At 34.0% G+C, this 72,089-nt stretch overlaps 4 long non-coding RNA genes and 1 pseudogene across 4 annotated transcripts; all 5 read right to left on the bottom strand.

Annotated features, from left to right (window-relative positions):
* Positions 1-1,396: 1,396 nt before the first annotated feature.
* LOC116402779 lies at positions 1,397-5,177 on the bottom strand (annotated as a pseudogene).
* Positions 5,178-27,494: 22,317 nt separating this feature from the next.
* Positions 27,495-30,040, bottom strand: LOC116402831. The gene is made up of 5 exons (XR_004215484.1): positions 29,897-30,040; positions 28,656-28,720; positions 28,491-28,563; positions 28,201-28,305; positions 27,495-27,549 (listed from the first exon to the last, which is right to left on the bottom strand). It is a non-coding gene; the product is annotated as an uncharacterized LOC116402831 (long non-coding RNA).
* Positions 30,041-44,790: 14,750 nt separating this feature from the next.
* On the bottom strand, positions 44,791-46,081 carry LOC116402736. The gene is made up of 4 exons (XR_004215338.1): positions 45,953-46,081; positions 45,788-45,860; positions 45,498-45,602; positions 44,791-44,845 (listed from the first exon to the last, which is right to left on the bottom strand). It is a non-coding gene; the product is annotated as an uncharacterized LOC116402736 (long non-coding RNA).
* A 19,733-nt stretch (positions 46,082-65,814) lies between these two features.
* Positions 65,815-67,278, bottom strand: LOC116402737. Its single transcript, XR_004215339.1, has 4 exons — positions 67,178-67,278; positions 67,015-67,087; positions 66,724-66,828; positions 65,815-66,072 (listed from the first exon to the last, which is right to left on the bottom strand). It is a non-coding gene; the product is annotated as an uncharacterized LOC116402737 (long non-coding RNA).
* A 741-nt stretch (positions 67,279-68,019) lies between these two features.
* Positions 68,020-68,721, bottom strand: LOC116402738. Its single transcript, XR_004215340.1, has 2 exons — positions 68,422-68,721; positions 68,020-68,246 (listed from the first exon to the last, which is right to left on the bottom strand). It is a non-coding gene; the product is annotated as an uncharacterized LOC116402738 (long non-coding RNA).
* Between the last annotated feature and the right edge of the window lie 3,368 nt (positions 68,722-72,089).

Below are 72,089 nucleotides of genomic sequence, written 5' to 3'. Positions count from 1 at the left end.
TGTTCATAATTTCTATTGGTTAAAATCTTATTTTTTTTTATAAAGAAACTTTGTATTTTATTCAAAATGGTTCCCGTCTATTTTACTTCTCCAACTTTTAAAAAATGCTTACTTTGATATCTGTTGTTGACTTTTTAACGGAATAATGATGTGGTTGATATATTTGGTTGATTAGACTCTAAATTTATCATATTAATTAAATCAAGAAATCTTGCTAGTCGTTTATTATATATATATATATTTCTTTTATGTCAACACACACTTGAATCAAATAAACCAAATTAAAAACTAATTTTATTTTTTTCTCTCAAACAAATAAACCTCTCACATCCCCTTAGCTCGTGATCCTTTATTAATTTCGTTTTTCATAAATTGAAATCTTAAAGAAAATAAAAAGAATGACATTGAGTAGAGTAGAATAAAATAAATAAAATAAAATAGAACTAATATATTTTGTTAACATCCACGATTAAACTAGAAAAATAAAATAGGTAAGACACATGTATAAAATAAACTCTACGAAATAGTAAATAAATACTCCCACGATGAATCACAAAACCCAAACTTAAGGCACTAAAAAAATTTCATGTGGATGAATTACATCTAGCATATGAGTTGAGAAACTCTTAAGCAAAATGACACAATACGCCAAAATGGTGATAATCAAAATCTTGAAAACAAAATGACTTTTTGAATTCTTTGATAAAAACACATCAATTTACCATCTAACTTTTAATTAAATTATTAAGAGTCACTTATCTTATTTGGTAGCTAACCTAGATCATTCAAATATATAAGTCACTTCATCATTAATAAGAATATTAACGACGAGGACCAAAATATGTTTCAAAAGTTTATGGACTAAAAGTTTAATTAGGAACGAAAATAGAATAAGACATAAAGTTTATGAATCCAAATACGATTTAATCTTTAATAGTATTAGTATTTTTTTTTTTTTTTTGACATTTTCTTTAAATTTAATGATATTTTTTTAAAATAAATTGAAAATTTATGTAGATTTTAAACAAAACCCTAACAGTTTTCATAAACAAAAACTAACGGTAATCATATTTTTTAACTCATTATGAAGTATATAAGGGTATGTTTTGAAAGTTGGGGGTGCTTTGGATACACAATTCAAACTGTAAGGACATTTGGTATAATTTAGCCTTAAATTTTATCGGTAAAAATTAGGATTATTATATTTGATATAACAGCAGAATTTAAATTAGTGTGGATATAATACAAAATATTTTCATTGATACACTGAAACTTGAACTAGAGTTTAAAAATAAAATTGGTGTGCCAAGATAGCATTAAAGATAGTATCTTTCATAATCTCAAGTACAAAAAGAAAGTATAAAAATAAATATGATTCAACTAAACATAAAACATATATGTTAACCAAGTCCGTGAATGTATCTTTTAATATATAGTAAAAAAATAAGAAAAATTCATGACTCAAGTTTAGATGATTCGAATTCACCACTTACAGTTTATCACAAAAATAAGGGAAGAGATGAAAGAGGAATTTAAACATGTTTATTTAAAAGAAAAAGAAAAGGAAAGGTTAGCATTAACTCCTAATTAACATGGAGAATATATATATATATATATGTGTGTGTGTGTGTGATGGATATCCCAATGTTTGGGGCATGCAGGTAAAAGGAAGGATGGCTTAAAAAGTGTCATTGTAAGCTTGAGCCCAATAATCAGCTCCATTAATGTCACTTTGTACATGTTGTGTGCAAGATACAGGTACCAAACAAAGCCCTCTACCCCTCAAGTCCTTTGCCTTTTCTTCTTCATCCTCCTGTCCATAAAAACAATTTACTACTCAAACTAATTCTCCAAACCATGCCTTTCATACATCTATATATCACCCTCATCTTTAGAGACCAATCTTAGTTTACTAGCTAAAACTTCATTTGATAACTAACATTTTGTTTTTGGTATCTAGGTTTGAAAACTAAAAAAAAAAAAAAAAAGTGTAATTTTTCATTAGTTAATTAAAAAACAAAAAGTAAGAAGTCTACCTACGTACACTCTTCTCTATACTATTGACATAGAGAAGAAAGAATTATCTTTGTACATTGGCATTAATTTTTTTATTCCAATTTTATTTTCTCATTTTCTCTATTTTAAATCATGTATTGTCTAAATGAATTCTCAGTCATTTTTAAGATGACAAATTTAAAAGTATCACATGTATGACCTGCCACATTCTAACAAGCCAAAAGTTATATATATATATATATATAAAATGACACAACAACATTTGAAAGACCTAATCTTTATGCACTAAATAGTACTTTCAAGTGTCAATGATCAAATTTCAAACACTAAATTGATTCTTTTTATTACCAAACAAAAGGATTAATCAACTAACTAAGATTATATTTTGATAAAATATAAAAAAATATAGTTGTCAATTAGAGCATGGAAGATGAGATACCCATCATGGAACGTAACTCAATATATATAGTTAAGATTTTGAAATATAAATAAAGTTGATTTCTATTTTAAGCCCTACATTTAAATATATAAATGGGAATCATATGCCTATAATATCCTATAAAGATGATGATGAGAATGATGGGGTGTAATTGCTAATAAATTACAGACACTTAAATAGATCAATATATTGAGAAATAAGATTAAAAAAGCACACACACACCTGGGAAGGAGGGTAGTTTTCTTTTCAGGCTATTGTCATTCAAGAGCTGCTGCAATAATTTAATGGCCAGTAAATTAATAAAAAAAATAAACATATATATAATAATATAACTATTTTTTATTTTAAAAAGTTGTAATCTTTAGAAAACCCTTTAATAATGATTTCAAAACAATTAGGAAGTCACAAACAATGCTTTTAGGGTAACTTTTATATAATGATAAAGTTGTATAAAAAGCTGAGAACCTTATTGTTCTTTCACTTCCTTTCCTTTATGAATAAAATATAAATTTTCTTTTTCTTTTTCCCTTATTTTTTATATTTTAATCTTCTTTTTTTCTTTGAGATGCTTTCATATTTTGAAGTCCTCCCTTTTATTTAACAAATGATGGATCCAATAAAAGCATATATTAATTACCTGACCAAGATCTTCAGCAAATACACAACTTCTTCCATTATTGTCATCTTCAACTTCTCTCAAATAATTTTCTTCCATCATTTAATGTTCTCTTCAAAGTACACAAAACATATATTCATAATATAATTAGTTTTTCATATCTTTTCAATTAATAGGAAGAAAAAAAAAGGTTATTGGGGTTTGAATGGAAATGTAGAAATGGGGTCAAAAAATTTCAACTTTTTTTAGAAAAAGGAATTTTCTTTTTGAGTAACGAAGAAAGTTGTCAAATGGGTTTTGAAGAAATTAAAGGATCTTACAAGTTGCTCCTTTTTCTTCGTGGATTTTGATGAATTGCCCAAATATGGAGAGATAAGAGCCTGAAATATATTCAATAACAATTCGTTTTTAAAACCAAAAATGGGGGGAAAACATGGAAAAAGAATCATTAAATTCACAAAATTTTGGACTAGGAATGATTTAATTTCAATTTAGGTTTAGAGAAAACTTGACCTCAATTTGACTCTGAAGGAATCTCACATACCCAATAGCCTCTGACAAGACAGAAGCAGTGTCAGTCTGCAAAAAAACACAAAAAAGGAACAAAAAAAAAAAAAAGAAAAAAAAACACAACAACATGGAGAAGTATTCTTTTAAGGTTATAAACAAGAAGAAAAAGACCAACATGAACTTAAAGAAAACAAAGATCTTTTTTCTTTTTCTTTTCTTTTTTTGGTATATTGAAATGAAGAAGAGAAAAATAATCGGAGAATAATAAATAAAAATTATGATCTTAAAACAATGATCTTTCTTTTAATTATACCTTGCCAAATGGAGAAACCAACTGATGGAGAGCTGTGATTCTATCCCTACCTTCTCCTTTCTCACCTGATTCACAACACAAAGTAAGAAGAAAAGAAAATCAATAGTTTTTAGGGGTTTGATTTAATGTTTTAATACAAACTAATCGATATAAAGAGTCGTTTTTCCGTCATGTTTACCTTTGCCGGAGGCTGCCCGAAGGAAGGCTGAACCCTAGCCTTCTTCCACACTCCCCCATTGGTGGTTGGACTAGCACACTTGATCATAGAACACAGAAGTTTAAAATTTATAAAATTAAAAAAAAAAGAAAAAAAAAGAAACCAAGGAAATAGAAAAAGATATATATTTTTTACCTGATCAGATGAAAATTTGTGATCAAGGATTTGATTTTTGGAATCAACTTTGTTGAAAGAGAAATCCAGTAAAGCATTATTGTTATTGATAGAAGAATTGGGAGAAGAAGAAATAGTAAGTGGCCTGGTCATTTGAGAGAGCTTAGCTGATGAAGAAGAAGAAGATGAAGAAGGTGATGATAGTTCTTTTTCATTATTGTTCCATAAAAATCCAAACTCTTACTATTTTGTGAGCAAGTAATTTCTTGTTTCATCTGATCAAGATTATTATTATTATGATCTTGATGATGATGATGATCACCAACTCCAAATCTTGAAAATGGAATCAATATTCTCCCTTCCAAATTTTCCAACTTTTTTTGTTGTTGAAAATTATTATTCAAAGCCAACTTATCTTCATCAGCAACATCCTCTTCGTGCAATCCACCTCTGAAAGAAAAGACACAAAATTTAAACTTTCATTTAAAAAAAATAGAGAATAACAAATTGATTAAATAGAGGTGGGAAATTTGAAATCTTTACAAAAGTAATTGACTCCATGATTGTGAATTAGGGTCTTGATTATGATGATGATCAGCCATGGAACTCAAAGGAAGTGATGAAGATGATCCAAGAACACATTGAGGAGAATTTGGTGGAAACATATTCCACCAATTACTAGGGTTTCCACCCATCATTTTCCTCAACAAAAAATTCTCTCTACAAAAATATATCACCTTTTTTTTAGTTTATGCTTTCAAGAGAATCAAACCCACCTGAAAAAAATATATTTTGAGAAAAAGAAAAAGGAAAAAAGAAAAAGAGAGAAAGAAAGAGAACAACTTTACTTTTGTGTTGCTTTCTATCCACACTTTGTCATATATATATTAATCCAAACAAAACCCTAATTAGCTAAAAACCCTTTAGATTTCTTACTCTTTCTCTCTTTTAATTTCTTCGAATTCTCAAATGGGGTGGAAAGATTTGAAGGAAATTTGTTGAATTGTTTATGATCTAGGCGCAAATAGTACTTTACAGAGAAGTACTTCTTCTCTTCATTAATTTTTATATATAATAATTATATTCTTTGGCCTTTACTTTTCTATAAAGTTATAGCATCATAAAGCTGATGGGCTGTTTTTCCAGGTCATTAAATTTGATGAGGTTTTTTCTTTTGGAGATAAAATTGAGAAGGTTGAAGATTTTTGGGGTTTTTTTTTTATTATTATTATTTAGTTTATTTAGGGTGTTCTATATATTATATACTATGTTTTGTTGGTTTCTAAATATATTTATTTCCTGATATATTGTTGGAAGTTATTAAAATTTATACCTTTAATATGTGTTCTAATTAATTTAGTCTCTCAACAATGGGTGAAAATTAGCATTAATTAGCTAGTGATGAAGGTCGTAGGTAATAAGTATGAATTGGCAGAAATTTGAAGAGGAAAAAGATCAAAGTAGTGGTCTTCCAAGAGATTAAATTTTTTAATTCAAATTATGGACTTGGGGTAATAATTTCTCTTTCACTTTTCATTTTTCTGCAACTTATTTTAAGGAGGGGAGTTGGTTATATTTGACCCATTGTAAAAACGAAAACAAGTTTTTAAAAACAGTTCCCTTTTAAAATTTTCAAAATTTTTCTTGATTTTAAAAGAAAAACATTGATAAAATGTATATAAGAAAAGAAGAAGTTTTTAGAAGTTTATGATAAAAGATAGATCTTATAAGTTTAATTTTCAAAAGTAAAAAATAAAAAAATCAAATGACTATCAAACATGCATTTAAGCTCTTACTCTTAGATGACCTATGTTCCTCTTTAAAAAAATCATTTTTGTAGATATAATTTTAATTTTATTTTATATATAATATATATTTTAACCCATTGAATTAGATTTTTAAAAAACAACTCCTTTAACCTTAGAATGACCATTATATGTTTGGGTTTGGTATGTAAGCATATGTTTTAGGTACTAATAGTAAATATATATTTGTGCAATAATTCACAGATGAAATTAGAATAATATAGTAACATAATAATATAAAAAAATATGGTGCAAGATCTAAGTGGGTTAATAAAATAATGGGAGGAAGACAAATAGAAGACAATGGCTAAGGAATGTCCTCGAAACTGGTGAACTCCAACCCTACATTATATTCTACACCTACTACTATATCTTTTGTTATATTCAAATTTTGGATCTATACATCTTTTGTTCAATATTTTTAAATGTTGCACACATGATCATTTTTATAAAATATAATATATATATATACACACAACTGTGGCATATATAGCAGAATATACTCAATCAATTAAATATACTTGATGCACTTAAGCATGATATGTTGATATGTTTGATGTATTATTTTTAATACATTTGTTATGGTTTGTTTTTGTACACTTAATACATTACTAATAAATAATTTATACTTCACTAATATACTCAACATATTTAATACACTAATGCAGTTCATATGTTTGATACCATTGATGTACACTATTGGTACATTTTCTATGTTTACTGATACACTCAATTGATTAAATATATACACTTAATACACTACACCAGCACACTTTGACACATATTATATATATGATACACTAAGTTATATCATTTATATACTTAATAATACTACCATAAACTGCATAAAATTTTAAAAAATGAAAATCACGTAATAAGTATATCAACCAACTAATACATATAATATAAGTACATCACAACATTAGTTGTTATACAAAACTGACACAAAGTGGAAAAAAAAAGAATGATTATGATATTAAAAAGTAGGAAAAGAAATATGAGATGATTAGAGCGTTAAAAAGAAGAAAAAGGAAAAAGTGATTGAAGGGTAGTTTGAAAATAATAGTAAATTTAAGATAGAAAACATTTTAAAAAGTGAGAGTTTTGTCGTGTTGAAAAGCAACCACTTACAAACAAATTTGAAGAAAGAAAAATGATGATCGAAAATTTAAATTAAAAAATTGTGAAGAATAAGAAGATGAAGAAGGAGATGAAGATGTTGAAAACAAAGATTGAATGAACTAATAATTATTTTTCATTATTATTTTTATGTTTGAGAGTAACCTACAGAAAACCAATGAATAAAAAAATGGTGTATATGAACCAAGTACTTTTCATATTAGATTAATTTTTCATTATGAATTTATGTATGATATGAAGATTTACAAATAAGCAGAGAAAGTGGAAGAGAAAGCATTAAAGGGAGATGATGCAATCGAGAGAGAAGAATGTGTGGGGGCAGTTTTGGAAATAATAAAAAATTTAAAATAGAAAATATCTTCGACATATGGTAAGAATTAAAATTTGGTATATTTACGATATTTGAAAAATCTGTGCGATAATATATATTTCTACCCAATCCAATTTCCCATAATATATATGCATATTTGCTAAATAGATATTTTACTTTGATTTTCATTTCAGTTGTTAGTTTTAATTTAATTTATTCCACCTTACATTACTTTTCATGGATGAATTAATGTTCAATAGAGAAAGAAAAATGTCTTCATAAATAATAAAACTTAAAATTTGGAAGAATTTCTAAAGAACAAAAGTTAAAGTAGTTGTTGTTAAATGCAAATACAATAATATTAGGCAGTTGTCTATGTTATCACTAGAAAATGAGTCAAATGGTGAATTTTTTTGAGTTACAATCCTTTGAAATTAAAAGTGTTGTATACTAAGCTGTGTAGGAGTTTGTCATTGAGTTTATTAAGCTGATTAATAGGGATATTAACTGGGGCTCTTCAAAATTTTGTATTCTTTCGTTGAGGTTGGCATTTTCTCATGATTGAGGATATATTTTACTCTGTTAATTCTACAAACTTTTGTCTTTGGCCTCATGACAAAAACAAAGCGGCTCACTGCTAAACGACTTTGGCATTGTTTTTGAGGTGTGTTCTTCAAACCTTCAAACATAATTTTTCTCTTACCATTCTCTGCAATGCTCTCACTTTGGAAGGGGTTCAATTATATAATTCTAAAGTTAAGCATGTTTAAGTTTGCAACATATTCTAGGTGACCTCTTGCAAACACTTTCCTAGGATGCATGTAAGTGAATGACAAAGCATATTGATGCTCAAATTATTCGTGTAAGTCTGGGGAACAATTTTCACATTTAAAAGCCTTTAAGACAATTAAAAGATGACGTATTTGGATTGCATGGTCAAGAATATCAGGCCCATCGATTACAAAATTTGGTTCAAGGACTGGGGATTAGGGGTGTACATGAGTAGAGTTGGGTTGGATTGGAGATAATATTATGGACCAATCCGAAGTTCTCGGGTAAGCAAAAATTGAACCCTATCAGTTCAATGTTTCAAGGATAAACCCAATCTAACTTGTAATTTTCGAGTTAGGTCGGGTTGGGTCATTGGGTTGCTTTTTTTTTTTTTTTTTTACATAATTTAGACTATTTTTCATTATTTCCTTTTCCGCTAAAAGTTATGTAAATCTCCTAAATATGTTTCATTTTAAAAAAAAAAGTATAATGAAAAACGAACAACAATCATTCTAGATAAAATCCAAAGTATTTACCTTCACATACATAAAACATGAGTTATGTAAAAGTCTATGTTCAAATTCATGCAAAATAGTAATAGAAAGCATTTCAAAAACATTCTAGGCAAAGTTTAAGTCTACGTTTAAATTCATAAAATATAATAATAATAAAGAATTAATAAAAGATATAACGATGTTTTTGGGCCAACTCATTTTGAAAAATGGCAAAATCCATTTTTTTTTAGCAAAATGGACGTGTGGCACGTAAATGCTATTTTAAAAAATATCAAAATATCCACATTCACGGATAGTAATTATTTCAATATCTGCTCCCTTACCAGATGTTTCTTTATTGTAATTAATTTGTGTTATGCATTTATGAATCTGCAATTAATTTTGACGTGTCACAGATACAGCCACCTCTATCATAACTTCTTTCTAATATCTTGGGACTTAACAATTTGGTTAATGGAAATTTTAACAACATTTTTTTTTTAAAATTTTAAACTAACTTTATTATTATTTTTTATTTGTTGAATCTCTTCATCCTTGATAATTTGAAAATTAAAATTAGTTTTCATACTAGATTTTAGTTTAATTTTAAAATTTGAATTTTTAACTCAAACCCAATATGTATTCATCCTATCAATTGAACAATCTATTCTCATGAACCCTAAACTTTTAAGAGTTCTTGTTCAATGGTAGATGTGGGATGAAAACAACAATTATCATAACCTCCATTTGATTAAAGTGTATGTCCCTTTGAACACATCTCACTCAAGAAATAGTAGATCTTCTGATGCATTACCACGTCCGAAAATGGACCCAAATACGTCGAGAAAGGATCCTCCAATGCATGAATATCTGTCAATACACGTGACTAGGGAAGAGTTCCCGACGCCAATTCATTTAGGTGTCAGGAATTCGTTACTCCCGACATTGGAATAAAGAACGTCAGGAGTACTGTTTTCTCAACGTGCTTCTAAAAATGTTGGGAGTAAAGGTTTTCTTGACACTGCAATGGGAGATCGATTCTTGACGCATTTTCTAAAACGTCAGGACATAGGAGCAGTGTGTTAGGAGATTGTGTTTTTTTCCTCTTTTTTTATCAATTATTATCCTTAATTTTTTTTTTTATATTGTGGTATGTTTTTGAGTTCTGATTCGATATTAAATTTAATAAACTTCAGTCATCAACACATTATACATATTAGGTACATCAATGCATAATAGAAAATACATATAAGCTTTTAGTTTTATGTTTGAAGATCTATTAGTAGAGAATCTCTTACCTAAGAGATTAGCTAAACAAAATATTCCCTTGTTGACAGTAAAATTCTCCAATTAATTCGATCTAAAAATTGAGGTTGAACTCAATTCAACTTTGATGAGAAAAATTAATCATTTAAATCTTCAAAATTTGCAAAAGAGACCTTCTAAAGACAATCAATCAAAATCAATTCCAATAATAACTTTGTTTAGAATCTCAATTAATTAACATTTAATGAGTATTAAAATTTCACACTAAAAATCGAAAGCACTCACGTAAGTCACCAATTTTAACCAAAATTGGTGAGACAGCTGTCAAAGGTTACCTTAGTAAACAAGATGAAGAAGCTTTTCTTTTCAATTTAAGCATTCCAATATTTATAAACGGTCAAATAATAATAATATTTATTATTATTATTTCATTTTTCTTTTAGGATATATAAATATTTTTTTTTTAATTTTCATTCTCTTTTTCAATCAATTTCTTAATTGCACAAAATCTTACGCATTTATAACCAATAATAATAACAAAATATATTATTATTATTATTCTCTCCCCAAAATATAAAATAAACATATATCTTTATTTAAACTTTTACTTCATATTAATTCTCTCCTCATTAATTATCTTATTTTCCAACAAACAATTATAGTTATATATATCATATAATTAACTTTACTTTTTCATATTAGTTATTTATACACAACCAAATAATTAAAATCACATTTCACCAACAATCCAAAACTAAATCACATTCCATATCCTAAATCTATATATTATACAAAACTAAATAATGAAAAAGAAAGGATGGAACCCAAAACTACCATATTTTTTCTATAGTTTTGCCCCAACCATATTTTTGGCATTAGTTCCTAAAATCACATTATTTAATTAGAAAAAGTTCCCTTTTTCATAATAATTATATATTTATATATATAATTAACCATAATTCAACTAAAACTCAAATCCACTCATTAATTAAATATTCACTTAAACAAATATTTAGTAAATTCCAATTTCAACATAACTAAATAATTCTCTTTCAAATAAATCAAAATAATACCCAATAAACTCAAACATATAATTAAATAAAATTAAGATAATTAAATTAAAATTGCCTAAATTTTGGGGCGTTGTTACAATTATGAACAAGTAGGGTATAGTTCACCTGCTTTATTCAATAACTCCTTAAATATGTTTGTTGTCTCTTCTTCTACACCAATATTAAATACAACATTTCATTATCCAAACCTTCTTCTATTGCTTCTTCATATTCAATTGGAATTTGTAAATAATTAAGCATGCCAACATTTTATTTTTTTTAAAAGGGTCAGTGCTAGTTGCTTCATCAAATATTTTTATACCTTATGCAAGTTCACTGACTCTCCATGATACACTTAATCTATATAGGAGGGGAATATTCTAATTGTTAATAGATGTCGCTTCACACCCTCTAATGATTTCCAAATTGAGTTCATACATATCTTGCATGGACACCTTGTTCATTCGTAATCATCGACGTGAAACTTTGCGATCTCTAAAATTGGGACACTCCCTCTCTCTATACTCAACCGACATTTTATTTCTAAGTTTGATTCAACCCTTGTTCATCGTTAAAGACCTAAAACATAAATAGGTTTGATTGTTGAAGGTTAGAAAAAAACAGAGATAAGATGATTAATTTAAAAAATATTATTCGAGATGATTAATGCACAATAAAATCAAATTTATCACACAAATTAAGAAAATAAGATAAGATTTTATTTTTTTGAAAAATATTGGAAATCAATCTTGGACTTCCAAAAGAACCGATTTCCTCATCTCAAGAATTTAGAAATAACGGACTTCCACATATTTCTAATTTTATCGTCAGAACTTTTTAGGAAGGATAAAATGTAAAAATAAATATGGTATAAGAAAAAAAATTAATTAATTAATATAAATAACATGGTAATATTATTAAGATAAATTAAATGCAAAGTGTAAATAAAATATTCATGAATTTAAGATTTATGATAATTATGTTTGCAACGAAAATAATTTAAAATAAGAAAGAAAAAAGTTGACAACAAAAGACAAAAAAAGGAAAGAAAAGAAATAAAGAAAAAATAAGAAAAAGAGGGAAAACAATAACAAAAAGAAAAGAGAGGTGTGGCGGCTCATAACGCAATAATAAATAAAAAAGAAAAAACATAGTAGTAATAATAATAATAACAACAATAATAGATAAATAAATAAAAAGTAATAAAGAGATTGGTACAATTTTATTGTAGGATTTTTTATACTCATTATTTGAAAAGATAATAAAGAGAATTAAAATCAGATTTTTTATACTCATCTAAAAAAACGTGAGAAATTGGTACAATTCGTGAATATCCATTCTACGGAATAACCTTATGGAAAAGACGTTTTTTTAAAAAAGAACATTGATTAAAATCATTTTTCTTGGGATCAAATCTTAGATTTACAAATATGTGATCAATCACCTCAAGAATTTTAAAAAATCATATTCTCAAATTTTATAGATACCTAAAAAATCACTCTCAAATTTTATAGATACCGTACAATTTTGTTTAAGAAAAACAATATAAGTTATTAGGAAACCTTACCAAATGATGAATTAAATTTTGAATGTTTGAAAATATTAAAAAAATATTATAACTTTTGATTATTATTTTAAAATTGTGTAGGATCTTAAAACTTAGAAAATTTAAAATTAGATGAAATTTAAAATATTTAAATATTTAATTAGAAAGATATATACATTTTAAATAGAAATCCAAATAAAACTTACAAAACAAGCATTAACAAATCAAGCGAATATAAAAACATATTGAGATTTTAATAAAAACATATTAGAGATGGATGAGATTTTAACAAAAACATATTAGAGATGGATCGGACCACTGAAGAATCGATTTTCACATCTCAAGAATTTTAGAAGATCAGACTCTCAAATTTCCTATATTTTGTTGTATGTATGTTTTTTTTTTAAAGAAAATTAATTGCAAATATTAAGAAAAAAAATAAACTACTATTGAAGCAAAAATTAATTTAGCAATTGAATTAATTTTAAATAATGTCGGACAAAATTAGGTGGTTGGCCTTAATTGGGCTATTTTTTTATGTTGTGGTTAACCAAATTTGTAAAAAAAAAATGTTATTTAACCTCTAACCTCTATTAACCTCTAACCTCTATTAACCTTCATCTCTTCTTACAAAATACATAAGATCTACAACATTCATTTTATTTTTTCTTCTAGCAACTCCTAAAATTTTTCTATTTTTTTAAAAGAGGCTCTATACAATACCAAAAATCCATCACACCAGAAAAACTCTAATTTAGTTGGAGGTGTATGATAGAGTTTTAGTCCTGACGATCCACACTTCAAAACGAATGAGTTAGTTTAGTGTTTTGAGATTCTTTTTTTATTTTCTTTATTTTTCTTTTTCTTATTATTTTGTTTATTTTCCTTCAAAGTTTTTTTATTATTTTTACTATTCTCATTATTTTATTTGTCCTTTTTCAAGCTTCCATAAAAAACAAAGTGCAAAGAAAAAAAAGAAAGACTAAGTGATTAAAATATTTACTTATTATTCGTGTTCTTATTTTTCTGCTTTTCTTTCTCTTTCTTTTTATTATCTCGTGAACTTCTCTTTTATATATATATATATATTTTATTATTATTATTATTACAAATTTGATTTACATTTTTTTGTTTATCTTTTTTCATTATTATTTATTTCCTTTGTTACTTTATTCTTTATATATTTATCTTTCATTTCTTATATTTAGCATTTTATATTTAATTTTTTTTCTCTCTCTCGAAAGCCTTTATTATTGTCTCTAGTATTTTCTCATTTCTAGAAGCTATTTAATATTATATTTTTCATCCATATTTGTTTATTTTTCTAGTTCTTATTTCTCCATTTTTCTTCTCATATAATTACTTCTTTATTATCTTATTCCTACATTTTTTTTCTTTCTTATAACAAATTTATTTGTTTATATACATTATTTTATATCTTGTTTATTATTTTTTACTCATTATTTGTTCTTATTTCTTCTTCTTCTTCTTTTTTTTCTAGTAATTTTGTTTCATAATTTATTTTACTTATAGATTATTGTTTATCTTAACACATATGTTTATTTAAATGTTTGTATGTTGTTTTATGATTCATTTAATATATTCTTGGTAATAGTTGTTTAATTTTTTCTAATATTTTCAATTAATTTTTCTTTAAAAAAACATTTGTCGAAAAAATCTAGGAAGTTTTGGAGTCTAGTTTTTTAAAGTTCTTGAGGTGAGGAGTCGATTCTTTGGAGTTCGGGATTGATCTCCAATACATTTTTATGAAAATTAAATCTCTATGTTATTTTGTGTTTATATAATTTACTATGATGCTTGTTTAGTCTGATTTTACTTATCTAATTTTTATATTAAACCTTGTTTTGTTTTCTATTTAAAATTTCAATTCTTTCTAAATAAAATTTTGAATGTTTTAAAATTCTTCCAATTTTAAATCATTTCTATGTTTTAAAATAAAGACTCTTTTTAATCATTTAGAAAAAAATTTCTTTAAAGTTATAATTTTTTATGTTTTCTCAAACGTTTAATCTATGATTTCATAAAGTTTTCTAATCAATCTTTTCTAATAACTTATATTGTTTTTCTTAAACAACATGTTACGACTGAATCTAGAAAATTTGGAAATCCCATTTTCTAGAATTCTTGAGGTGAAAAATCACATTTGGTAGTTCACACTACTACAAAAATAGATTCTCTTGACGTTTTTAAACAGTCAAGAATCACCATTCTTGACGGTTTTAAAATGTCATTGAAGCCAGCGTCAAGAAAGTTAAAGTTCTTGACGGTTGATAAAAACGTCAAGATTAAGGAACATTGACATTTTGTAAACGTCAAGTATACTAATTTTCATGACAGTGAAAAACCGTCAAGAGTATAAGTGCTCATGACAGTTTAAAGCCGTTATGAGTATGAAAATTCATGACATTTAAAAACTGTCAAGAATGTAGTTGTTTATGATGTTTTAAAACCATCAAGGATGTACTTTTTTATGATTTTTAAAAACCGTAAAATGTTCGAATTTTGTTAAAAAAACATGTAATTCAATTATAATTTTTGTTCCTGTATTGTGCTCTCATAGTTCTGCATAGTTGTTCGAACAACAGTTTCTTAACTATATAATGAATGACGATATACATCAAATATACTTCTTCACCATAATATATATATATAAACATTTCCAAACTTTTTACATACTATGAAATATTTGTATCATTACAAAAACAAGAACCAATAATATAACTTCATAACCACAAATAAATCACAATCACATATACGAATCCAGGAGTCAGCTAACTCAACCCGCACCTCGTCTAACTTGGCCTGTGAGTATGATCTTTATGTATATCAATCTAAAACATGCAAATAAATTAGTTAACTCACAATCCAAACAAATTAATTAACTCAAGTCTCACAACAAATTAAATGCTCCCACAATAAATTGATGAGTACTTTAGGGTCAATGATTCAAGCATGCATAACCTAAAGTTAAAATTCAAATCTCAAACACTAGTACCTGTAAATTTGAACAGAAGTACAAGACAAGACATCAAAATTGCAACTTCTAAATCCAACAAATAAAAATTACTCCACCCTATAATACATAATCACATAAATATAGTGCCCTTTATCCCTTAGTGAATCATCTATCAACAACCCTTAAAAAAAGGAGGAGAAGAAGTCAAGCTAAAAAAACACGTTGATTAAATTTATTAACGTCCATGCCACTAGAATCTTCCTCCATAACAATAAGAAAAAAACACTTGTGTTATCTTTTTTTTAAGCAAGATAAATAAGTCATAAGATCTCATTATAGAAAACTTTAATAAACAATCTCACGGAAACAACACAAAATATGTTTACCATCTTAGAATTAAATCCACTGCACTCTTGCCATCATTAGGGCTCCATCAATTTCATCAATTATCAGCGTCAGTTGAATTGATTATTAGCAACTTCTAAAAAACCACTAAACAACATCTCTCTCCTTATTCTCACTTTACAAATTTATGCATTTTGAGAGGTAAAAACCAACCATACAATTAGGTCTGACATCTCCTAATACATCTCTATCGAATATAAAATGCTATTTCTGAGTATAAATGGTCTATAGTTGGAAAGACGGGACATAAAAATACATGTAAGATGAGTGTTCCAATAGTAATTACTTGACCATAAATAATATTACTACTATTCCGTTCTACCAAGAACTTGACCACTATTCCGTTCTACGATTGAGAACTTATTTGCTAGCAAATAAGCTTATAAAAATCTTAGAAGAGAAGAAGGGAACTTGATTGAAATGTAGTAATAGGTTCCAAGTTTAACAAAGCCAAAATATATGATAGCAATTTCTATTCAACAATTTGCAGACCAAAATAAAATATCTTTTGGATAACTACATCCAAAGAAAAATGAATACTTGCCATTGTCTCACATACACTCTCCACACAACCCACATGAAAATATGAATGACCTTCCTAGCAAAATTAATCAATTAAAAGGTTACTCGTTAGCATAGAGAATACTTAAGTTGTACCTTGGAAAAGATATACTTACGCAGCTGAATTAAACATCACAACCAAAAGAAATCCTTTGGGAAATCATAAAAGAAGCCCAACTCTGTTGCTTGGTCCATATGCATTTGACACCTTTGAAATTGCAATAACACAGGTACTAGTTTCCTCCTAAACACGATTACAAGTCTATTAGTTAAAAAAAATTGTTTGTGTTATCTTTTTGGTTAATTTAAAAGTGAAGTTTGAAAATGTTAGAAACGGATATCTACTTCTTTGTCCTTGTCTTCTAAAAATCATAGAATTAGAACTTAAAACACTCTCCCTCTCATAGACATGTCCAAAAGCATATTTGTCCTCACTTGCAATAATCTCTTAAATCTCTTCATATATCCTCTTGCTACTCTACTCTTGACATATAATCATGTGCTTATCTTAAAATTTGAACACATATATGAATCTTTTATACACTTTCTTACAGCGCATTCTTCCCTGAAAACACACAATAACACCATCTGCCCTATCATAGCATGATCATTATACTTCTCATCCCACTATTTGATTGCAAAATGTATTTTTAATTACTCTATACTCTGTACAAAATCTTTTATATGATACTTGAGGAAGATAAGACAAACACAACACCAAGTCTTTCAATGGATAATACATCATAATCATTCAAATCAGAGTGGTTTTACTTTTACCTTAAAATGCTTGTATGTCATTAAACAAGTGTAGTTTTTTAACTTATTTATCTCAATATGTATTGAAGAAAATTAGATTTAAAATAAATACTGTAGAATGTTATGTATCATATATTATTCTACACAAAAAGTTGGAAGACGCCATTTTAGAATGTTTGGTAGAATCTCATCTCTTCTTTGTTAACCATGAAGGTTAAAAGAATGCAATGATGTGGAAAAGGATGAAAATGATGGTGATAAACTGAGAAAAGATGCAAATGATAGTACAAAATTCTTGAAGAAACCATAAAACTAAAAAGCTCAGGACAATTTCATAAGCATCCAAAACAGTTTTAAAGCATCAACTTAACAGAAGAACGCACCTAATTCAATTTGTGGTCAGAGAACAAAATGTGTTTGTTTGGAGGACTTCAGTCAGTGGTCAAAAGCATCAAGTATGTTTCAAAATGAAGAGATAGGCGTGAAGAGATGGAATTAATCCCTGGTGGCGATTTCGAATGGTGATTTTGAACGAGTGTGAAAACCAATTTCGAATGTCTTCAAGAACGGGTGTGGGATAGGGCTTCCCCAACGTTAAGAACGGTGATTTCAGATGTCCAATTTCATATGACAGAGGGTGTATTTTTCGAAGACGAGAGGATCAAGTGAAGGACCGATGGTTGCTTTTTGAAGACGGAGAATCGTGAAGAGATGGCGGCGCGTGACGAACGACAACATGGAGAAGAAGATTTTGAAAGCTCAAGCGTGACGACAATGTGAAGGTGGAGATTTTGAATACTCGGTCGTAAAGAAGAAGAAGATGCGAAATTTGGAAATATGAAGAAGAAGATTTCTTGGGCAAACAATTAATTCGATAAAGAAGGGAGACGACGCTTTTTTTTTTATTTAATAGAACTTGACGTTTTTAAAAATATCAAGAAATTAGAAAATTTTACCTTCACTCTGCTTCTTATAAAATTCTTGACGTTTTTAAAACGTCAAGAATTTAATAGATATTACTTTACGTTTTTAAAACGCCATGGATAAATAAATATTACTTGACGTATAAAAAACGTCAAGAAAGCCACTTTTTTGAGTAGTGTCAAGATTTGATTCCAAGAAAAAATGGTTTTAATTAATGTTTTAAAAAAACATCTCTTTATTAGAAGATTGTTTCTATGATAGATTTTGAGAAATTGTACTAATTTCTCACTTTCTTGGGGTGAGAAAATTTTCTCCAATACAGTTCAATTGATTGAATGTTCTCTACTTATTTTATGAGATTATTGCTTCAAATATTTGAGTAATGAGAGGTAAAATAAGACATTGTTTTTTAAAAGAAAATTAAAGAATATTTTTAATTCAAGATTTGAAATGTGGCCACTGTTTTCTAAACATGTGTTGTGGAATGCTAACACATTACTCACACACAAATCACTCCTGAACTGAACTCTAGTTTTCGAAGATAATTTTTTTATGATTTTATTTAAAAATTATTTACTTTATTTCAGTGTTCAATCACATCTAAAAAGGATTGATGGTGATTCCTATTTTGTTTTAAAACTATCCAACTTTAAGGACGTCAGCCGCTTCCATCGTTTCAGGCACATGGCGTCTGTGACTACAACAAGTACTTATGAAATATGTTTTAGAATTTTTATTTACTTATATATTTACAATAATAATTACAATGATATTGAATCATAATGTTTTGTATTTATTTTTGTGTAATTTTAAGTAATAAACGTTGTTTAAATGTAAATTACTTTATCAATTTTTGTTTTGGTGAGAACTTCCTATTTCTTTTACTCAATGTTTCTTATTAAATTCAAATTAATTTATCCTAAAAATATAGCATTTTGTACGTAGTAATATATATGTGTATAAACTAACATGGTTTTGAAAGTGCCACACATGCATGGTATTTTATGAAATATCTACATTTGCGAACCGTAATTATTTTAATATATTCGTTTTATCAAAAGTATTTTCAGTATAATTAATTTGTGCACTTATGAGTCGTTAATTAATTTTGACGTGTTAATAACATATTCAACCCCTATCACAACTTCTTCGTAATATCTCGAGATTTAACAATTTAGTTGACACTTTTAAAACTTTATTCATTTTTTTATTTCAAAATAATCATATTATTAATTTTTATTCTCTAAATCTCAACCCTTGTTTTTATTTCAAAATTACTTTAAGGCTGGATTTCAACCTTTAATAATTTGGAAATTAAGATTAGTTTTTATATTAGATCTATACATATCTTTTAAATTTGAATTTTTAACCCACAATTGAAATCTCTTCATTGGTTTGTTTTTCCTCATTTTTCTCTGTATCATCTTCACCCTCTGTTTTATTGTGATCCTGCACTTGAAATAACTAGAAAATAATGACATGGGTTGCACGTACAAAAATTATATTGTTGACTTTTCATATCTAAATATTACTAATTAAACAAAATAATATATCTCTAAGAGCAACTTTTTTTGTTCAAACTATGAACTTCATGGATATATATTAATACAATTTGATGATAAATGAGTTACATTCCTTTTTAGCACTAACAATAATTAAAATGAAATTTTAAAAAATGGTGTAGTTTTAATTTGTAAGTAAATTACATTAATGTACAAAGAGTGATAAATTACCTCTTCAACCATAACAATGGGTCTCAAAACATCTACTTTTTATTCATTTTTGATACATTGTAACAATTTTCTATGAATGTCGTTTGAAAAAATCTAAGATCACATATTCACATTAATTGTACACAACAAAATATGGTTCTAAATGTGATCTAGAAATAAATTTTATGAAAATGACTTAACAAAGTTAATGTAATAGAACAATTCAAATCTTAAAATAAAATGTAACCAAAAAAGAAAAGAAAAATAAGAAAATCCACCTTCAACTTGAACTCAAACCATCCCAAAAAAATAAATTTGAAGAAAGAAAAAAGAACTGTTAGTTTCTTTTCAACTACGTAGAATGACAAAATTATATTATAACAAATGATATTTGTCGCGACGTGATCGCTACGCGGAGCGGCCGACCTCCCCGTTTATTTAATTTTAATAAATAATTTTGGAATCGCCACCAATCATATTAAAATGTGATTGGTCACCAAAAAAAAGAAAAAAAAATGCGTACATTGAGAGATTTAAGTTCGGGAGTCAGTTGTGTGTAGAGAAGGTGTTAGTACCCTACAACACCCAAAAAATGGTTACCCAATTTTATCTTTTAAATTAAATTATAGGGGTTCACAAAACAAAGTTTTTATTTAGGTTTTGTTTAAATGTCTCATGTTTATCAATTTAAAGAAAGTAAAACCTAAGCATGAATTGATGATTATGGGTGGCATAGGAGCCATTAGAAAAATTAAGTTTATTTTTGTTTTAAAAGATTTTTATTCACCTTAAGAATATTAAGATACCAAAACTTGATATTTTAATCTCTATCATAGGTGTTTAATGAGAAATTTCATGTATCTAGAATGAAAACACTACTCAGTCTCATTTAAAATATGAAATGTGTTTATTTAAAAATAATCTATTAATTAAATTTCAAACGAAAAAATTTCATGTATTCATGGAATTTAAATTATAAAATCCATAAAAAACAATACTTTTCTCCAATTTACATTTTTATATTTCAATTGAAAATGAATAATAACAATGAGCAAAACATTATGAAATTTGAAAAATACTTAAAGGTAATATGTTGAGATAAAATAAATGCATAAAACAAATACAGGATAATGTAAGCAATATGCAGAATGTACAAAATGATTAATTAATACAGCAAGCAAGATAATTAATTAATGCAGAATGATACAAAATAATTAATTAATTCAAAACATAAAATAATTAATTAATTCAAAAGATGCAAAAATAATTAATTAATGCAGAAATAGGCAAATTAATTAATTAATTCAGAAATATGCAAAATAATTAATTAATTCAGAAATATGCAAAATAATTAATTATGCCAGACAGAGTAATAAATAATTACTCGAGGATGTCAAATGGGTGAAATAATAATTAACTGCAGAGTGTCAAAGTAGGTTTAATGCAAGATCAATAAATAATCACAGTAGCCAATGGATGTCAATAATTTTAATGATTAAATACATAATACAAATAATTTGAATGAGTAATTGACATAAGAGACCAAATGAGTGCCAAAATAATTATGCTCACAATGGAGGATGTCAAAAATTAAAACTGTCAAATACATTGTGCTAATTAATTAACCATGCATAATTAAAAGAGTATGTCAAATGAATAGTTATTTTCAAATGCATAATTAACATATATGCCAAATGGATAATAATTATTAAAGCAAGATACCAAATAGATACACAGAATGTAAAATGGGTGCTTAGATAATTAAAAAGATAGCAAATAATTAAATCAGTATGCCAAATGGTGTCAAATAAGTGTTAAATAATTAAGACATCAATCAAATAATTAACACATCATTTAATTAATTAACCAAATGAAATAATTAACATAGCACCCAAATGGATGCCAAATAATTAATCAAGAACACACTTATTAATTAAGGCAGTAGCCAAATAGATGCAAAACAACTAATTAATCAGCTCAGCAATCAAATAGTCAAAATGGGTGTCAAATTAATTAGCATGCAGAACTCAGCAATCAAAATACTCCAATGGCCAAATGGATGTCAAATAATTAACGAGGATGCAGAAAATTAACACAGACCAAATAATTAACATAGCATTGACAGTATGCTAATTAATTAACCAAATAATTAATGCCAAATCAGATAATTAACTCACAACATTCAAATGGGTGCCAAATAATTAAACGGATGCAGAACTCATCCATCAAAATAGTCAAATGGCCAAATAGATGTGCAGAAATAAGTGTAATCAGATGCAAAACACTAATTAATTAGGGCAGCAATCAAAGAGTCAAATGGGTGCCAAATAATTCAAATGATGCAAATAATTAAAATGTGAAATGAGTGCCAATGATTAACACATCAGCTAATTAATGAGTGCCAAATGATTAAACACCAGCTAATTAATGAGTGATTTAAATGAATAATTAAGACAGCACCCAGATGGGTGCCAAATAATTAAGCCAGTATCATCAAACATGAATAAAAAAAAAAAGAACTTACAAGGTCTGCCTTAAATGCAAAATGTTCTGGGTTGATCCTCCTCACCTCTTCAAAAAAAAAAAAAATCTTTTACGTGTCCCTCTTCTCTACCAAATAATTCTCCAGCAAAAAAAATCCTCCCCCATTGAATCTTCTCATTCTCTTTTTATAGATAGAAGTGAAGTAGGTTTAGATAGTGAAATGGAGTACAGAGAAATGTGGAAGAGTGGGAGAACGTGAGAGATTGGAGAAAGTGGAGGGTTGTGACTCACGAAAACAGAGGATGGTTGAGAAAAATAGGGAGAAGAAAAAAAATCTTTACTTTTAAATTTAATTTTAAATATGTTTTTATTTTTGTTTGTTTTAAAACATAAATTTAAAAATTAAGATTTAAATTTAAATTCAAATTCAAATTCTTTTAAAAAAATAATAAATAAATTAATGAAAAAAATAAAAAGCAGGACAAAATACGGTATCTACAATATTATATCATTTTTATACTCTCTTTCTCTAAAATCATATCTTTCTTCAACTCTTTTAAATTATATTTAAAAGATAATTAATGTCCTATAAACTATATCTTTCTTCAACACTTTCTCTAAAATTACAAGTATTAACATATTGTAACACCAAAATATATATCAACATAAAATCAAAGTTAAAATAAATGATGAGAGTTTGGATCAATCAATATTATATTATATTAAATTATAGAAATTATTATAAGAAGAAAACATATACCTTTGACATAGGAAAACACACGTAGCTTATAAAAAATTCAAATGTTTATAAGAAAATGATTGAAGAGATATCTTTATAATATAGGTGAAAAAAATAAATGGTTACAAAATCTTTTGAAATCTCATCAATAAATATAAAATCATGTTTTTTAAAAATAAAATTATTGAAATAAATAGAAAAAACCTTTCATATAAATTAAGAATTTGAAAAGATATCATATAATTTTAAAGTTAAGCATGCTTAGTTTACATATTTTTATAGGTGACCTTTTGAAAATTTTTCTACGATGCATGTGAGTGAAGAGCAAAACATTTGATACTCAATTATTCGGATCGTAGTCAAGATGCCAGGTCCATCGATTACAAAATTCATTTTCGAATCGAGGGACTAGGGTTAGGGTGTACATGAGTCAGGTTGGACCGGGTTGGAGATAATATTTTGAATCTATAATATCTCTGTCTTTATCCGGACCACAAACTATAAGTGATCCATATGGACCAGTTGCAATTTCCTGTCTATTTTGCTTCTAAATCTCACTTTTTCTCATCTTGATATTTAACGATAATTGTAGAATTTGACTGACTTTTCATGAAAAGTTACTTCTTTCCCTATGTCAAAACCTAGCATTTTCTGGGATAAATCATATCGGTTCCATGTGCTCAAGTTAACAAAAATTAAACACTATCAGTTCCATGTGCAAGGATAAACCCAACCCAACTCGTAATTTTCGAGTTGGGTTAGGTTGGGTCACTTTCGAGTTGGGTTAGGTTGGGTCACTGGGTTGCCTTTGTTTTTTTTTTTTTTACATAATTTAACTTTTTTTTCATTCTTTAATTCCTTTTCCACTAAAAGTTACATAAATTACCTAAAAAGTACAATAAAACAAGCAACAAGAATTCTAGTTAAAATAATCCAAGTGTTTGCCTTCAAATACATGAAACTTGAGTTCATGTAAAATCTATGGTCTATGTTCAAATTTTGTTTCTAGGTAAAGCTTAAGTCTACATTCAAATTCATAAAATATAATAATAATAATTTTTAATAATGGGTTTTAAAAATTATAACACAGCGACAAAATATTTTCACTATATAAAACAATTTTGAAAATGAAAAAAACTCTCAAACTTACAATGAAAAATACCAAAACTGTCACCCTCAAAACGCGATTAATTTGACAATCGCGCATGTTATATATTGGGAACAAGTTTTGTACCAAGCAAGATCATTTAGATTTAGATTTGAGTAGCCAATCTAAACAATTTTTTTTCAAGATTCCTTTTATACATGATCATTTCGATTTGGTTATTCTTTGCTACACGATCGTTTAGATTTGAGTAGTCATATCTAAACGATTTTCTTCAAGATTTCTTGATACACGATCGTTTATATTTGGTACATGATCATTTAAATGTAGCACACAATCGTTTTGATTTGGTGCACGATTGTTTAGATTTGGCTATCCAAATTTAAATGATTTTTTTTGAAGATTTTTTGGTACATGATCGTTTAGATTTGGGTACTCAAATCTAAATAATCGTGTATAAAAAAATCTTGAAAAAAAATCGTTTAGATATGGCTCCTCAAATCTAAACAATCGTGTAGCAAAAAATAACCAAATATAAACGACGCCAATCCCAACAATTTTCTTAAAGATCTTTATATATGGTATACGATATTGAACAACCAAATAACAGTTTGAAAAAAATAAAAGAAAAGTTGCAGATGAATAAGAGAAAAGACGATGGAAAGGAAAAGAAAAATTGCAAAAGAAAGAAGAGGGAAAGGAATGACAAAACTTGAATATTTTTTATAAAATGACCATCTTTATGGACTTTTTGATTTTGTTACGTATGCCATAAATTTTTTATTGTTTTGTTATATTTTTTAAAATTTTCTTAATAATAATAATAATAATAATAAAACTAAGTTGGATCGTGTTGACCAGGTTACTAAGTCATATAACCCAAGAATCGACCAAAAATATATATATATATATATATATATATTTTTTTTTATTCTGCAACCAAACCCAACTCAAAATATATGTAACCTAACCATAGATTTATGGTTTGGGTTGGTTAATCTGAATTGGTCAGGTCACTGAATTTTTTTAACAATCTTAACTGGGGCATTACATTCTCTCCCCATTCTTAATGAAGTTGTTAGTGAATAGTTGGCATTGGGTTTGTTGGTTTTTTCATTCAAAGAGTATATTTTTTAAAATAATAGAGTACAAAATTAAATGTAATGAGTTTTTGTCGTTTTTTTGTAACAAACGATCTGAAACCGGGGATCTCGCGGCGCATTTTACTTGACCTAAGCGGCTAGCCTTGCTCCCTCTTTTTTTTCTCTCTACCTCTCTAGGCGGGATCGGGTTTTGCTTAGGCAAGAAAAGCGGAGAGGATCCCCACGAAAATTCTGAAACCGGGGGATCTCGGCGCGCATTTTACTTGACCTAAGCGCTGGCCTTGCTCCCTCTTTTTTTTCTCTCTACCTCTCTAGGCGGGATCGGGTTTTGCTTAGGCAAGAAAAGCGGAGAGGATCCCCACGAAAATTCTGAAACCGGGGGATCTCGGCGCGCGTTTTACTTGACCTAAGCGGCTGGCTTGGCTCCCTCTTTTTTTTCTCTCTACCTCTCTAGGCGGGATCGGGTTTTGCTTAGGCAAGAAAAGCGGAGAGGATCCCCACGAAAATTCTGAAACCGGGGGATCTCGGCGCGCATTTTACTTGACCTAAGCGGCTGGCTTGGCGCCCTCTTTTTTTTCTCTCTACCTCTCTAGGCGGGATCGGGTTTTGCTTAGGCAAGAAAAGCGGAGAGGATCCCACGAAAATTCTAAAACCGGGGGATCTCGGCGCGCATTTTACTTGACCTAAGCGGCTGGCTTGGCTCCCTCTTTTTTTTCTCTCTACCTCTCTAGGCAGGATCGGGTTTTGCTTAGGCAAGAAAAGCGGAGAGGATCCCCACGAAAATTCTGAAACTGGCGATCTCGGCGCGCATTTTACTTGACCTAAGCGACTGGCTTGGCTCTCTCTTTTTTTTCTCTCTACCTCTCTAGGCGGGATGGGTTTTGCTTAGGCAAGAAAAGCGGAGAGGATCCCCACGAAAATTCTGAAACCGGGGATCTCGGCGCGCATTTTACTTGACCTAAGCGGCTGGCTTGGCTCCCTCTTTTTTTTCTCTCTACCTCTCTAGGCGGGATGGGTTTTGCTTAGGCAAGAAAAGCGGAGAGGATCCCCACGAAAATTCTGAAACCGGGGATCTCGGCGCGCATTTTACTTGACCTAAGCGGCTGGCCTTGCTCCCTCTTTTTTTTCTCTCTACCTCTCTAGGCGGGATCGGGTTTTGATTAGGCAAGAAAAGCGGAGAGGATCCCCACGAAAATTCTGAAACCGGGGATCTCGGCGCGCATTTTACTTGACCTAAGCGGCTGGCTTGGCTCCCTCTTTTTTTTCTCTCTACCTCTCTAGGCGGGATCGGGTTTTGCTTAGGCAAGAAAAGCGGAGAGGATCCCCACGAAAATTCTGAAACCGGGGGATCTCGGCGCGCGTTTTACTTGACCTAAGCGGCTGGCTTGGCTCCTCTTTTTTTCTCGCTCCCTCTCACAGGCTGCCATGTTGGGTGAAAAACTCTAAGGACCTACTAGGCAGGGTGGGTTTTGCAACCCTTAGCAGCTTGGTCGTATTGTTTTGTTTTTATCGGCTGTTATGTTGGGTGAAGAACTCTAAGATCTTGCCGACTTTGCTTTCTACCTGACCTAACAATCATATTTTGCTTTCAAACAATCTTATACAAATGTTTATGGCCAAAAGAGGGATTTAAAATTAATATAAAAAAGGCATTAGAATATGGCAAAAAAGGGGATTAAAAGTGAGATAAAAAAGACAACCGCACATATTATTATGTACATAATTCACAATATTCAGAAAATGAACCAAGTGTTCTACTCATTTCTAAGCTATCAATATATGCATTTTCAACATATGTAACATATTCAAATAAAAATACAATCACAAATCCGAGCTCCGTTCTCATGGGTTAGGCATACATGCTTTTTTATGCTAAAAATCGAAGTAGACATGGTACTTATTCTAAGCATAGAGCATTGCAAAAGTTTCTAAATTTTGACATTTTTAGCAAAATTTGCAAAATGAAAATTTCCCAAAGGACATGGAATGTGCAAGGCTACAACCACCCCCACTTAAAAATTTGCATTGTCCTCAAAGCATTTTAAGCAAGATTCTACGGATGGAAAGAAAAAAAGAAAAAGGAGAACAGAAGACCTCCCCTTGTAACCTAGTTTCTTCATGGAAGCTTGCTTGCAAAGATCCCAAGTTTGGTTATATTTCATTTTCCTTTATTCCTACAAAAAGAAAACAAGAATTTCCATCGAATTTTATTAAAAAGGTTAAACTAAAAATTTTAGTAAAATGTGCAGAATTGTTTAAGCTCGGTTGCATTTTCTAAGCATCACTTGAATTATTAAAACGACCTAACAAATATTCAATACAAGTTCGTAATTCATAACCTACCAAAAAGTTCAAAAAGATTGTTGTAGGTGTTCCACCAAACCTTTTGTAAATTACATACATCAATAAACTTACTTCTTATGGGGGGGGAAGAAACTATGTTTTAGGGACAGATGGCTCTAAAGCACACAAACACTCTCCATCTCACTCTCTATCTGCCCTGTATCTAATTTAATCCAGCATTCATTTGGGGTATTGTAGGTTCATATTAAAAAATAGTCATTCATGTCGTGATGCAAAGGCCCTTTTTATGTATCTAGAACTAAAATCACGAAAATCATCGTGGACATGCAGCACAACAAACTGAATATCCATGGGAAGCCTTTGCTAACAAAATGGTTGACAATAATTACTCAGACAAGAGAGGATGACTATAATTAATTAACAGAAGTACAAATCAATATAGGTGCACAACCACCAAGCCCCAACAAAAGGAACAATAAACTTCAATAACAAAAGAAAGGTAGTATCAAGACTATCCTTACCTTGTTATCGAAGAAGATACCTTGGCTCTAGTAAGCCCGATGCTCTGCCTTACAACATTCAATTACCTCAGTACTGTAGTGTTTCTTCAAAGTTTGGGAATCTACCTAAAACATAAAAATATATATTACAACTTGAAAACCTCCATGTCAGAAACTTTACTTTAATTATCAAACCAGATGCTATGCAAGAATTAGTTAGCAGAAACACAACATAAATAGTAATGATATTCTTTGGGGAGGGGATAAAAGCATCTTTCATCTTAGAAATAAGCTTAGCAGTTAGCACTAACCTTTATATAAGAAGTTAACACCGGTTTGATTACTTCATAAACTTCAGCTACGAAATCTGGTAAAGAGAAAGACCTAATCCATAATGTTAAAGAGGAAAAGACCAAGTCAGATTCTTTTATTCAAACAGGTTAGTATCACATCTCCAAAGGAAAAAACTTACGGACCTCTACGACGAATTTCCTTGAATGATGTAGCAGCACCTTGTTCTTGAAACACAGTTTCATTTATGCTGTGAAAAATAAGATTGATAAATAAAACTTTCGGCTACAATTAGCCACATAAACATAAAGTTGTGACAGGAAAACAAAAGCTAACAGATAATTAACTATACAGTTTGTAGGCAAAATACCAAATAGCCCATAATCAAGATCACAACTGAAGCAAACAATAATGTGTAGTTTATCATTTCCAACCAAATAAGGTCAAATGGCCAAATAATATGTCCTTTCACATAAATATTTACTCCTGAATTTTTAAGAAATAATGTTATCGCTTCTCTCCACGTTTCACAAAAGTTCTTTTACATATTCCTATTGAAGAATCTCATTTGAGCATTTTATGGTCAATTTGACTTGAAAGAAACGGCAGAACTTTCAATAAGAAAGAAGCAAGATGCCCAGTTTTTTTTAACTGCTGTTTTTCTCTTCTTTTTTTTTCTTTAACTTGCTGTAAATTGGAGATGTTTTCCATAACTACTGTGGCTTATAATATGTCCTTTCACATAAATATTTACTACTCCTGAATTTTTTGAAGGATAATGTTATCGCTTCTCTCCCACGTTTCACAAAAATTCTTTTACATATTATATTTTTTTTTACATATTCCTATTGAAAAATCTCATTTGAGCATTTTATGGTCAATTTGACTTGAAAGAAACGGCAGAACTTTCAATAAGAAAGAAGCAAGATGCCCAGTTTTTTTTAACTGCTGTTTTTCTCTTCTTTTTTTTTCTTTAACTTGCTGTAAATTGGAGATTTTTTCCATAACTACTGTGGCTTATGTAATTTACCTTCTCCCTAAATGCAACCATAAAATCAAACAAACTAGATGAATAAATTTACACCACAGAAATCCATCCTATGAAGACTACAGCGGAGAAAGATGCGATAAGGATAAAGCATAGGAAGAGCAAATACCCCATGGGAAGTAAACTGATAAAAAACTTTGTCTTGAGAGTAATATATCCCGAACCAATTTTCTGCCAGCCATTAAGATTTACCCACTGCAACTCTGCACACAAATATTTTCTTATAAACAATAATTAACACAATCTAATTGGTATCTTATGGATATAAAAGACAGCATGGATCCATATTGGAAGGATTTCAAATTAGTCTACGAACAAAGAATTTGGAAGGATTTGTGATCAACTAAGGAGCTCTCGACTTTCTCCGCTGGAATTTACCTTCCTTGGGTACTTATCGACCAGAGACTGGAAGTAGTTGTGCTCTTCGTCCATAGTAGTCATCCAACCAGCAAGGGAAAGACCACGACGTGCAGTGGAATAGGAAAAAGAGCGTTGAGCACAGCTTTCGTGTCACCAGCAATCGTTTTTTTTCCTTTATTGGTAGACCGAAAAGGCTTTGTCAAGCAGGCAGGCACGATTGTCACTCGATCGACAGTTGAGAAATCCGGCGCTGTTAGGGTAGGAGAAGAAGATGGCCGTGAATCGGCGATTTTGAGGAAGACGAAGAAGATGAGAGAAGGGGAGAGGACGAGAAAGCAGAGAGAGAGATAGCCGTTAGAGAAGAAGTAGGGGAAGAAATTTGAAACGTGAGTGAGAGAGAAGGGGAGATGAGGGATTAAAATATATTTGAATTATTTGTGATAAAACCCATTTAAAATCCAAAACAATTTCTTTATAACTAAAACAAATATTTTGTTTTTAAAATTTAGACTAAAAAATCAAATTTTACTGCAAAAATTGAGATAAAATTTTCAGTAACGATAAAGCAAAAAATATATATTTTGTTTTTCAAATAATTATAATCCAAAATTTTCAAGAAATGTGAAATTTATTTAATAAGATAAAAAAATTGTGAACATTAGTTTCCAACTTTGGCAATGGATGAAAGTATTAGAAATTGAAAATAATTGTTAGACATGCATGTTAGCCGTCACCACAAACCAATCCAATTTTTCATTCAAAAATGTTGAATTTATAATTAATGGTTCTCAAAACATTCATACAATTTTTTTTTTAATTTAACTTACTTAATTTGAGTTTTCTTACGATGTTCATGTCGATATTATACGAAAAATTGTCTTAAATGATAAAATTGCTGAAGATATTCACAAATATAACAAAGTTTTACCGTCGGTTAGTTAGTGATAGAACATGTACTATGGTCTATCAATTATCCTCTATGGTTTTAGTTTAGTGGTTATTTATCAAGCTCTTAATAAACTAAATAGTGATTTAACAAATATAATGTAAAAGAATATTCCAAGAATAACCTTGGAGTATCACTTGAATTTTCAAAACGACCTAACACGGCTAAACTATAAGCTCATAACTCATAACCTGGAGAGTTGGCCTGGAGATGTTTTTGGTTGAATTTTCAAAGCCGTGTTAGCTAAGAATGAAGATGTTTTTGGTTGGCCTGGAGAGTTGCCACCACAATGTACCATTGAACATCATATACATCTTAAGAAGGGGACTAATCCAGTCAATGTTCGGCCTTATAGATATGCATACCAGCAAAAGGAGGAGATGGAAAGATTGGTTGATGAAATGATGGCATTTGGCATAAAAACCTAGTACTAGTCCATATTCGAGCCCGGTCTTGTGGTGAAAAAAAAATGGTAGTTGACGGTTTTGTGTAGATTACCGTGCGTTGAATAGTGTGACCGTTCCATACAAGTTTCCTATTCCAGTAGTAGAGGAATTGTTTGATGAACTTAATGGGGCTAATATATTTTCGAAGATTGATCTCAAGGCGGGACATCATCAAATTAGAATGTGTAAAAAGGATTTGAAGAAAACAGCTTTTAGAACTCACGAGGGGCATTATGAGTTTCTTGTCATGCCTTTTGGGCTCACCAATGCACCATCAACGTTTCAAGCTTTGATGAATAGTATCTTTAAACCTTACCTACACAGGTTTTCTTAGTCGTTTTTGATGATATATTAATTTACAGTAGAAGTTTGGATGAAAATCTTCAACATTTAGAATGTGTTAGAGGTGCTGCGAGAGAATTATATTGAATATGCACAAGTGTGGGTTTGCCAAAATGAAAGTGGAGTATCTTGGCCATATAATTTCGGGAAAGGGTGTAGAGGTTGATCCCGAGAAAATTAGATCTATCAAAGAATGGCCCGTGCCCACTAATGTCCGTGAAGTTCGTGGATTTCTTTGGGTTGACAGGATATATCGAAGATTTGTAATGAATTATGGAAGTGTGGCTACTCCTTTGACTCAATTATTGAAGAAAGGAGCATATGAATGGACTGTTGCAGCTGCTGAAGCTTTTGAGAATTTAAAGATGGCTACGATGACTCTCCCAATCTTAGCACTGCCAGATTTTTCCTTACATTTGAATAGAGACCGATGCTTCTGGATATGGGGTAGGTGCTGTCTTAATTCAAAATCATCGGCCAATTGCTTATTTTAGCCAGACATTAGCTATGAGGGATCGTGCTAAACCAGTTTATGAACGGGAATTAATGGCTGTAGTTTTGGCTGTGCAACGCTGTAGACCTTATCTTTTGGCAGGAGGTTTGTAGTGAAAACTGATCAACGATCATTGAAACTTTTATTGGAACAAAGGGTTATCCAACCTCAACATCAGAGGTGGATTGCTAAGCTTCTTGGCTACAATTTTGATGTCGTGTATAAACCGGGACTAGAAAACAAAGCAGCAGATGCCTTGTCTCGTGTCCCTCCTACTGCCCAACTTAATCAACTTACTGTTGAGATCAGTTAAATTGGCAGTCCCCAACACTGAAGTTGACCCTAAATTAGTCCCAGAAATTAATGGGATGGATCTGAATGTCAATGATGAAGATATTCTCCCTATTAAAATTCCCCTGGATTTGCCTAAAGATTTAGTGTCTATAGTCGGCGATTGTGGAATCATTCTGGCTTAAATTAGATGTGCAACTGCCTTTTCCTCCTCCCAGTCATTATTAAGGTTGTCTCCTGGAACACTAAGGGTTTGAACGACTCCTCTAAACGTGCAGCACTTAAAAAATTCATCAACAATTGTAGTCATGATTCAAGAATCTAAGAAGGATACCTTGAACTCGGCTTTTATAAAATCATTGTGGAGTTCTAAGGATATTGGCTGGGATTATGTGGCTTCTGTTGGATCTTCTGGGGGAATTCTTACCATGTGGGACAGCAGTAAAATATCTGTAACAGAGGTCATTAAAAGACGCTTCTCTTTGTCAATCAAATGCCTCACTTTGTGCAAAAAGGTTTGTTGGATCACAAATGTCTATGGCCCTTGTGGTTGCAAAGAAAGGAAATTGGTTTGGCCCGAATTGTCTTCCTTAGCTGATTGTTCGGCCGTGGCCTGGTGCATAGGTGGGAATTTTAATATCACTCGTTGGGCCCGGAAAGATTTCCTTTTGGCAGAAGTACTAGAGGAATGTCATTATTCAATAAGTTTATTGACATGGTTTCTCTCATGGAAATTCCATTGCAAAATGGAAGGTTCACTTGGTCTAGAGACGGTAGTTCTCCTTGAAGATCATTATTAGACAGATTCTTCATAAATCAGATGTGGGATGTTTGTTTTGAAAATTCTCGGGTTTCTCGAAAAGCACGCATCTTCTCGGATCACTTTCCTTTATTCTTGGAGGCTGGTTCTTTTCTTTGGGGTCCCTCTCCTTTTCGGTTTTGTAACAGCTGGTTGGTGTCCAGTGATTCTAATCAGATTATTGTTGAAACAGTGAGCAACTCTAACTTCCAGGGATGGGCTGGTTTCATTCTTCATGAGCAGTTGAGATCAGTTAAATTGGCAGTAAAAGCTTGGAATATTGCTGCGCAAGCTAAGGTAAAAAAAAAAAACAGAGAAATCCTTGATGTCAAAATTAGAAAAATATGATTTGTGGCTGAGTTGATTGGATTAAATCAAGAAGAGTTGAATTCTAGAGCTGCTTTGCAAGCGGAATTACTTAGTATTTATCAAATGAAGAGCGTATCCTGGGTATATAGAGCAGAACATTTCTTTGAGATGAACAACCTGCCAGAAAACGAGAAGATCAGAGTGGCGGTGGTCAGTTTTGGGCAAGAGGAAGTGGACTGGTACAGGTGGACGCATAATAGGAAGAAAGTAGAGTCATGGGAAGATTTGAAAGGGAGGATGTTTGATTTCTTCAAGGACTCGGGACAAACAAGTCTAGTGGCACGCTTGATTAGGATTCAACAAGATGGATCCTACAGTGAGTATGTGAAGAAATTTGTCACATATTCAGCTCCCCTCCCTCACATGGAGGAAAGTGTGTTACGAGATGCTTTTCTGACCGGTCTGGAACCCAATCTTCAGGCAGAAGTCGTTAGTCGTTTCCCTCGAACATTGGAAGATTGTATGAGGGAGGCTAAACTAGTCAATGATCGGAATGTAGCAATGAAATTGACTAAGACCGAGGGCAGGACAGTGGAACCAAAGAAAAAAGAAGAGTATGCAGGAAAAATCCAAGATGGAACAGACAAAGGCTACATGAGGAGGACAGATTTCCCCATAAAACAAGTAACTATACCTATTAAGGGTAGTTATCAAAAAAGTGAACCTCCTATCAAACGACTTTCAGACGCAGAATTCAGGTCCAGATTGGATAAGGGCCTATGTTTTAAATGCAATGAGAAATATACACCAGGGCACAGATGTAGAGTGAAGGAAAAAAGGGAGCTGATGTTATTTATCATGAATGAAGAGGAGAGCAAGGAAGAGGAAGGCAAGATGGAAGAGGAACCAGGGGAAACAGTGGAATTAAACCATCTGGATTTTGCTGAAGGGGAGGAAATAGAATTGAAGACAATCCATGGGATGGCATCGAAGGGAACGATGAAGCTGAAGGGAAATATAAAGGGCAAAGGAGTGATAGTGCTGATTGATAGTGGAGCAACCCATAATTTTATACATAACCGGACAGTAAAGGAAAAGAACTTATATCTGGAAAAAGGTAACCCGTTTGCAGTTACAATTGGAGATGGCACCAAGTGTACAGGCAAGGGTGTTTGCAAGAGAGTGGAATTGGAACTACAAGGGGTGGTGGTGGTGGCTGATTTTTTTGCTATTGAGTTGGGAAATGTGGATGTAATATTGGGTATGCAGTGGCTGGATACAACAGGCACCATGAAGATACATTGGCCATCTCTAACAATGTCTTTCTGGTTGGCAAACAGAAAATTATCTTGAAAGGAGACCCATCCCTCATCCAAGCAGAATGTTCCCTGAAAACCATTGAGAAAACGTGGGAAAATGAAGATCAGGGTTTTCTGTTGGAATTCCAAAAGTATGAAGTAGACACGGAGGTGGAAGCGGAGCAGGAAATGAAAGGGGACGAGGAAGAGATTCCAATGATTAAAAATCTGTTACAACAGTATGCAGACATCTTTGAGGATCCAAAAAAACTACCCTAAGAGAGAAATAGATCACCGTATATTGGTTTTACCGAACCAAAGGCCCATCAATGTCAGACCATATAAATATGGTTATGTACAGAAGGAGGAAATTGAGAAATTGGTGGTGGAAATGCTGCAAGCAGGTGTGATACGTCCCAGTCATAGCCCTTACTCCAGCCCTGTTTTATTGGTCAAAAAGAAAGATGGAGGGTGGCGCTTTTGTGTAGATTACCGGAAACTCAACCAAGTAACCATATCGGACAAATTTCCTATCCCAGTGATAGAAGAACTGCTGGATGAATTACATGGAGCCACGGTTTTCTCAAAACTAGATCTGAAGTCCGGTTACCATCAAATAAGGATGCAGAAGGAAGATGTTGAGAAGACCGCGTTCAGAACACATGAGGGTCACTATGAATTTCTGGTAATGCCCTTCGGTCTTACAAACGCACCAGCCACCTTCCAGTCCTTGATGAATCAGGTATTCAAACCTTTTTTAAGAAGGTGTGTATTGGTATTCTTCGATGATATACTTGTATATAGCAAGGATATATCAGAACATGAGAAACATCTAGGGATGGTATTTGCAGTGTTGAGGGATAACCATCTATTTGCAAATAAGAAGAAGTGTGTCATAGCTCACTCCAAAATCCAATATTTGGGGCATATAATTTCGAGTAAAGGAGTACAGGCTGATGAGGAGAAGATCAAAGACATGGTGAAATGGCCTCAGCCGAAAGATGTCACGGGTCTGAGAGGATTTCTGGGATTATCGGGCTATTATCGTAGGTTTGTGAAAGGATACGGAGAAATTGCAGCCCCCTTGACCAGATTGTTGCAAAAGAATTCTTTTGCGTGGGATGAACAAGCAACCGAGGCTTTTGAAAAATTAAAGATGGCCATGACTACTATCCCGGTGCTAGCACTGCCGAATTGGGATCTACCTTTTTTAATCGAAACAGATGCTTCAGGGACAGGATTGGGAGCTGTACTTTCACAGAATGGTCACCCCATAGCCTTCTTCAGCCAGAAATTGTCGACACGAGCTCAGGCCAAGTCCATTTACGAAAGAGAACTGATGGCTGTAGTATTATCAGTGCAGAAATGGCGTCATTATCTATTAGGAAGGAAGTTTACAATTATCTCAGATCAAAAGGCATTGAAATTTCTCCTTGAGCAGAGGGAAGTACAACCCCAATTTCAGAAATGGCTGACCAAACTGCTGGGATACGATTTTGAAATATTATACCAACCTGGATTACAAAACAAAGCAGCAGATGCCCTTTCTAGGATGGAATATCCGCTGGAAGTAAACTCCTTGACGACAACTGGCATTGTAGACATGGAAGTGATAGACAAGGAAGTCAACCAAGATGAGGAATTACAGAAAACCATTAAAGAATTGAAACAGAATCCAGAGGGAATTAGCAAATTTAGCTGGGAGAATGGGAAACTGTTCTACAAGAAGAGAGTGGTATTATCAAAGAAGTCGTCAGTGATTCCCACATTGCTGCATACATTCCATGACTCCATCTTAGGAGGACACTCGGGATTCTTGAGGACATAGAAAAGGATGAGCGGAGAGCTGTACTGGGAGGGAATGAAGGCTGGTATAAAGAAATATGTGGAACAGTGTGAGATTTGTCAAAGAAACAAATATGAGGCCACGAAACCAGCAGGGGTATTACATCCACTTCCTGCTCCGGAAGCCATACTAGAAGAATGGTCAATGGATTTCATAGAAGGGTTACCGAAGGCAGGGGGAATGAATGTGATAATGGTGGTGGTAGACAGATTGAGCAAGTATGCTTATTTCATCACTATGAAGCACCCTTTCACAGCTAAACAAGTGGCGACGACATTCATTGAAAAGATCATCAGCAAGCATGGGGTTCCAAAATCCATAGTATCCGACAGGGATAAAGTTTTCATTAGTTTTTGGAAGGAGTTATTTACAACTATGGGAACTAAACTGAAAAGAAGCACGGCGTTCCACCCACAAACAGATGGACAAACGGAAAGGGTAAACCAATGTCTGGAGACATACTTGAGATGCTTTTGCAATGAACAACCCAAAGGTGGCATAAGTTCATTCCATCGGCTGAACTGTGGTATAACACTACTTTCCATTCATCCATACGTTCCAACCCTTTCAAGATTGTATATGGAAGGCAACCACCCCCGATTCTATCCTACGGAACCCGAAAAACTCAGAATGATGAGGTAGAAATAATGCTCAAGGAGAGAGATCTGGCATTGAACGCCTTGAAGGAGAACCTTCACTTAGCCCAAAACCGCATGAAGAAATGGGCAGACACCAAAAGAAGGGAATTGAAGTTCAAGGTGGGTGATGAAGTATACCTAAAGCTCAGACCTTATAGGCAGAGATCCTTAGCTCGGAAAAGGTGTGAAAAGCTGGCTCCAAAATTCTACGGGCCTTACACAATCATTGAAGAGATAGGAGAGGTGGCCTATAGTTGAAGCTCAAGTTAGGTAAGCAGAAGGTTGTGCAGCAACAACAACCTATGTTGACAACAGATTTCGAATTACAACTATGGCCAGAACAGGTATTGGGAATTCGCTGGAACAAAGAATTGGGAGCTAACGAATGGCTAGTCAAGTGGAAGAATTTACCAGAAACTGAAGCCACATGGGAAGCTGTCTATCAAATGAATCAACAGTTTCCCACATTCCACCTTGAGGACAAGGTGAATTTTGAACCGAGGGGTGTTGTGAGACCCCCAATCATACATACGTATGTTAGGAAGGGTAAGAAGGGAAACTCACCAACATGTAAGGAGAGAGAATGAGTGGGAAATAAAAGAATGTGCAGGTGGGTCCCACTGGGTAGGAATTTGAGGGTGAGTATAAATAGAATGATGATTGAGAAATAGGGATGGTATCTTTTTGGTTATCTTTTAAGAAAGGGAGCGGCAGCAGCTGATAGGAGAGGGGTATCCTTCTTGTGAAGGGTGCAGGTTTGTTCTTGTTGTTCATTGTTCTTGTTTTCATTCCTTATTGTAGCTGTAACTTTGGGCTATATATTCTGTCTCTGTTTAGCCCTAGTTGGGTATTTTATTAAAAAGGGTGTAGAATCCTAACAGAGATCTTTAAGGCATTAAAGGCACTTGGCAACAACAAAGCTCCGGGCCCGGATGGCTTCACAGTGAAGTTCCTAATCACCCAATGGTCTATTTTCAAGGATATCTTCAAATCACTAATGTCTGATTTCCACAGAAATGGAACATTAAATGCTTGCATCCAAGAAAACTTCATTTGTTTAGTGCAGAAAAAAGAGAATGTGACTCTAGTCAAGGATTTCCGTCCAATCAGCCTTACTACGTTACCATACAAGGTCGTTGCAAAGGTTTTATCTGAACGTCTAAAACAAGTTATGGATGCAATTATAAGCCCACTCAAAGCGCCTTTATTGAAGGTAGGAAAATTCTTGACCCAATATTAATTGCTAACGAGGCCGTGGAAGATTATAGGGCAAAACGGAAAAAAGGATGGATTTTAAAACTTGACTTGGAAAAAGCCTTTGATAGGGTGAATTGGAACTTTTTAGAAAAAAAATTATCTTTGAAAAAGTTTAGTTCCAAATGGATATCATGGATAATGAGCTGCCCAAAAAATCCAAAGTATTCGGTCTTCATCAATGGTAAGCCTAGAGGCCGGATAACAGCATCTTGAGGTATCCGCCAAGGGTACCCCTCTCCCCCTTTTATTCCTCCTAGTAAGTGAGGTTTTAGGAGAAATCATAAACAAGCTTCATATTAACCGCCAGTTTGAAGGTTTCCTTGTTGGCAAAGACTTGATCCACCTCCCTTTGCTTCAATTTGTCGATGATACTCTTCTCTTTTGTAAGTATGATGTGAAGATGGTCCTTAAACTTTAAAACGTCATTAGATTATTCGAATGGTGTTCGGGCAGAAAGTAAACTGGGAAAAATCAGCCCTTAGCGGCATTAATGTGGGAGAGGAAGATTTGTTTCAAACAGCAAATCTGATAGGGTGCAAGGTAGAAAAGCTTCTGATTATATATTTAGGTCTCCCTTTGGGAGGCTACCCTCGACAAAAGTCTTTTTGGCAACCAGTCATTGATCGAATTCACAAGAAACTTGAAAGGTGGAAAAGATATAACATCTCTAGAGGCGGAAGACAAACGTTATGCAACTCAGTTCTGGTTAGCCCTCCTACATACTACCTACTTTATTTTCTATACCTGAAAATGTGGCTGCCTCTTTGTTAAAGTGAGTTTTTTGAGTGAAGGAAAAGGTCTGCAATACTCCTTGAAAGACAGGGGAAGCAGAAGATTGGTGTTCTATATTCTGGTTTGCTTATTAGTACTTTGTTGTTCGGAATTTTGGATTAGGAGGTTTTCTTTGTTTGATGTTTGTGAATTATATGTAACGTGACTCATTTTCTGAGGTTCACGGTTTGCTTATGTTGTAAGTTGTGTTTGATTATCAATATAATAAAACACTACATCAGTGTTCTATCAGGATGTCATCCTTGGAATGCAATGGCTGCACACGTTGGGGTAACTGAAGTGGATTGGCGGAAACTCACTTTAACTTTCATACAAAATGAAAAGAATGTTGTGAAAAAAGTACTTCAAGACCCAACATGTCAATCAAATGTGTTTAAAACTTAGTTTCAAACCAACCTAAAACGAGTTCAAAACGTGTCTAAGTATCACTTTAACTTTCAAAACGACCTAAAAAAGCTTACGTGTAGGTTCGTAACTCATAACCTACGAAAAAAGTTCAAATATTGTGAAAAAGCACTACAAGACCCAAAATGGCAACCAAGTGTGTAAGTGCAACAAACTTAGTTCAAACCAACCTAAAACGTGCTCAAAACGTGTCTAGGTATTACTTGAGTTTTCAAAACAACCTAGCAAATCATAAGTGTAAGTTCGTAACTCATAATCTACCAAAAGGTTGAAAAAAGCATTTCAAGACCAAAAATGACAACCAAGTGCAACAAACTCAATCTAACCTAAAATGAATTCAAAACGTGTGTAAGTATCACTTGAATTTTCAAAACGACCAAGTAATGCTTAAGTGTAAGTTTGTAACTCACAACCTACCAAAATTTCAAAAAGTGTGAAAAAAGTACTTCAAGACCCAACATGTCAATCAAATGTGTTTAAAACTTAGTTTCAAACCAACCTAAAACGAGTTCAAAACGTGTCTAAGTATCACTTTAACTTTCAAAACGACCTAAAAAAGCTTACGTGTAGGTTCGTAACTCATAACCTACGAATGGTGAGAATGCTAAGTAGGTGTCAACATAGATGAGATGCCCGAGTGCACTCACTGATCCTAGGGCTTTTGTATTACCTTTTGTCTTGTCTATTCATTTTCAGCTTAACGAAGAGGCTCCTTTCCTACTTCAAAAAAAAAAAAAAAGGTAAATGTGTGATTCTTATAAAGTAAATTATCCTACAGATTAAAAGTTTTAACTTAGACTATTCCAAGTGCTTCACCAAATCTTAAATATTTGAACCAACAGCACCAACTTTGCACAACACAGCAATGTAAAACACATTAACTACTTTCTCTTTTATGCACATTATATATCAAATAAAAATATTACAAGGGAAAAAATGGAAAAAAAGAACATACTAACAACGATAAAATATAATAAGCTTCAATCGAAGAGAGAAGGTTTGAAGAACATAATTCAAAGGCTCCCAAAATCATATCATAATTAGAAAGCCAATACCAACACCAATTCAAAGAGAACACCTAATCTACCATACAAAAGTCTAAATATAACTTTTTTTTTAATCTTGTGTTTTAGTGTATGATGCAAGTGAAGCAAAACAACATTACAATATAAGATCTTTTTACCCTGATATTTAATAATCAACTAAGAAAAATTTGCATTCAAAGTTGACCAAGAATCCAAGACCTTCAATAGGCAAAGATAATATTCTCAACATGGTAATTGGATGTGTTCCCTTTAGCATAGTATCTTAAATAATCACTTTTTGTTATTTGAGAAAAACTCCATTTTCTCTTATTAATGAAAAATGACTTGATAATAGGTAAGTATAATTTAATAGAAATTCTAACTAAAGAGAACTAATTATAAAAGGAAATAACGTCTAAAAAGAATAATTAAAAAAATAACTAAGGCAACTATACAATACAAATCTACACTTTGTAATCACAACTTTTGATCTTCCTTGTATGGAGTAACATTTTAAAGAGGCCGAACTAAGATAGATCTAAGCAAAAACTTCATTGATGGCCTAAGAAAGATGGATGGAAACCTTATACTGATACAGATAACAAACCTTTTCAATTGAGGTTTAGATGCAAAACATGCAATATAGTTCAACATTATTTCGCCAAAGTTAGTCATTAAAATCAAGCGAATCATAAAACAGAAAAAGAATGTAGATTTAAGAGGACTATGTAATATATCAACTAGGAATGAAATAGGCAAAGATAAAAGCAAGTATTAAGAACAAAACAAAGCATAACAAAAGAGGAAGGCCAGCTTACTATTCAAAAAAGCAAAGGAGTTCCACATCACTTGCAAGATAGCCTATGGAACATTGCTATAGAACTATCTTGGGAACTTTGGCAGAGTTGTGTTTGGAAATTACAATGATGTTTAGCAAAGGTGTTTACAATAATAAAACTATAACATAAATGTTTCATAGTGTTGGAAGAAATTATAGCAATTCATTGCAAATAAGATGCAGTACCTTGATTTTATGGTTAAATTTTTTTTTCTTTTTAAGCTCTTATTTAGAAGGGATTCACCTGTTACAAGTTGAAATGTGAGTTGGAAAAATTGGACAAGAAGTTATAACCTTACAAGAAAATGATCCTTATAGAAAGAACTAACTTGATTCAAGCAAAATATCTTCAAGAACAAAATTGCAATTACACGAACACTTATTAACACAAATAAACAAATGAGAAAACAAATTCTTATTAGTAAAACACATGTAGCCAATAAAAAATGCAAATCAGACTATTGAGTACAATGAAATACAACATGGTAACAAGAAAGAGATGCAACATATACATAAACATACAAATCAGAAAAGAAGTTGATTCCTGACAACAAAGTAAAATAAATACAAAGCATAATAAATTTCTATGACCATTAGGACTCTGTAGAGAAATGCCTACTTTGGACATAAGCATTTCATCAAATTCCATCTAAAGCGGAGAGGTTGCCCATGCAAGCTCTAATACCAGGCAATCTCGACGCGCATTTTACTTAACCTAAGCATCTGGCTTGACTCCCTCTTTTTTTTCTCGCTCCCTCTCTACAGGCTGCCATGCTGGGTGAAGAACTCTAAGTACCTACTAGGCGGGGGTCGGGTTTTGCTTAGGCAAGAAAAGCGGAGAGGATCCCCACGAAAATTCTGAAACCGGGGGATCTCGGCGCGCATTTTACTTGACCTAAGCGGCTGGCTTGGCTCCCTCTTTTGTTTCTCGCTCCCTCTCACAGGCTGCCATGCTGGGTGAAGAACTCTAAGTACCTACTGCGGAGGTCGGGTTTTGCTTAGGCAAGAAAAGCGGAGAGGATCCCCACGAAAATTCTGAAACCGGGGATCTCGGCGCGCATTTTACTTGACCTAAGCGGCTGGCTTGGCGCCCTCTTTTTTTCTCTCTACCTCTCTAGGCGGGATCGGTTTTGCTTAGGCAAGAAAAGCGGAGAGGATCCCCACGAAAATTCTGAAACCGGGGGATCTCGGCGCGCATTTTACTTGACCTAAGCGGCTGGCTTGGCTCCCTCTTTTTTTTCTCTCTACCTCTCTAGGCGGGATCGGGTTTTGCTTAGGCAAGAAAAGCGGAGAGGATCCCCACGAAAATTCTGAAACCGGGGGATCTCGGCGCGCATTTTACTTGACCTAAGCGGCTGGCTTGGCTCCCTCTTTTTTTCTCTCTACCTCTCTAGGCGGGATCGGTTTTGCTTAGGCAAGAAAAGCGGAGAGGATCCCACGAAAATTCATAAACCGGGGGATCTCGGCGCGCATTTTACTTGACCTAAGCGGCTGGCTTGGCGCCCTCTTTTTTTTCTCTCTACCTCTCTAGGCGGGATCGGGTTTTGCTTAGGCAAGAAAAGCGAAGAGGATCCCCACGAAAATTCTGAAACCGGGGGATCTCGGCGCGCATTTTACTTGACCTAAGCGGCTGGCTTGGCTCCCTCTTTTTTTCTCTCTACCTCTCTAGGCGGGATCAGGTTTTGCTTAGGCAAGAAAAGCGGAGAGGATCCCACGAAAATTCTGAAACCGGGGATCTCGGCGCGCATTTTTCTTGACCTAAGCGGCTGGCTTGGCTCCCTCTTTTTTTTCTCTCTACCTCTCTAGGCGGGATCGGGTTTTGCTTAGGCAAGAAAAGCGGAGAGGATCCCCACGAAAATTCTGAAACCCGGGGATCTCGACGCGCATTTTACTTGACCTAAGCGGCTGGCTTGGCGCCCTCTTTTTTTCTCTCTACCTCTCTAGGCGGGATCGGGTTTTGCTTAGGCAAGAAAAGCGGAGAGGACCCCACGAAAATTCTGAAACCGGGTGATCTCGGCGCGCATTTTACTTGACCTAAGCGGCTGGCTTGGCTCCCTCTTTTTTTTCTCTCTACTCTCTAGGCGGATCGGTTTTGCTTAGGCAAGAAAAGCGGAGAGGATCCCCACGAAAATTCTGAAACCGGGGGATCTCGGCGCGCATTTTACTTGACCTAAGCGGCTGGCCTTGCTCCCTCTTTTTTTTCTCTCTACCTCTCTAGGCGGGATCGGTTTTGCTTAGGCAAGAAAAGCGGAGAGGATCGCCACGAAAATTCTGAAACCGGGGGATCTCGGCGCGCATTTTACTTGACCTAAGCGGCTGGCCTTGCTCCCTCTTTTTTTTCTCTCTACCTCTCTAGGCGGGATCGGGTTTTGCTTAGGCAAGAAAAGCGGAGAGGATCCCACGAAAATTCTGAAACCGGGGATCTCGGCGCGCGTTTTACTTGACCTAAGCGGCTGGCTTGGCTCCCTCTTTTTTTCTCGCTCCCTCTCACAGCTGCCATGTTGGGTGAAAAACTCTAAGGACCTACTAGGCAGGGTGGGGTTTTGCAACCCTTAGCAGCTTGGTCGTATTGTTTTGTTTTTATCGCTGTTATGTGGGTGAAGAACTCTAAGATCTTGCCGACTTTGCTTTCTATCTGACCTAACAATCATATTTTGCTTTCAAACAATCTTATACAAATGTTTATGGCCAAAAGAGGGATTTAAAATTAATATAAAAAAGGCATTAGAATATGGCAAAAAAGGGGATTAAAAGTGAGATAAAAAAGACAACCGACATATTATTATGTACATAATTCAAATATTCAGAAATGAACCAAGTGTTCTACTCATTTCTAAGCTATCAATATATGCATTTTCAACATATGTAACATATTCAAATAAAAAATACAATCACAAATCGAGCTCCGTTCTCATGGTAGGCATACATGCTTTTTTATGCTAAAAATCGAAGTAGACATGGTACTTATTCTAAGCATAGAGCATTGCAAAAGTTTCTAAATTTTGACATTTTTAGCAAAATTTGCAAAATGAAAATTTCCCAAAGGACATGGAATGTGCAAGGCTACAACTCCACCCCCACTTAAAAATTTGCATTGTCCTCAAAGCATTTTAAGCAAGATTCTACGGATGGAAAGAAAAAAAGAAAAAGGAGAACAGAAGACCTCCCTTGTAACCTAGTTTCTTCATGGAAGCTTGCTTGCAAAGATCCCAAGTTTGGTTATATTTCATTTTCCTTTATTCCTACAAAAAGAAAACAAGAATTTCCATCGAATTTTATTAAAAAGGTTAAACTAAAAATTTTAGTAAAATGTGCAGAATTGTTTAAGCTCGGTTGCATTTTCTAAGCATCACTTGAATTATTAAAACGACCTAACAAATATTCAATACAAGTTCGTAATTCATAACCTACCAAAAAGTTCAAAAAGATTGTTGTAGGTGTCCACCAAACCTTTTTGTAAATTACATACATCAATAAACTTACTTCTTATGGGGGGGGAAGAAACTATGTTTTAGGGACAGATGGCTCTAAAGCACACAAACACTCTCCATCTCACTCTCTATCTGCGCCTGTATCTAATTTAATCCAGCATTCATTTTGGGTATTGTAGGTTCATATTAAAAAATAGTCATTCATGTCGTGATGCAAAGGCCCTTTTTATGTATCTAGAACTAAAATCACGAAAATCATCGTGGACATGCAGCACAACAAACTGAATATCCATGGGAAGCCTTTGCTAACAAAATGGTTGACAATAATTACTCAGACAAGAGAGGATGACTATAATTAATTAACAGAAGTACAATCAATATAGGTGCACAACCACCAAGCCCCCAACAAAAAGAACAATAAACTTCAATAACAAAAGAAAGGTAGTATCAAGACTATCCTTACCTTGTTATCGAAGAAGATACCTTGGCTCTAGTAAGCCCGATGCTCTGCCTTACAACATTCAATTACCTCAGTACTGTAGTGTTTCTTCAAAGTTTGGGAATCTACCTAAAACATAAAAATATATATTACAACTTGAAAACCTCCATGTCAGAAACTTTACTTTAATTATCAAACCAGATGCTATGCAAGAATTAGTTAGCAGAAACACAACATAAATAGTAATGATATTCTTTGGGGAGGGGATAAAAGCATCTTTCATCTTAGAAATAAGCTTAGCAGTTAGCACTAACCTTTATATAAGAAGTTAACACCGGTTTGATTACTTCATAAACTTCAGCTACGAAATCTGGTAAAGAGAAAGACCTAATCCATAATGTTAAAGAGGAAAAGACCAAGTCAGATTCTTTTATTCAAACAGGTTAGTATCACATCTCCAAAGGAAAAAACTTACGGACCTCTACGACGAATTTCCTTGAATGATGTAGCAGCACCTTGTTCTTGAAACACAGTTTCATTTATGCTGTGAAAAATAAGATTGATAAATAAAACTTTCGGCTACAATTAGCCACATAAACATAAAGTTGTGACAGAAAACAAAAGCTAACAGATAATTAACTATACAGTTTGTAGGCAAAATACCAAATAGCCCATAATCAAGATCACAACTGAAGCAAACAATAATGTGTAGTTTATCATTTCCAACCAAATAAGGTCAAATGGCAAATAATATGTCCTTTCACATAAATATTTACTCCTGAATTTTTGGAAGGATAATGTATCGCTTCTCTCCACGTTTCACAAAAGTTCTTTTACATATTCCTATTGAAGAATCTCATTTGAGCATTTTATGGTCAATTTGACTTGAAAGAAACGGCAGAACTTTCAATAAGAAAGAAGCAAGATGCCCAGTTTTTTTTAGCTGCTGTTTTCTTCTTTTTTTTTCTTTAACTTGCTGTAAATTGGAGATGTTTTCCATAACTACTGTGGCTTATAATATGTCCTTTCACATAAATATTTACTACTCCTGAATTTTTTGAAGGATAATGTTATCGCTTCTCTCCCACGTTTCAAAAAAATTCTTTTACATATTATATTTTTTTTACATATTCCTATTGAAAAATCTCATTTGAGCATTTTATGGTCAATTTGACTTGAAAGAAACGGCAGAACTTTCAATAAGAAAGAAGCAAGATGCCCAGTTTTTTTTAATGCTGTTTTTCTCTTCTTTTTTTTCTTTAACTTGCTGTAAATTGGAGATTTTTTCCATAACTACTGTGGCTTATGTAATTTACCTTCTCCTAAATGCAACCACAAATCAAACAAACTAGATGAATAAAATTTACACCACAGAAATCCATCCTATGAAGACTACACGGAGAAAGATGCGATAAGGATAAAGCATAGGAAGAGCAAATACCCCATGGAAGTAAATTGATAAAAAATACTTTGTCTTGAGAGTAATATATCCCGAACCAATTTTCTGCCAGCCATTAAGATTTACCCACTGCCAACTCTGCACACAAATATTTTCTTATAAACAATAATTAACACAATCTAATTGGTATCTTATGGATATAAAAGACAGCATGGATCCATATTGGAAGGATTTCAAATTAGTCTACGAACAAAGAATTTGGAAGGATTTGTGATCAACTAAGGAGCTCTCGACTTTCTCCGCTGGAATTTACCTTCCTTGGGTACTTATCGACCAGAGACTGGAAGTAGTTGTGCTCTTCGTCCATAGTAGTCATCCAACCAGCAAGGGAAAGACCACGACGTGCAGTGGAATAGGAAAAAGAGCGTTGAGCACAGCTTTCGTGTCACCAGCAATCGTTTTTCCTTTATTGGTAGACCGAAAAGGCTTTGTCAAGCAGGCAGGCACGATTGTCACTCGATCGACAGTTGAGAAATCCGGCGCTGTTAGGGATAGGAGAAGAAGATGGCCGTCAATCGGCGATTTTGAGGAAGACGAAGAAGATGAGAGAAGGGGAGAGGACGAGAAAGCAGAGAGAGAGAGATAGCCGTTAGAGAAGAAGTAGGGGAAGAAATTTGAAACGTGAGTGAGAGAGAAGGGGAGATGAGGGATTAAAATATATTTGAATTATTTGTGATAAAACCCATTTAAAATCCAAAACAATTTCTTTATAACTAAAACAAATATTTTGTTTTTAAAATTTAGACTAAAAAATCAAATTTTACTGTAAAAATTGAGATAAAATTTTCAGTAACGATAAAGCAAAAAATATATATTTTGTTTTTCAAATAATTATAATCCAAAATTTTCAAGAAATGTGAAATTTTATTTAATAAGATAAAAAAAATGTGAACATTAGTTTCCAACTTTGGCAATGGATGAAAGTATTAGAAATTGAAAATAATTGTTAGACATGCATGTTAGCCGTCACCACAAACCAATCCAATTTTTCATTCAAAAATGTTGAATTTATAATTAATGGTTCTCGAAACATTCATACAATTTTTTTTTTAATTTAACTTACTTAATTTGAGTTTTCTTACGATGTTCATGTCGATATTATACGAAAAATTGTCTTAAATGATAAAATTGCTGAAGATATTCACAAATATAACAAAGTTTTACCGTCGGTTAGTTAGTGATAGAACATGTACTAATGGTCTATCAATTATCCTCTATGGTTTTAGTTTAGTGGTTATTTATCAAGCTCTTAATAAACTAAATAGTGATTTAACAAATATAATGTAAAAGAATATTCCAAGAATAACCTTGGAGTATCACTTGAATTTTCAAAACGACCTAACACGACTAAACTATAAGCTCATAACTCATAACCTATCAAAAAAAGTACAGATAAAACAAAAAAAACTATTTAAATCTTGAAAAATGAAATATGAGAAAAAAAATGAAAAGAGAAGAAATAAATTTTAAAGTATATGTAAATTTTAGATATCAAGTAAAAAAGAAATATGTAAGTTGAATTTTAATCGGTAAGAATATGGATGTCTAGAAACAAATTTTTAATTTTTTAAAAGTTGATTTATAATCATTTGATTTCTTTAAATTCAACGACATAAACATAAAATGATTTGATTTTGAATTTATCACACCTTACAAATATTTTTCAAATTTCAAATCAAGAGATACTAAGTTTGTTGACCTTACCCACTTGATTGCCATTTTGGGACTTGTTTAAGACTAAGTTTGTTTCACTTGCATACTTGGTTGTCATTTTAGGTCTCAAAGTGCATTTTTCATGCATTTTGAACTTTTTTTTTTTTAATGGGCTTTATCAAAAATAATTCAAATGGAACTGGCAGATGGCTGAGGGCCTTCGTGAAACGTGGGAGAGAAGCGATAAGAATATGGATGTCTTAATGGTCATAGAAATTTATTATGCTTGGTTTTTGTTTGAAAAATTTTCTATTATTTACTTTATTGAACACACACGAGCACCCGTACATCTGGATTTGTAAAAATATGTATCATTATAAGGTTTCCATCCATCTTTCTTAACACAGTCTTTTTTCCATTTTTTCCCTTCTAATATTTTTATTTGATATATAATGTGCATAGAAGAGAAAGTAGTTAATGTGTTTTACATTGTTGTGTTGTGCAAAGTTGGTGCAGTTGGTTCAAATATTTAAGATTTGGTGAAGCACTTGGAATAGTCTAAGTTCAAACTTTTAATCGTAGGATAATTTACTTTATAAGAATCACACATTTACCTTTTTTTTTTTTTTTTTGAAATAGGAAAGGAGCCTCTTCATGAAGCTGAAAATGAGTAGACAAGACAAAAGATAATACAAAGAAGCCCTAGGATCAGCTAGTGCACTCGGACATCTCATCTAGGTTGACACCCACTTAGCGTTCTCACCATATCGAGACTTAAACCAAAAGACTAAACCAACGACAAGGTTTAGAATAGATCATACAAACTGCCAATAACTATACAACATAGATTTAAGACCACTAGAAATCCAAAAGAAATAAAATAAGAGTACAGTAGTGGACTAAGAATTAAAAATGAAAGTCGGCCAGTTATGACTTATATCTTGTATGGAGAAATCTTTGAAGTCTTTTGAAAGAGAGCATCAAGTAGAAGCATTGATTCTAGCCATTTCGACTCGAGTTGTCCAAGAGGAAGCTTTATTTTGAAATGTTAGTTGATTATGTTCAAACCAAATTTATGGTAAAATGGCCTTTACTGCATTTAACCAAATCAATCTTGGTTTCTTCTTGAGAATGGGACATGAAATAAGCTGGACCGCGTTCTCCTAAATCTATAGTCGAAAACCCAATTCAAATGAAGATAGCCAAGTAAGCCAAACCAACACTTCTTTGCATGTAAGCAGGAGAAGAAAATATGATGTAAATCTTCTAAAGCATGCAAACACAAGGGACAAACATGAGGAGATAAACTGAGAAAGGGAGGTTTCATTTGCAAAACTTCTGCACAGTTCATAGTCCATTTCGCATTCTCCAAAGCGTGATATTCACTCTTTTAGGGATTTCTGTCTTCCAAATTGTCGAGTACTTTGTTTTCAAGACTGTGTTAGAACCTGTTTTCTGTAAATGTTTGGCTGATTAATAAATTAGTAGAACACACTATTTGGTGTTCTATCATTTTGGTATCGGAGAAATCGAATCTGTGAAGTTCTATATCATGGCTCAAAAGCGAATTGAGGAAAAGTTGGAAATGGTAGATCAAGAAATATCCGGCATTCGAGCAGAATTACATGATCTGCCAACAATCAAGGAAAACATGTCATCTTTGGCGAAGAGTATTGAGAGGTTAGGAGTACAGGCTGAGAAGCAACAACAGCAACCAGAAACACTGTTGAAATATATTGAAGGAATGATCAAAGGGAAGACAACGATGGAAGAAGTACTAGAAGGATCATCAAGTGAGTTGACAGCATGGTTGATGTCAGTGATTGGACGATGATGGGAGGAAAATCTGAGGAAAAACATACCAAGTTGGAGGGTGAAGATTCTGCGGGCGACCGAAGCAAATTTAAAAAAATTGAAATGCCAGTTTTTGTGGGAAATGATCACGATTCTTGGTTGTTTAGGGCTGAGAGATACTTTCAGATACACAAACTGAGTGAGTCAGAGAAAATGATTGTGTCCATTCTTAGTTTTGATGGAGCAGCTTTGAATTGGTATAGATCTCATGAAGATCGTGAACCGTTTGTTAATTGGGACGATTTAAAGAAGAGACTTATTGTTTGATTTCGATCGAGTCGTGAGGGATCAATTCTGGGAAGATTTTTAAAGATCAAGCAAGATATTACAGTGGAAGAATATTGGAATTTATTTGATAAATCAGTAGCACCATTGCCTTTTCTACAAAAGGCTGTCTTAGAAGAAACATTTATGAATGGTTTGAAACCATGGATTAAGGCAGACATGGAATGTTGGGAACCTATGGGGCTTGCTCAAATGATGAAGTTGGCCCAAAAGATTGAGAACCGAGAAGTGATAATGGGAGAATCAAGTTTCAAACGTGCAGCGGATGGAAAATTCCAGGTTTCTGCTTCCTTTAAACCTCAAATTCCTGTGATTTCTAATGATAATAAGTCAGGAGGGATTGTTCGAATGCGGATGATTACAATTCGAGGAGTGGCTGGTGAACCTAATCGACGAGAAGGACCACTAAAACGACTTTCTGATGCTGAATTTCAGGCTAGACGTGAGAAAGGTCTCTTTTCGCTGTGAGGAATGATTTTTTGTGGGCCATAAGTGTAACGTGAAAGATCATAAGGAACTTAGAGTTTTAGTTGTTGGGGCAAATGGGGAAGAACTAGAGTAGTTGAAGAAGAGGATTCAAAAGTGGAAACTGAAATACAGGAGACTGAAGTTGTTAAACCAGAAGAACCCGTGATCGAATTGTCAATAAATTCGGTGGTGGGATTAACAAACCCTGGAACTATGAAAATTAAAGGTATGATTAGAGAAAGGTCAGTAGTAGTATCGATAGATTGCGGCGCGACCAATAATTTTATATATGAAAAGTTAGTAACTCAATTGTTGTTGCAGTTGCAGGAAACTTCTGATTATGGGGTTATTTTGGGGTCTGAATCTGCTGTAAAAGGGAAGGGAATTTGTAAACAAGTGGAACTGCTATTGGGTGAATGGAAGGTTGTGGATAATTTTCTGCCATTGGAATTGGGGGGGAGTGGATGTCATTCTTGGTATGCAATGGCTACATACATTAGGAGTAACCGAAGTAGATTGGTGAAAACTTACTTTGACATTCATACAAAATGGGAAGAAGGTTGTATTGAGGGGAGATCCGAGTCATACGAAGGCTAGGGTGAGTTTGAAGCACATGATGAAGACATGGACAGAACTTGATCAGGATTTCTGATTGAGTGTAGATCTTTGGAAGGTGGAATGGCATTTGCAGCGATGTATGGGGTTGATGAAGTGCCTACCACTCATGAGTCTATTCCAGCCGTGTTAGCTAAGAATGAAGATGTTTTTGGTTGGCCTGGAGAGTTGCCACCACAATGTACCATTGAACATCATATACATCTTAAGAAGGGGACTAATCCAGTCAATGTTCGGCCTTATAGATATGCATACCAGCAAAAGGAGGAGATGGAAAGATTGGTTGATGAAATGATGGCATTTGGCATAAAAACCTAGTACTAGTCCATATTCGAGCCCGGTCTTGTTGGTGAAAAAAAAATGGTAGTTGACGGTTTTGTGTAGATTACCGTGCGTTGAATAGTGTGACCGTTCCATACAAGTTTCCTATTCCAGTAGTAGAGGAATTGTTTGATGAACTTAATGGGGCTAATATATTTTCGAAGATTGATCTCAAGGCGGGATATCATCAAATTAGAATGTGTAAAAAGGATTTGAAGAAAACAGCTTTTAGAACTCACGAGGGGCATTATGAGTTTCTTGTCATGCCTTTTGGGCTCACCAATGCACCATCAACGTTTCAAGCTTTGATGAATAGTATCTTTAAACCTTACCTACACAGGTTTTCTTAGTCGTTTTTGATGATATATTAATTTACAGTAGAAGTTTGGATGAAAATCTTCAACATTTAGAATGGGTGTTAGAGGTGCTGCGAGAGAATAAATTATATGGTAATATGCACAAGTGTGGGTTTGCCAAAATGAAAGTGGAGTATCTTGGCCATATAATTTCGGGAAAGGGTGTAGAGGTTGATCCCGAGAAAATTAGATCTATCAAAGAATGGGCCCGTGCCCACTAATGTCCGTGAAGTTCGTGGATTTCTTTGGGTTGACAGGATATTATCGAAGATTTGTAATGAATTATGGAAGTGTGGCTACTCCTTTGACTCAATTATTGAAGAAAGGAGCATATGAATGGACTGTTGCAGCTGCTGAAGCTTTTGAGAATTTAAAGATGGCTACGATGACTCTCCCAATCTTAGCACTGCCAGATTTTTCCTTACCATTTGAAATAGAGACCGATGCTTCTGGATATGGGGTAGGTGCTGTCTTAATTCAAAATCATCGGCCAATTGCTTATTTTAGCCAGACATTAGCTATGAGGGATCGTGCTAAACCAGTTTATGAACGGGAAAATGGCTGTAGTTTTGGCTGTGCAACGCTGTAGACCTTATCTTTTGGGCAAGAGGTTTGAAGTGAAAACTGATCAACGATCATTGAAACTTTTATTGGAACAAAGGGTTATCCAACCTCAACATCAGAGGTGGATTGCTAAGCTTCTTGGCTACAATTTTGATGTCGTGTATAAACCGGGACTAGAAAACAAAGCAGCAGATGCCTTGTCTCGTGTCCCTCCTACTGCCCAACTTAATCAACTTACTGTTGAGATCAGTTAAATTGGCAGTCCCCAACACTGAAGTTGACCCTAAATTAGTCCCAGAAATTAATGGGATGGATCTGAATGTCAATGATGAAGATATTCTCCCTATTAAAATTCCCCTGGATTTGCCTAAAGATTTAGTGTCTATAGTCGGTGATTGTGGAATCATTCTGGCTTAAATTAGATGTGCAACTGCCTTTTCCTCCTCCCAGTCATTATTAAGGTTGTCTCCTGGAACACTAAGGGTTTGAACGACTCCTCTAAACGTGCAGCACTTAAAAAATCATCAACAATTGTAGTCATGATTCAAGAATCTAAGAAGGACACCTTGAACTCGGCTTTTATAAAATCATTGTGGAGTTCTAAGGATATTGGCTGGGATTATGTGGCTTCTGTTGGATCTTCTGGGGGAATTCTTACCATGTGGGACAGCAGTAAAATATCTGTAACAGAGGTCATTAAAAGACGCTTCTCTTTGTCAATCAAATGCCTCACTTTGTGCAAAAAGGTTTGTTGGATCACAAATGTCTATGGCCCTTGTGGTTGCAGAGAAAGGAAATTGGTTTGGCCCGAATTGTCTTCCTTGGCTGATTGTTCGGCCGTGGCCTGGTGCATAGGTGGGGATTTTAATATCACTCGTTGGGCCGGGAAAGATTTCCTTTTGGCAGAAGTACTAGAGGAATGTCATTATTCAATAAGTTTATTGACATGGTTTCTCTCATGGAAATTCCATTGCAAAATGGAAGGTTCACTTGGTCTAGAGACGGTAATTCTCCTTGAAGATCATTATTAGACAGATTCTTCATAAATCAGATGTGGGATGTTTGTTTTGAAAATTCTCGGGTTTCTCGAAAAGCACGCATCTCTCGGATCACTTTCCTTTATTCTTGGAGGCTGGTTCTTTTCTTTGGGGTCCCTCTCCTTTTCGGTTTTGTAACAGCTGGTTGGTGTCCAGTGATTCTAATCAGATTATTGTTGAAACAGTGAGCAACTCTAACTTCCAGGGATGGGCTGGTTTCATTCTTCATGAGCAGTTGAGATCAGTTAAATTGGCAGTAAAAGCTTGGAATATTGCTGCGCAAGCTAAGGTAAAAAAAAAAACAGAGAAATCCTTGATGTCAAAATTAGAAAAAATGATTCTGTGGCTGAGTTGATTGGATTAAATCAAGAAGAGTTGAATTCTAGAGCTGCTTTGCAAGCGGAATTACTTAGTATTTATCAAAATGAAGAGTAATTTTATTCAGAAGAGTAAACTCAATTGGCTTTCTTTGGGTGATGAGAATACGGGCTTCTTCCACCGCTTTCTAAATGCGAAAAAAAGAAGGAACCTCATAACTGAATTAAAATATGATGATGAGATTGTCTCGACTTCATTCGGCGACATTGAAAGGATTGTGCTAGAATTTTTTGAGTCACTTTATACCAGAATTCCGGGGGACAGCTTCATCCCTATTAACAGTAATTGGTCTTGTGTTTCCTCAATTCAGAATGAGGCTCTTGTTACCCAACTTTCAGTGGAGGAGATTGTGAGACCCCCAATCATACATATATGTATGTTAGGAAGGGTAAGAAGGGAAACTCACCAACATGTAAGGAGAGAGAATGAGTGGGAAATAAAAGAATGTGCAGGTGGGTCCCACTGGGTAGGAATTTGAGGGTGAGTATAAATAGAATGATTGAGAAATAGGGATGGGTATCTTTTTGGTTATCTTTTAAGAAAGGGAGGCGGCAGCAGCTGATAGGAGAGGGGTATCCTTCTTGTGAAGGGTGCAGGTTTGTTCTTGTTGTTCATTGTTCTTGTTTTCATTCCTTATTGTAGCTGTAACTTTGGGCTATATATTCTGTCTCTGTTTAGCCCTAGTTGGGTATTTTATTAAAAAGGGTGTAGAATCCTAACATTTGGTATCAGAGCCCGACAAAAAGAAAAAAAAAAACTAGGGGTGGTGACGCGTCGCATGGCACAAAGACAAATGGAGGAACGAATGGAAGGAACCGAGAAGGAGCTGCTGAGCATGAAAGAAATGCTACTGGAAATGAAGAAATCTATGGAAAGACTGACAGAGGAACTAAGAGAGAATCATAGCTATAAGAAAAGAGATGAATCCGGAACATCTGATGGATCCAGCATGAAGTTGAAAGGAAAAGTAGAAGAATCGGAAGTCTGTAATGAGGTAAATGGAAGCAATGTGGATCGAAGTAAGTACGCAAAGTTAGAAATGCCTATGTTCTTAGGTGAAAATCCAGAATCCTGGGTATATAGAGCAGAACATTTCTTTGAGATGAACAACCTGCCAGAAAACGAGAAGATCAGAGTGGCGGTGGTCAGTTTTGGGCAAGAGGAAGTGGACTGGTACAGGTGGACGCATAATAGGAAGAAAGTAGAGTCATGGGAAGATTTGAAAGGGAGGATGTTTGATTTCTTCAAGGACTCGGACAAACAAGTCTAGTGGCACGCTTGATTAGGATTCAACAAGATGGATCCTACAGTGAGTATGTGAAGAAATTTGTCACATATTCAGCTCCCCTCCCTCACATGGAGGAAAGTGTGTTACGAGATGCTTTTCTGACCGGTCTGGAACCCAATCTTCAGGCAGAAGTCGTTAGTCGTTTCCTCGAACATTGGAAGATTGTATGAGGGAGGCTAAACTAGTCAATGATCGGAATGTAGCAATGAAATTGACTAAGACCGAGGGCAGGACAGTGGAACCAAAGAAAAAAGAAGAGTATGCAGGAAAAATCCAAGATGGAACAGACAAAGGCTACATGAGGAGGACAGATTTCCCCATAAAACAAGTAACTATACCTATTAAGGGTAGTTATCAAAAAAGTGAACCTCCTATCGAACTACAGACTTTCAGACGCAGAATTCAGGTCCAGATTGGATAAGGGCCTATGTTTTAAATGCAATGAGAAATATACACCAGGGCACAGATGTAGAGTGAAGGAAAAAAGGGAGCTGATGTTATTTATCATGAATGAAGAGGAGAGCAAGGAAGAGGAAGGCAAGATGGAAGAGGAACCAGGGGAAACAGTGGAATTAAACCATATGGATTTTGCTGAAGGGGAGGAAATAGAATTGAAGACAATCCATGGGATGGCATCGAAGGGAACGATGAAGCTGAAGGGAAATATAAAGGGCAAAGGAGTGATAGTACTGATTGATAGTGGAGCAACCCATAATTTTATACATAACCGGACAGTAAAGGAAAAGAACTTATATCTGGAAAAAGGTAACCCGTTTGCAGTTACAATTGGAGATGGCACCAAGTGTAGCAGGCAAGGGTGTTTGCAAGAGAGTGGAATTGGAACTACAAGGGGTGGTGGTGGTGGCTGATTTTTTTGCTATTGAGTTGGGAAATGTGGATGTAATATTGGGTATGCAGTGGCTGGATACAACAGGCACCATGAAGATACATTGGCCATCTCTAACAATGTCTTTCTGGTTGGGCAAACAGAAAATTATCTTGAAAGGAGACCCATCCCTCATCCAAGCAGAATGTTCCCTGAAAACCATTGAGAAAACGTGGGAAAATGAAGATCAGGGTTTTCTGTTGGAATTCCAAAAGTATGAAGTAGACACGGAGGTGGAAGCGGAGCAGGAAATGAAAGGGACGAGGAAGAGATTCCAATGATTAAAAATCTGTTACAACAGTATGCAGACATCTTTGAGGATCCAAAAACTACTCCTAAGAGAGAAATAGATCACCGTATATTGGTTTTACCGAACCAAAGGTCAATGTCAGACCATATAAATATGGTTATGTACAGAAGGAGGAAATTGAGAAATTGGTGGTGGAAATGCTGCAAGCAGGTGTGATACGTCCCAGTCATAGCCCTTACTCCAGCCCTGTTTTATTGGTCAAAAAGAAAGATGGAGGGTGGCGGTTTTGTGTAGATTACCGGAAACTCAACCAAGTAACCATATCAGACAAATTTCCTATCCCAGTGATAGAAGAACTGCTGGATGAATTACATGGAGCCACGGTTTTCTCAAAACTAGATCTGAAGTCCGGTTACCATCAAATAAGGATGCAGAAGGAAGATGTTGAGAAGACCGCGTTCAGAAACACATGAGGGTCACTATGAATTTCTGGTAATGCCCTTCGGTCTTACAAACGCACCAGCCACCTTCCAGTCCTTGATGAATCAGGTATTCAAACCCTTTTTAAGAAGGTGTGTATTGGTATTCTTCGATGATATACTTGTATATAGCAAGGATATAGCAGAACATGAGAAACATCTAGGGATGGTATTTGCAGTGTTGAGAGATAACATCTATTTGCAAATAAGAAGAAGTGTGTCATAGCTCACTCCAAAATCCAATATTTGGGGCATATAATTTCGAGTAAAGGAGTACAGGCTGATGAGGAGAAGATCAAAGACATGGTGAAATGGCCTCAGCCGAAAGATGTCACGGGTCTGAGAGGATTTCTGGGATTATCGGGCTATTATCGTAGGTTTGTGAAAGGATACGGAGAAATTGCAGCCCCCTTGACCAGATTGTTGCAAAAGAATTCTTTTGCGTGGGATGAACAAGCAACCGAGGCCTTTGAAAAATTAAAGATGGCCATGACTACTATCCCGGTGCTAGCACTGCCGAATTGGGATCTACCTTTTTTAATCGAAACAGATGCTTCAGGGACAGGATTGGGAGCTGTACTTTCACAGAATGGTCACCCATAGCCTTCTTCAGCCAGAAATTGTCGACACGAGCTCAGGCCAAGTCCATTTACGAAAGAGAACGGATGGCTGTAGTATTATCAGTGCAGAAATGGCGTCATTATCTATTAGGAAGGAAGTTTACAATTATCTCAGATCAAAAGGCATTGAAATTTCTCCTTGAGCAGAGGGAAGTACAACCCCAATTTCAGAAATGGCTGACCAAACTGCTGGGATACGATTTTGAAATATTATACCAACCTGGATTACAAAACAAAGCAGCAGATGCCCTTTCTAGGATGGAATATCCGCTGGAAGTAAACTCCTTGACGACAACTGGCATTGTAGACATGGAAGTGATAGACAAGGAAGTCAACCAAGATGAGGAATTACAGAAAACCATTAAAGAATTGAAACAGAATCCAGAGGGAATTAGCAAATTTAGCTAGGAGAATGGGAAACTGTTCTACAAGAAGAGAGTGGTATTATCAAAGAAGTCGTCAGTGATTCCCACATTGCTGCATACATTCCATGACTCCATCTTAGGAGGACACTCGGGATTCTTGAGGACATAGAAAAGGATGAGCGGAGAGCTGTACTGGGAGGGAATGAAGGCTGGTATAAAGAAATATGTGGAACAGTGTGAGATTTGTCAAAGAAACAAATATGAGGCCACGAAACCAGCAGGGGTATTACATCCACTTCCTGCTCCGGAAGCCATACTAGAAGAATGGTCAATGGATTTCATAGAAGGGTTACCGAAGGCAGGGGGAATGAATGTGATAATGGTGGTGGTAGACAGATTGAGCAAGTATGCTTATTTCATCACTATGAAGCACCCTTTCACAGCTAAACAAGTGGCGACGACATTCATTGAAAAGATCATCAGCAAGCATGGGGTTCCAAAATCCATAGTATCCGACAGGGATAAAGTTTTCATTAGTCATTTTTGGAAGGAGTTATTTACAACTATGGGAACTAAACTGAAAAGAAGCACGGCGTTCCACCCACAAACAGATGGACAAACGGAAAGGGTAAACCAATGTCTGGAGACATACTTGAGATGCTTTTGCAATGAACAACCCCAAAGGTGGCATAAGTTCATTCCATCGGCTGAACTGTGGTATAACACTACTTTCCATTCATCCATACGTTCCAACCCTTTCAAGATTGTATATGGAAGGCAACCACCCCGATTCTATCCTACGGAACCCGAAAAACTCAGAATGATGAGGTAGAAATAATGCTCAAGGAGAGAGATCTGGCATTGAACGCCTTGAAGGAGAACCTTCACTTAGCCCAAAACCGCATGAAGAAATGGGCAGACACCAAAAGAAGGGAATTGAAGTTCAAGGTGGGTGATGAAGTATACCTAAAGCTCAGACCTTATAGGCAGAGATCCTTAGCTCGGAAAAGGTGTGAAAAGCTGGCTCCAAAATTCTACGGGCCTTACACAATCATTGAAGAGATAGGAGAGGTGGCCTATAGTTGAAGCTCAAGTTAGGTAAGCAGAAGGTTGTGCAGCAACAACAACCTATGTTGACAACAGATTTCGAATTACAACTATGGCCAGAACAGGTATTGGGAATTCGCTGGAACAAAGAATTGGGAGCTAACGAATGGCTAGTCAAGTGGAAGAATTTACCAGAAACTGAAGCCACATGGGAAGCTGTCTATCAAATGAATCAACAGTTTCCCACATTCCACCTTGAGGACAAGGTGAATTTTGAACCGAGGGGTGTTGTGAGACCCCAATCATACATACGTATGTTAGGAAGGGTAAGAAGGGAAACTCACCAACATGTAAGGAGAGAGAATGAGTGGGAAATAAAAGAATGTGCAGGTGGGTCCCACTGGGTAGGAATTTGAGGGTGAGTATAAATAGAATGATTGAGAAATAGGGATGGGTATCTTTTTGGTTATCTTTTAAGAAAGGGAGGCGGCAGCAGCTGATAGGAGGGGGTATCCTTCTTGTGAAGGGTGCAGGTTTGTTCTTGTTGTTCATTGTTCTTGTTTTCATTCCTTATTGTAGCTGTAACTTTGGGCTATATATTCTGTCTCTGTTTAGCCCTAGTTGGGTATTTTATTAAAAAGGGTGTAGAATCCTAACAGAGATCTTTAAGGCATTAAAGGCACTTGGCAACAACAAAGCTCCGGGCCCGGATGGCTTCACAGTGAAGTTCCTAATCACCCAATGGTCTATTTTCAAGGATATCTTCAAATCACTAATGTCTGATTTCCACAGAAATGGAACATTAAATGCTTGCATCCAAGAAAACTTCATTTGTTTAGTGCAGAAAAAAGAGAATGTGACTCTAGTCAAGGATTTCCGTCCAATCAGCCTTACTACGTTACCATACAAGGTCGTTGCAAAGGTTTTATCTGAACGTCTAAAACAAGTTATGGATGCAATTATAAGCCCACTCAAAGCGCCTTTATTGAAGGTAGGAAAATTTCTTGACCCAATATTAATTGCTAACGAGGCCGTGGAAGATTATAGGGCAAAACGGAAAAAAGGATGGATTTTAAAACTTGACTTGGAAAAAGCCTTTGATAGGGTGAATTGGAACTTTTTAGAAAAAAAATTATCTTTGAAAAAGTTTAGTTCCAAATGGATATCATGGATAATGAGCTGCCCAAAAAATCCAAAGTATTCGGTCTTCATCAATGGTAAGCCTAGAGGCCGGATAACAGCATCTTGAGGTATCCGCCAAGGGTACCCCTCTCCCCTTTTTATTCCTCCTAGTAAGTGAGGTTTTAGGAGAAATCATAAACAAGCTTCATATTAACCGCCAGTTTGAAGGTTTCCTTGTTGGCAAAGACTTGATCCACCTCCCTTTGCTTCAATTTGTCGATGATACTTTCTCTTTTGTAAGTATGATGTGAAGATGGTCCTTAAACTTTAAAACGTCATTAGATTATTCGAATGGTGTTCGGGCAGAAAGTAAACTGGGAAAAATCAGCCCTTAGCGGCATTAATGTGGGAGAGGAAGATTTGTTTCAAACAGCAAATCTGATAGGGTGCAAGGTAGAAAAGCTTCTGATTATATATTTAGGTCTCCCTTTGGGAGGCTACCCTCGACAAAAGTCTTTTTGGCAACCAGTCATTGATCGAATTCACAAGAAACTTGAAAGGTGGAAAAGATATAACATCTCTAGAGGCGGAAGACAAACGTTATGCAACTCAGTTCTGGTTAGCCCTCCTACATACTACCTACTTTATTTTCTATACCTGAAAATGTGGCTGCCTCTTTGTTAAAGTGAGTTTTTTGAGTGAAGGAAAAGGTCTGCAATACTCCTTGAAAGACAGGGGAAGCAGAAGATTGGTGTTCTATATTCTGGTTTGCTTATTAGTACTTTGTTGTTCGGAATTTTGGATTAGGAGGTTTTCTTTGTTTGATGTTTGTGAATTATATGTAACGTGACTCATTTTCTGAGGTTCACGGTTTGCTTATGTTGTAAGTTGTGTTTGATTATCAATATAATAGAAACACTACATCAGTGTTCTATCAGGATGTCATCCTTGGAATGCAATGGCTGCACACGTTGGGGTAACTGAAGTGGATTGGCGGAAACTCACTTTAACTTTCATACAAAATGAAAAGAATGTTGTGAAAAAAGTACTTCAAGACCCAACATGTCAATCAAATGTGTTTAAAACTTAGTTTCAAACCAACCTAAAACGAGTTCAAAACGTGTCTAAGTATCACTTTAACTTTCAAAACGACCTAAAAAAGCTTACGTGTAGGTTCGTAACTCATAACCTACGAAAAAAGTTCAAATATTGTGAAAAAAGCACTACAAGACCCAAAATGGCAACCAAGTGTGTAAGTGCAACAAACTTAGTTCAAACCAACCTAAAACGTGCTCAAAACGTGTCTAGGTATTACTTGAGTTTTCAAAACAACCTAGCAAATCATAAGTGTAAGTTCGTAACTCATAATCTACCAAAAAGGTTGAAAAAAGCATTTCAAGACCAAAAATGACAACCAAGTGCAACAAACTCAATCTAACCTAAAATGAATTCAAAACGTGTGTAAGTATCACTTGAATTTTCAAAACGACCAAGTAATGCTTAAGTGTAAGTTTGTAACTCACAACCTACCAAAATTTCAAAAAGTGTGAAAAAAGTACTTCAAGACCCAACATGTCAATCAAATGTGTTTAAAACTTAGTTTCAAACCAACCTAAAACGAGTTCAAAACGTGTCTAAGTATCACTTTAACTTTCAAAACGACCTAAAAAAGCTTACGTGTAGGTTCGTAACTCATAACCTACGAATGGTGAGAATGCTAAGTAGGTGTCAACATAGATGAGATGCCCGAGTGCACTCACTGATCCTAGGGCTTTCTTTGTATTACCTTTTGTCTTGTCTATTCATTTTCAGCTTAACGAAGAGGCTCCTTTCCTACTTCAAAAAGAAAAAAAAGGTAAATGTGTGATTCTTATAAAGTAAATTATCCTACAGATTAAAAGTTTTAACTTAGACTATTCCAAGTGCTTCACCAAATCTTAAATATTTGAACCAACAGCACCAACTTTGCACAACACAGCAATGTAAAACACATTAACTACTTTCTCTTTTATGCACATTATATATCAAATAAAAATATTACAAGGGAAAAAATGGAAAAAAAGAACATACTAACAACGATAAAATATAATAAGCTTCAATCGAAGAGAGAAGGTTTGAAGAACATAATTCAAAGGCTCCCAAAATCATATCATAATTAGAAAGCCAATACCAACACCAATTCAAAGAGAACACCTAATACCATACAAAAGTCTAAATATAACTTTTTTTTTAATCTTGTGTTTTAGTGTATGATGCAAGTGAAGCAAAACAACATTACAATATAAGATCTTTTTACCCTGATATTTAATAATCAACTAAGAAAAATTTGCATTCAAAGTTGACCAAGAATCCAAGACCTTCAATAGGCAAAGATAATATTCTCAACATGGTAATTGGATGTGTTCCCTTTAGCATAGTATCTTAAATAATCACTTTTTGTTATTTGAGAAAAACTCCATTTTCTCTTATTAATGAAAAATGACTTGATAATAGGTAAGTATAATTTAATAGAAATTCTAACTAAAGAGAACTAATTATAAAAGGAAATAACGTCTAAAAAGAATAATTAAAAAAATAACTAAGGCAACTATACAATACAAATCTACACTTTGTAATCACAACTTTTGATCTTCCTTGTATGGAGTAACATTTTAAAGAGGCCGAACTAAGATAGATCTAAGCAAAAACTTCATTGATGGCCTAAGAAAGATGGATGGAAACCTTATACTGATACAGATAACAAACCTTTTCAATTGAGGTTTAGATGCAAAACATGCAATATAGTTCAACATTATTTCGCCAAAGTTAGTCATTAAAATCAAGCGAATCATAAAACAGAAAAAGAATGTAGATTTAAGAGGACTATGTAATATATCAACTAGGAATGAAATAGGCAAAGATAAAAGCAAGTATTAAGAACAAAACAAAGCATAACAAAAGAGGAAGGCCAGCTTACTATTCAAAAAAGCAAAGGAGTTCCACATCACTTGCAAGATAGCCTATGGAACATTGCTATAGAACTATCTTGGGAACTTTGGCAGAGTTGTGTTTGGAAATTACAATGATGTTTAGCAAAGGTGTTTACAATAATAAAACTATAACATAAATGTTTCATAGTGTTGGAAGAAATTATAGCAATTCATTGCAAATAAGATGCAGTACCTTGATTTTATGGTTAAAGGTTCCAATTGGTTTTTCTTTTTAAGCTCTTATTTAGAAGGGATTCACCTGTTACAAGTTGAAATGTGAGTTGGAAAAATTGGACAAGAAGTTATAACCTTACAAGAAAATGATCCTTATAGAAAGAACTAACTTGATTCAAGCAAAATATCTTCAAGAACAAAATTGCAATTACACGAACACTTATTAACACAAATAAACAAATGAGAAAACAAATTCTTATTAGTAAAACACATGTAGCCAATAAAAAATGCAAATCAGACTATTGAGTACAATGAAATACAACATGGTAACAAGAAAGAGATGCAACATATACATAAACATACAAATCAGAAAAGAAGTTGATTCCTGACAACAAAGTAAAATAAATACAAAGCATAATAAATTTCTATGACCATTAGGACTCTGTAGAGAAATGCCTACTTTGGACATAAGCATTTCATCAAATTCCATCTAAAGCGGAGAGGTTGCCCATGCAAGCTCTAATACCAGGCAATCTCGACGCGCATTTTACTTAACCTAAGCATCTGGCTTGACTCCCTCTTTTTTTTCTCGCTCCCTCTCTACAGGCTGCCATGCTGGGTGAAGAACTCTAAGTACCTACTAGGCGGGGGTCGGGTTTTGCTTAGGCAAGAAAAGCGGAGAGGATCCCCACGAAAATTCTGAAACCGGGGGATCTCGGCGCGCATTTTACTTGACCTAAGCGGCTGGCTTGGCTCCCTCTTTTGTTTCTCGCTCCCTCTCACAGGCTGCCATGCTGGGTGAAGAACTCTAAGTACCTACTAGGCGGAGGTCGGGTTTTGCTTAGGCAAGAAAAGCGGAGAGGATCCCCACGAAAATTCTGAAACCGGGGATCTCGGCGCGCATTTTACTTGACCTAAGCGGCTGGCTTGGCGCCCTCTTTTTTTCTCTCTACCTCTCTAGGCGGGATCGGGTTTTGCTTAGGCAAGAAAAGCGGAGAGGATCCCCACGAAAATTCTGAAACCGGGGGATCTCGGCGCGCATTTTACTTGACCTAAGCGGCTGGCTTGGCTCCCTCTTTTTTTTCTCTCTACTCTCTAGGCGGGATCGGGTTTTGCTTAGGCAAGAAAAGCGGAGAGGATCCCACGAAAATTCTGAAACCGGGGGATCTCGGCGCGCATTTTACTTGACCTAAGCGGCTGGCTTGGCTCCCTCTTTTTTTTTCTCTACCTCTCTAGGCGGGATCGGGTTTTGCTTAGGCAAGAAAAGCGGAGAGGATCCCCACGAAAATTCTGAAACCGGGGGATCTCGGCGCGCATTTTACTTGACCTAAGCGGCTGGCTTGGCGCCCTCTTTTTTTTCTCTCTACCTCTCTAGGCGGGATCGGGTTTTGCTTAGGCAAGAAAAGCGGAGAGGATCCCCACGAAAATTCTGAAACCGGGTGATCTCGGCGCGCATTTTACTTGACCTAAGCGGCTGACTTGGCTCCCTCTTTTTTTTTCTCTACCTCTCTAGGCGGGATCGGGTTTTGCTTAGGCAAGAAAAGCGGAGAGGATCCCCACGAAAATTCTGAAACCGGGGGATCTCGGCGCGCGTTTTACTTGACCTAAGCGGCTGGCTTGGCTCCCTCTTTTTTTCTCGCTCCCTCTCACAGGCTGCCATGTTGGGTGAAAAACTCTAAGGACCTACTAGGCAGGGTGGGGTTTTGCAACCCTTAGCAGCTTGGTCGTATTGTTTTGTTTTTATCGGCTGTTATGTTGGGTGAAGAACTCTAAGATCTTGCCGACTTTGCTTTCTATCTGACCTAACAATCATATTTTGCTTTCAAACAATCTTATACAAATGTTTATGGCCAAAAGAGGGATTTAAAATTAATATAAAAAAGGCATTAGAATATGGCAAAAAAGGGGATTAAAAGTGAGATAAAAAAGACAACCGCACATATTATTATGTACATAATTCACAATATTCAGAAATGAACCAAGTGTTCTACTCATTTCTAAGCTATCAATATATGCATTTTCAACATATGTAACATATTCAAATAAAAATACAATCACAAATCCGAGCTCCGTTCTCATGGTTAGGCATACATGCTTTTTTATGCTAAAAATCGAAGTAGACATGGTACTTATTCTAAGCATAGAGCATTGCAAAAGTTTCTAAATTTTGACATTTTTAGCAAAATTTGCAAAATGAAAATTTCCCAAAGGACATGGAATGTGCAAGGCTACAACTCCACCCCCCACTTAAAAATTTGCATTGTCCTCAAAGCATTTTAAGCAAGATTCTACGGATGGAAAGAAAAAAAGAAAAAGGAGAACAGAAGACCTCCCCTTGTAACCTAGTTTCTTCATGGAAGCTTGCTTGCAAAGATCCCAAGTTTGGTTATATTTCATTTTCCTTTATTCCTACAAAAAGAAAACAAGAATTTCCATCGAATTTTATTAAAAAGGTTAAACTAAAAATTTTAGTAAAATGTGCAGAATTGTTTAAGCTCGGTTGCATTTTCTAAGCATCACTTGAATTATTAAAACGACCTAACAAATATTCAATACAAGTTCGTAATTCATAACCTACCAAAAAGTTCAAAAAGATTGTTGTAGGTGTTCCAAAACCTTTTTGTAAATTACATACATCAATAAACTTACTTCTTATGGGGGGGGAAGAAACTATGTTTTAGGGACAGATGGCTCTAAAGCACACAAACACTCTCCATCTCACTCTCTATCTGCCCTGTATCTAATTTAATCCAGCATTCATTTGGGGTATTGTAGGTTCATATTAAAAAATAGTCATTCATGTCGTGATGCAAAGGCCCTTTTTATGTATCTAGAACTAAAATCACGAAAATCATCGTGGACATGCAGCACAACAAACTGAATATCCATGGGAAGCCTTTGCTAACAAAATGGTTGACAATAATTACTCAGACAAGAGAGGATGACTATAATTAATTAACAGAAGTACAAATCAATATAGGTGCACAACCACCAAGCCCCCAACAAAAGGAACAATAAACTTCAATAACAAAAGAAAGGTAGTATCAAGACTATCCTTACCTTGTTATCGAAGAAGATACCTTGGCTCTAGTAAGCCCGATGCTCTGCCTTACAACATTCAATTACCTCAGTACTGTAGTGTTTCTTCAAAGTTTGGGAATCTACCTAAAACATAAAAAATATATATTACAACTTGAAAACCTCCATGTCAGAAACTTTACTTTAATTATCAAACCAGATGCTATGCAAGAATTAGTTAGCAGAAACACAACATAAATAGTAATGATATTCTTTGGGGAGGGGATAAAAGCATCTTTCATCTTAGAAATAAGCTTAGCAGTTAGCACTAACCTTTATATAAGAAGTTAACACCGGTTTGATTACTTCATAAACTTCAGCTACGAAATCTGGTAAAGAGAAAGACCTAATCCATAATGTTAAAGAGGAAAAGACCAAGTCAGATTCTTTTATTCAAACAGGTTAGTATCACATCTCCAAAGAAAAACTTACGGACCTCTACGACGAATTTCCTTGAATGATGTAGCAGCACCTTGTTCTTGAAAACACAGTTTCATTTATGCTGTGAAAAATAAGATTGATAAATAAAACTTTCGGCTACAATTAGCCACATAAACATAAAGTTGTGACAGGAAAACAAAAGCTAACAGATAATTAACTATACAGTTTGTAGGCAAAATACCAAATAGCCCATAATCAAGATCACAACTGAAGCAAACAATAATGTGTAGTTTATCATTTCCAACCAAATAAGGTCAAATGGCCAAATAATATGTCCTTTCACATAAATATTTACTCCTGAATTTTTTGGAAGGATAATGTTATCGCTTCTCTCCCACGTTTCACAAAAGTTCTTTTACATATTCCTATTGAAGAATCTCATTTGAGCATTTTATGGTCAATTTGACTTGAAAGAAACGGCAGAACTTTCAATAAGAAAGAAGCAAGATGCCCAGTTTTTTTTAGCTGCTGTTTTTCTCTTCTTTTTTTTTCTTTAACTTGCTGTAAATTGGAGATGTTTTCCATAACTACTGTGGCTTATAATATGTCCTTTCACATAAATATTTACTACTCCTGAATTTTTTGAAGGATAATGTTATCGCTTCTCTCCCACGTTTCACAAAAATTCTTTTACATATTATATTTTTTTTTACATATTCCTATTGAAAAATCTCATTTGAGCATTTTATGGTCAATTTGACTTGAAAGAAACGGCAGAACTTTCATAAGAAAGAAGCAAGATGCCCAGTTTTTTTTAACTGCTGTTTTTCTCTTCTTTTTTTTCTTTAACTTGCTGTAAATTGGAGATTTTTTCCATAACTACTGTGGCTTATGTAATTTACCTTCTCCCTAAATGCAACCATAAATCAAACAAACTAGATGAATAAATTTACACCACAGAAATCCATCCTATGAAGACTACAGCGGAGAAAGATGCGATAAGGATAAAGCATAGGAAGAGCAAATACCCCATGGGAAGTAAACTGATAGAAAATACTTTGTCTTGAGAGTAATATATCCCGAACCAATTTTCTGCCAGCCATTAAGATTTACCCACTGCAACTCTGCACACAAATATTTTCTTATAAACAATAATTAACACAATCTAATTGGTATCTTATGGATATAAAAGACAGCATGGATCCATATTGGAAGGATTTCAAATTAGTCTACGAACAAAGAATTTGGAAGGATTTGTGATCAACTAAGGAGCTCTCGACTTTCTCAGCTGGAATTTACCTTCCTTGGGTACTTATCGACCAGAGACTGGAAGTAGTTGTGCTCTTCGTCCATAGTAGTCATCCAACCAGCAAGGGAAAGACCACGACGTGCAGTGGAATAGGAAAAAGAGCGTTGAGCACAGCTTTCGTGTCACCAGCAATCGTTTTTCCTTTATTGGTAGACCGAAAAGGCTTTGTCAAGCAGGCAGGCACGATTGTCACTCGATCGACAGTTGAGAAATCCGGCGCTGTTAGGGGTAGGAGAAGAAGATGGCCGTGAATCGGCGATTTTGAGGAAGACGAAGAAGATGAGAGAAGGGGAGAGACGAGAAAGCAGAGAGAGAGAAGATAGCCGGAGAAGAAAAATTTGAAACGTGAGTGAGAGAGAAGGGGAGATGAGGGATTAAAATATATTTGAATTATTTGTGATAAAACCCATTTAAAATCCAAAACAATTTCTTTATAACTAAAACAAATATTTTGTTTTTAAAATTTAGACTAAAAAATCAAATTTTACTGCAAAAATTGAGATAAAATTTTCAGTAACGATAAAGCAAAAAATATATATTTTGTTTTTCAAATAATTATAATCCAAAATTTTCAAGAAATGTGAAATTTCATTTAATAAGATAAAAAAATTGTGAACATTAGTTTCCAACTTTGGCAATGGATGAAAGTATTAGAAATTGAAAATAATTGTTAGACATGCATGTTAGCCGTCACCACAAACCAATCCAATTTTTCATTCAAAAATGTTGAATTTATAATTAATGGTTCTCGAAACATTCATACAATTTTTTTTTTAATTTAACTTACTTAATTTGAGTTTTCTTACGATGTTCATGTCGATATTATACGAAAAATTGTCTTAAATGATAAAATTGCTGAAGATATTCATAAAGTTTTACCGTCGGTTAGTTAGTGATAGAACATGTACTAATGGTCTATCAATTATCCTCTATGGTTTTAGTTTAGTGGTTATTTATCAAGCTCTTAATAAACTAAATAGTGATTTAACAAATATAATGTAAAAGAATATTCCAAGAATAACCTTGGAGTATCACTTGAATTTTCAAAACGACCTAACACGACTAAACTATAAGCTCATAACTCATAACCTATCAAAAAAAGTACAGATAAAACAAAAAAAACTATTTAAATCTTGAAAAATGAAATATGAGAAAAAAAATGAAAAGAGAAGAAATAAATTTTAAAGTATATGTAAATTTTAGATATCAAGTAAAAAAGAAATATGTAAGTTGAATTTTAATCGGTAAGAATATGGATGTCTAGAAACAATTTTTAATTTTTAAAAGTTGATTTATAATCATTTGATTTCTTTAAATTCAACGACATAAACATAAAATGATTTGATTTTGAATTTATCACACCTTACAAATATTTTTCAAATTTCAAATCAAGAGATACTAAGTTTGTTGACCTTACCCACTTGATTGCCATTTTGGGACTTGTTTAAGACTAAGTTTGTTTCACTTGCATACTTGGTTGTCATTTTAGGTCTCAAAGTGCATTTTTCATGCATTTTGAACTTTTTTTTTTTTAATGGGCTTTATCAAAAATAATTCAAATGGAACTGGCAGATGGCTGAGGGCCTTCGTGAAACGTGGGAGAGAAGCGATAAGAATATGGATGTCTTAATGGTCATAGAAATTTATTATGCTTGGTTTTTGTTTGAAAAATTTTCTATTATTTACTTTATTGAACACACACGAGCACCCGTACATCTGGATTTGTAAAAATATGTATCATTATAAGGTTTCCATCCATCTTTCTTAACACAGTCTTTTTTCCATTTTTTCCCTTCTAATATTTTTATTTGATATATAATGTGCATAAAGAGAAAGTAGTTAATGTTTTTACATTGTTGTGTTGTGCAAAGTTGGTGCAGTTGGTTCAAATATTTAAGATTTGGTGAAGCACTTGGAATAGTCTAAGTCAAACTTTTAATCGTAGGATAATTTACTTTATAAGAATCACACATTTACCTTTTTTTTTTTTTTTTTGAAATAGGAAAGGAGCCTCTTCATGAAGCTGAAAATGAGTAGACAAGACAAAAGATAATACAAAGAAGCCCTAGGATCAGCTAGTGCACTCGGACATCTCATCTAGGTTGACACCCACTTAGCGTTCTCACCATATCGAGACTTAAACCAAAAGACTAAACCAACGACAAGGTTTAGAATAGATCATACAAACTGCCAATAACTATACAACATAGATTTAAGACCACTAGAAATCCAAAAGAAATAAAATAAGAGTACAGTAGTGGACTAAGAATTAAAAATGAAAGTCGGCCAGTTATGACTTATATCTTGTATGGAGAAATCTTTGAAGTCTTTTGAAAGAGAGCATCAAGTAGAAGCATTGATTCTAGCCATTTCGACTCGAGTTGTCCAAGAGGAAGCTTTATTTTGAAATGTTAGTTGATTATGTTCAAACCAAATTTATGGTAAAATGGCCTTTACTGCATTTAACCAAATCAATCTTGGTTTCTTCTTGAGAATGGGACATGAAATAAGCTGGACCGCGTTCTCCTAAATCTATAGTCGAAAACCCAATTCAAATGAAGATAGCCAAGTAAGCCAAACCAACACTTCTTTGCATGTAAGCAGGAGAAGAAAATATGATGTAAATCTTCTAAAGCATGCAAACACAAGGGACAAACATGAGGAGATAAACTGAGAAAGGGAGGTTTCATTTGCAAAACTTCTGCACAGTTCATAGTCCATTTCGCATTCTCCAAAGCGTGATATTCACTCTTTTAGGGATTTCTGTCTTCCAAATTGTCGAGTACTTTGTTTTCAAGACTGTGTTAGAACCTGTTTTCTGTAAATGTTTGGCTGATTAATAAATTAGTAGAACACACTATTTGGTGTTCTATCATTTTGGTATCGGAGAAATCGAATCTGTGAAGTTCTATATCATGGCTCAAAAGCGAATTGAGGAAAAGTTGGAAATGGTAGATCAAGAAATATCCGGCATTCGAGCAGAATTACATGATCTGCCAACAATCAAGGAAAACATGTCATCTTTGGCGAAGAGTATTGAGAGGTTAGGAGTACAGGCTGAGAAGCAACAACAGCAACCAGAAACACTGTTGAAATATATTGAAGGAATGATCAAAGGGAAGACAACGATGGAAGAAGTACTAGAAGGATCATCAAGTGAGTTGACAGCATGGTTGATGTCAGTGATTGGACGATGATGGGAGGAAAATCTGAGGAAAAACATACCAAGTTGGAGGGTGAAGATTCTGCGGGCGACCGAAGCAAATTTAAAAAAATTGAAATGCCAGTTTTTGTGGGAAATGATCACGATTCTTGGTTGTTTAGGGCTGAGAGATACTTTCAGATACACAAACTGAGTGAGTCAGAGAAAATGATTGTGTCCATTCTTAGTTTTGATGGAGCAGCTTTGAATTGGTATAGATCTCATGAAGATCGTGAACCGTTTGTTAATTGGGACGATTTAAAGAAGAGACTTATTGTTTGATTTCGATCGAGTCGTGAGGGATCAATTCTGGGAAGATTTTTAAAGATCAAGCAAGATATTACAGTGGAAGAATATTGGAATTTATTTGATAAATCAGTAGCACCATTGCCTTTTCTACAAAAGGCTGTCTTAGAAGAAACATTTATGAATGGTTTGAAACCATGGATTAAGGCA

Source organism: Cucumis sativus, chromosome 3 (genome assembly GCF_000004075.3).
Source record: "Cucumis sativus cultivar 9930 chromosome 3, Cucumber_9930_V3, whole genome shotgun sequence".
In the NCBI taxonomy this organism is placed as follows: Eukaryota; Viridiplantae; Streptophyta; class Magnoliopsida; order Cucurbitales; family Cucurbitaceae; genus Cucumis; species Cucumis sativus.
Note: the sequence above shows the minus strand (reverse complement) of the source record. Positions and strands in the feature narration are given on the sequence as shown.